The sequence below is a fragment of the Durio zibethinus genome, chromosome 17, assembly GCF_047325235.1.
Source record: "Durio zibethinus cultivar Kanyao isolate XHJ-2024 chromosome 17, ASM4732523v1, whole genome shotgun sequence".
Classification (NCBI taxonomy): Eukaryota; Viridiplantae; Streptophyta; class Magnoliopsida; order Malvales; family Malvaceae; genus Durio; species Durio zibethinus.
In genome coordinates, this window is record NC_143178.1 from 8,387,431 (window position 1) to 8,459,519 (window position 72,089).

Sequence of the window (72,089 nt, forward strand, 5' to 3'; positions counted from 1 at the left end):
TTTTATTAAAATGACAAACATAAAACACCATAAAAGATCTTTTAATACTTATAGAATGAGCAATTAGGGATTTAAAGTTTCATAGTACATTGTCCACCATCTAAATGGCCAGCTTTGAAAAAGCTTCCACCAATTTTACACTTGCAGCTTCAAGTAAATCTGGATAGATGCATCCTCTTAAATGGAAAGAATCATAGAGGTAAGGAATGACCATTTACTCCGACTCTGGCTTATATCCTTCGAGATTAGCCATTCTCTTTTCTTTTTTCGCATTCATCATTTTCATTCTGTCCTCTTTTGTCAGTTTATACCCCAAGCCAAATCTGTCTTTCTTACCATATATTGTTCATGGCTTTGTGATTCCTTATAGATTTTTTTCAAGTTTAGTTCTAAGTTGCCATCCTATTCTAGTAAGCTATTTGACAACCATTTTAATAGTCATAAATAGGTGTTATGAATATAATTTAGACCCTTTAGCCACAAATCTAGTGTTGGCAATCTAAAATAACCTATAAAAGCAGTATAGGGCTTCGTTTGCTATTTTCACATAAGGAGCATTTACTAGTTGGGTAACTAACAAGTATTCTTCTCTTACCATACTTGTAAGCCTTCCATCAACAATGAATTTAACTTTTTGATGCAATAAGGATGGAACAACATCAACCATATGAATCCACGATTTACCCAACAAACAACTACATGAGGAAAAAATATCCATAACTTGGAATTTCACATTGAAAGTGCAAAGGCCAATCTACAACAACATTTTTATATCTTCTAACATCTCTCTTTAAATCCCATCGAAGGCTTGAACAACCATATAACTAGGCTTCATGTAAGATCCATCAACAAGTAGTTTTACCAAAGTAGTCATAGGCATAACATTAATTGATAAGCCATTATAATTTAGAACCTTAGCCATTATATGACTTTTGCATTTTATAATAATATGAAGAGCCTTGGTACTTCTTCGACCTTTTGAAAGAATCTCTCTAACATTGAAATAGATGTAGTTTGAGATCGTTAGATTATCAACAAGCAATTTCACATACTTAACGAATACAATATGAAACACATATGCTTGATTCAACACTTTTAATAAAGCATTATAGTGTGACTCTAAACTTAACAAGAATGAAAATAGTGAAATTCTAGTTGATATCTTATTCAACTATTCTACCATGCTATACTCACCATGCTTAATCAATTTCAAAAATTCACAAGCTTTATTCTCAGAAACTGGCTTTTGGTATTTTTTATCAATGACTGCCATAGGGTTGCTCTAACTTCTGTTTTCTTCTCTAACTTAGGCTTTTTCTTTCTTAGCTTTCTCTAATATTCCTAAGTGTAACATCCCTCACTCTGGGTCATACCTCTTATGCCTATTATGTTTGTGGTATCTGGGTTAACCATAACATCACAATCATATTTTCATAAAACTACCTTACCACTCTTATATGAAAAAAAGTTATGGACTTTAATAGTCATTACCAATCGGGAGATGGGCTTTTTTGGCATTGGGGTCGGCTTTTCAACATAATAGATAATCTCTAATCTATGCATAAATTTCATCCTTGTATCAATGGTGGACATCTAAGTTTTTTACAAATTTTTACTTTTTTCATAGAATTCTATTTGACCTTTGTCTATCAACCTTTGTACTTCTTGATAGAATTGGTCATAATTCTCAAAAAATGCCTTAAAGCACTTTTGTGATAATTGTAACTTTTAGTTGAGTTAATCATCCCAGGACAATTGTAAGGTTTTATTGGTTCCAATATACTAGCCTTAATCACAGCTTCAAACACTTTAGCCATTAAAGTTTTGACTTTATCTATCACTTTTTTTACATAGCATGCCCACCCATTAATTAAAACATTTATTACTGGTCAAGTATGATTTGGTAGAAGATTTTCATTAACATTTGAAGCTTTTTGTTAGCTAGTATCAAAGTTTAACGTTCCTTCTTTGATTAACCCTGGCACCTTGCGCTTTAAAATAGTGTAGTTCTTCGTAGAATGGCTTAGATTTCTATAATGATAATCATAATATGCATTAGGATCATACCATTTGGGATACGAAGATTTAAATAGTTCAACAATAACATGTGCTAGCAAATGTTTCTCAAAAAGTTGAGGGGATAAGTCCATGTATATCATGGAGATAAGGTCAAAAAAAAATTTTTCTTAGGTATTTCTAAAGGCTCTTGGACCACTGTTTGGGTTAGGTCTTCATTCTGGTCTAGTAGATACAATAGGATAGTTATGTGCATAGGTAGGGTGTCTGAAAAGATGGCTACAATAAGGTGGATAAGCTAGTTATTGTATCAACTGGTATGGATGAGGGACAGATGTCACATTATTTATAGGAACATAAAGAGTTTGGTACATTAGTACAAAATATGGAGTAAAATCTCTAATCTATTGCCCTATATATTTCATTGCTTAGGCTTCACTTTTTTTTTGAGAGCTCTACTTTTTTTTGCACCACTTATCTCTCTTATATTAAGCTTGCCATTTTTTATGACATTTCTAATAATCTTATATGAGATCACCATATCTGTAAAGTTCTTAGTCACATTGCCAATCAATCTTTTCATAGTATGGTGCTTTCAAGATGTTAACAAACATGACAGTTTTTTTTTATTAAGCAAAAGTTGTACTTATGTGGCCACATCTCTCTATCTCCTTGCACATTCTTTGAAGTTTTTAGTTGCCTTCTTTTCCATGCTCTACAAAGAGAAACAATCTGGAGCAAAAAATGTGACATGTTGGTATTGCATAATAAATAGCTTCATGAGCTTCTTTCAAGAATAGATATGAGTTCTATCTAATTAAACATACCATCTAACTACATAATTTGTAAAGTTATCTTAAAATATGTGTATCAGTAACTTTTCATCATGAGCATACATAGTCATTTTATGACAATATATAATGACATGAGTCATTAGATATTTTATACTATCATATTTTTCAAACTAAAAAACTTTTAATTTAGGTGGGATAACTATGTCTAAGACCAAACAAAACTCAGCTGTGTCTAATGAGCCATAAAAATCCACTCCTTTTATGGTCTTAAATCTTTCTTCTAATAATTTCATCATCTGTTAGGCAATTATATCTTCCACTTACTCAAATGTTTTCATCTTTAGCTTTTCTTTCTCCTTAGGATCATTCAAGTGAGGAATTAGGATTGGCTCAGATGGTTTCTCTACCAAGATAAGATTTTAGAACTATCTTGGAGTAGGTGTAGATATCATTCCTAGATAAGTATATAAATATCCCTTGGGAGTAAGAATTTACACTCTAGCTTCTTGAAAAGTTGAGGGTTGTTAGGGCTCAAACCCTAGAGGATATACAAGATCTACCATGTCTAGAGATTGCTTTTTAAATCTAGGATTTCCTTCTACCATTTTTTGATCAAGATTCTTAAGCATGTCCATTATCTTATTAAGATCTTCTTTTAGTTCTTCTTGTGCTTTTTCAATCTTTTCAAATTGACTGGCCTGTTCTTATTTCATAATTCTTATTTAAACCTTGGTGTTGTATGAATGTCAAGTAAATTAAGTTAAAATTTTTAGTGGGTAAGCTATTCTTGAACCTTTATTATCATAATTTTTTAAAATATCAAAATACAATGAGTTGGAATTTTTCTTTTTAACTTTTTTTGTGGTTTTTTTTTTAAATATGATTATTAAAACAAAAATGGTGGACATGATGAATGAATGCAAATGAAGAATATTTGCTCTTGGACAAATGTCAATACTAGAACTTTCACTAATTCCAAATAACTTTTGTTACATGAAGTTTATCATTCTAAAATTATATCCATAAAAACATTTGACTTCCTTATAATGATCCTTAACATCATCTAGAAAGTTTACTAGGCGTTGTTCATATTCTCCTACGAGATTGACTTTTTGCCTTAATGCCTCTGCTTTTTCAATCATTTCTCATACTTTATTCACTACCATGCAAACTTGACTGGTTAGGTGCTTTATGTATTGTTGCCTTCCTAGGTTTTCTGTTTTTCACTTTATATGGGCATCTCTTTACGGATCACATGTAAGATCCAATCTTTTTTCCTTTTTTACCATTCATTTATGATCGTTGAAATATGATTCTTGTGGTCTTATAGTTATTACTTTGACCCTTGGATCACTTGGTGAAACGATTTTATTTCATTAAGTACTTCAAGGTACTTTTTTCTTTCTTTTGCAAGCATAATCTTCAACTTCTCCTTTTCTTTTTGGCATGCCACCAATCATGTTGAAGTTGTAGAGTATAATCTCTCCAAATTCTGACATTCTTGAAAAATTTTGGCAGCCTTTTCTTATTTTTCTTGAGCTTGGCCTTTCCACTGGTTCATTTCCTCTCAAAGCTTGTTTGTTTCACATTGCCAACTGATGTAAGATTTCGTAATTTTGCCAGTCTTGAGTTGGACTCACAATTTTTTATTTTCTTGGTACAGATATTTTAAATCATTGTTGGCCATATCTTGTTTTGTTATGACCTTCTCCAATCTATTTTTTTGTACTTCTGCTTCGTATCCAATTGTCTCATTATCTCATAAAGTCTTAAATTTTCTTTTCTTATTTTTTCCTTTTCAAATTTCAATTCCTTTCTAACATACTTAACTTCTGATAATTGCACTTCTATTAAAAAGTTAACGATTGATGTGAGCCATTATTAGAAGGGAATACTGTGTCTTTGAGTTGTTTTATTATTCAAATCTAGCAATCATGAATGACTTTTTTTTAGGAGAGGCCCTAATCTCATCCTTCATTTTTTTTCCATACTTGGATTAACTACTTCAATGTTTTTAGTGGATTAGGCTCTTCATAAGTGAATTCCACTTGAGCGAAGCCATGAATAGTAGGAACAAACTACTTTGCATCAAATTACCTCAGCACCATTAGTAGAGCATAACTTATCACACCCCATATTCCTAACAATGGTATCCATTGTTCATCTCTTCCTTGATACAACATAGGCACGTGAGGCATCCATGGCATCATCCATTTTATTTCATCCCCAGTAAGTCTTTGCAGAAATAAAATCTATTCTTCCTTAGTCTTCAACATCAGCCATTGACTTTTATGAAATTTTGTGATTAGTGCTTTGTTTCAAAGATATGGCTTTGAGATTGCACTCTTTGCACAATTGAAGTGACTTTTGACCTATACATACAACACTGGTACACACCTTATAAAGCATCATTTTTCATTTTGTTGATAGAAATTCAATGACCTTATGATTTCGGCTAAGATTACTAGTGTAGGGTTAATTGCTCAGGTTTCAATTTGCTTAAAAAAGTCCACCATGGATATCTCAATGTAGCCCAAAGTCTTTAGGAAGATTATAATACCATATAATGCTAAGGCAAACACAACGATGCCTTAATCATCATCTAAATGCCTTTGAACAAAATTACAGAGAAAGTCCCAATGGATATTGAGATGTTCACCTTTAGGCGTCGCGAAAGAATTTATGGTTTTCACTTTAAACCCTATAAGCTTGGCCAACTTTTTCGTGGTAACCTAATTTTGGCTTCGAGTAAACACTTTATTCAGACACTATAATTCTATCTCGAGCAAAACCAAGTACTCTTCAATGGTTAGCACTAAATTTTTCTGATTAAAAGTGAAACATCTATAGGATAGGTTCCAAAACTATATAGTTGTTCTCATCAACTGTTCTTCAATCACCACAAGAATGAAGGATGTAATCTGCCCATACTTTCTACAAAATCTTTTTTTTTTCTTCACTTAACTGACCCTAGATAATGGCTAAATCTTTTAAATTATTTTAGGTGAGATCCAAATGCATCTTTTAGGGTAATTCAGACATATAATTGGTAGGTAAACAATCCCTATTCTTTTGCTGGGCTTTTTTTAACCAAACATGTACTTCATTAAATGAATCACATTGGACATTCATAGATGATAAGCAAATCTATAATTTTACAAGTTTCATGAAAGAACTTCTTGGAAGAAAGGTATTTTTGAGCAAATACCTTAATGTGGAACTATATGATATGATTTATGTAAAAGGAAAAAGAAAAGAAAGCAAAATTGAGTTAGTGTGAGGATGCGGTTTGAGAATGAAAAATTTTGTGAGATTTTTTATTTTTTTTGTTTTGTTGTTTTTTTTTAAACTTATTATAGATACTTTATTTGATCCGAGCCCAAACTGATCAAGTCCAAACTGAGTGGGGCTCGAGCCCTATCTAAGTCCAATTGTTCATATTTTTTTGTATTTTCAATTTATGACTTTATGATAATTTTATGTTTTTATTTTAATTTTTTAATTTTATTTGTTTAGTTATTTTATCTTTTTAGTTTGTTCTTTATTTAAGTGAAATGTTATTGTTTTTATTTTTATTTTTTGTTTTATCATGTTAGTAGTTTTAAAAAAAGAAAAGGATAATTGAAAAAACTGAATTGTAATTGGCTAGAAGATTGACCAATGATGAGGTTTAGTTGAACTATTATCCTTAGTTGATAATTCAATTTGAATGGAAAGGATTTTTATTCAATTTCAATTTGGTGAAAAGATAAACACGATTTGAAGATTTTAATGACAAGTGAAACTCTATTCAAGTAAGGGAACTGTATTATAAAAAGACATGCAATTATCAACATAAAAAAAAAACACATGACAATACTGAGAGCAAAATAGAAGGCAAACACAAATCAACAACAAATAAAAAACACATATAGTAAAAGAAGTTAAACAAATTCTTAAAATAGTAAATTTAAATTCTAGGTAGAATTTTGATTTTGTGGGATTTTAAGAGTTGTTTTGAAGGAAAATTTATAAAGAAATATATTTAAGAGGTCAAGATTTATCAATGGGGTGTCGTTGAAATTTTTTTTGGAATTTTTTTCTAAAAAATTTTCAGTTGCAGGTTGAATTTTTTGACAAAATTTGATTTTCTTGGTGGGATTTCGGCCAAGTTTCTAGAATCTAGCATCAAACCCAGATTCTAGTGAAACTTTAACAACCGTTCGATGACCAGTGAAGATTTTGGCTAACTTTTTAGCAAAGCCAAATTCCCATAATCCAGTGAGCTTGCAGATGACTGGTGATCATTTTCTAAAAATTCCAAAAAAAAGAGAGAGAAGCAAAGGAAAAATTAGAGAGAGAAAGTAAAGAGACATTCTAAAAAAAAAGATTTAGACATTATATATATTGGATTAAACACCTTGTTTTGCAAGATTTAATTCAAAAAGGATCTATGTGTTTTGCATTGACCCATCCAACCCGACCCATAGCGCAACTTAAACCTGTAACCCGCCTTCTTTACGCTATGGGTGAGCCAAGCCAAGCTAACTCCTAAGCCGCCCCAGCCATTCCCATGTATGCAGCTGAGTTGCAATACCAATTAAGCCGAGCTGACCTTTTTTTGTACATCTTTTTCATTTGTATTTATTTATTTTTTTAGTTTAGTTTATTTGTTTATTTACTTATTTTTATAAGTTATTTATTTTTTGAAATTTCATACATGATTAAATTTCTATGAAACTTTTAGGAAAAATTAGAAAATATTATAAAAATAATTATAAAAAATAAATTTTTAATAAAATTTTGAAAATAAATAGTAATTACCTAAAGATGAAATTTTAAGAAATTACAAATGGTTAATTTCTAGAAAATTTCTAGGTGAAAAATTTTTTTTTAAATTTAACCCAAATGGAAGAAAAATTCAGATAAAGTTTCGCTAATAATAATTCATATTTATTTTTTAATTTTTTTTAAAAATAATAAAATACATAAGTAAATTTAATAAAATTTTGGGATTGAATTAATAATTATCCAATGATGAGATTTTTAAAATTTTTAAATGATAATTTTTCTAAGAACTCCTTAAATGAGAAATTTTTTTAAATTTGACCCAAATTGTAGAATAATTTAGAAGAAATTTCAATAAAAGTAATTGTATTCTTTTTCAAATAAAAAATATATAAATTAAAAAAATAAAAAAATTTTGTGAAAATATTTGACAATTATTTAAGAATGAAATCTCAAGTAATCACAAATGGCTAAGCTTCTATGAGATTTATAGATGAAAGGTTTTTTTTTTTTTAAATTCAACTCAAATGGTAGATGAATTTAGAGGGGACTTCAAAAATAATTGTCATATTATTTTTAGATTCTAAATTTAACCCAAATGATGGAGAATTTAGAAATGAAATTTGTAAGGTATTTCTGAATAAACCCAAATAGTGAAAAATTTAGGAACGAAACTTGTAGAATAAAGAATAAATTTCGAGGATGAAATTCCTTGTAATCGCAAATGAATGATTATCTAAGAAATTTCTAGGAGAAAAAATATTTCTAAGTTAGGCCTAAATTATGGAAGAATTAGATATATTTTCAATAAAATAAAAAATTTTAATAAGAAAATACTTGATTAAATCTTTTTTCAAGAAAATAAATGGGATTCTTAAATACTCTTGAGGTGAGGAAGTATTTTTAGAAAATTTACCAGATTGATAGAGAAATATTAAAAATTATTTCTAATATTTAAACATTAAGCATATAAAAAAAGACCATTAAAACTATAGACCCTTAGGATAATTTAAAATAAAATGGTACTGTCCTTTGGATGAGCGTATAAGGGTGCTATAACATTCCCCATATATAACTAAACTCTTACACTTAGTTCTGAAATGCAAACCGAAACCTATTCTTTTAGAGATCCTTACTCAAGCTTAGGATATTCTTAAGAAGATAGATTCACTTAAGTGGTTAATCACATTTTAACAAAAAAAAAATTGGTAATGACTCCTTAGCTTGTGTCTAGTTATAGGTTTATGAATCTATACGTTATAACACTCACTATTTTTATTTTTGCACATTTTGGACTTAGGAATCTTCTATAACAAGGTGGGCGAGGCTCTACCTAAGGTTGGCTTTCTACAACTTATTATATTCTTTGTTCAAATTGACATGCATTTAAAGGTTCTTAAATTATTCCTCACTATCGTCCACGCTGGACTAGTAAGGCACCCTAATCCTCACTTATTATAGGTTATGAATGAAAAAATTTCAATTTGAGTGGAAGTATTTCCCTTACCATTGTGAAGGTTATTACCTCAAGAAAGCATATGTACTTTATTTTCTCCTATAAGGGATAAAGCTCAGGTATAGAGTCATACATAAAGTGCGACATGTCATCTTGTGTTCAAATATCTCCTAATTTATTGAGAATAATATATACAAAAAAAATAAAATAAAGAATGAACAAAAGGCAAAGTTAAAAAAATAATGCGAATAAAATTTTTCCTTTTTGCTTTCAATTTGTTTTTGATTTTTTTTATTGTTTTTTTTATTAAAAGAAAAGTAAAAATAAAATTAAATATCGATTAAAACTGTTAAAATCAAAATTAAGAATAACACATAATTAATTTTTGGCTTGACTTTAAAAAAAATGACTTCCCTAGTGGAGTCACCAAATGGTCGTAACTATTTTGGAGCTGCCTGACAAATTTGAAAACAACAAGAAAAAAATGGAGTCTCCTCCACTAATCTTTTTAGAAATCTTAAAATTAATGAAAACTTATTAAAAAGATAATTTTTAGGTCTACAAAACAGTTTGAATCTGAAAGTTGATTATGCGTGAGAAAGATTAGCACCCCATAGTACCCTTTTAAAATGGTATCAATTAATTACATGTTATCTATTGATCTTAATGAAAATGGTCTTAATTTGGATGTTTAAAAAAATAATTTCCTTAACTTTCTTTATTTATTGAAATTTAATTTTTTATTCTCTTTCTTATTATTTTTTATTATTGCTTAATTTTTATTCGAAAAAAATAAATTGGAACCATTTTATTTAACGAATTTTTAGAATGTTCCAATACATTGGTAACATCAAAAGAATTTTTCGTCATCTAAAGATTTCTTAGACATCGTTACTTGTAATACCTTAGAATCTCATTTTAGAGGCTCATATTTAATTTTCATAAATACAAGGACATGCATGCAATGTGATAAAATATCAATGCATATATTTTATTTTTTTAACAAAATATTGGTTTTTTTAATTTCTATATATTTCATAGAAGAAAATAAAAATTTTTATAAATATTCTAATACACTAGTAATATTTAAAAAAATCTTCTCACATAGAGTTTTTTTAAGGTAATACTACTTGAAATATCTTAAAATCTCACCATTGAGTAAAATTTTCTTTTCCCTTACTTTTTATTATTTTTATTTATTTATTTATTCAATTTTGTTTTATTTTATTTTATTTTACAAAAAAAAAATTTTTTTATTGTATTGAAAATTTTTTATAAATACTCTAATATACTGGTAGTATTTTAAAAAAAAAATCTTCTCACCTAAATATTTTGTAGGCATCGTTACTTGGAATATCTTAAAATCTCATCATCGAAAAAGAATTTTTTTTATTTTTTAATTATTTTTAATTTTTTTCACATTTAAACTTATCAAAAGTTTAGAAATTATTTTCATTTTTTAATATTATTTTTAAAAGAATGTATTTTTTTTGGAAAATTCAAAATTAAAATATGTGTGAACAAGAAAATAAATAACAAAATAATAATAAATAAATATATAAAAAATATAAAAATATAAAATTTTCTGAATCGATCGGTCTAGAGAGGTTCAATAGCTTTCGGTTCGATTTGATTAGATTACCTCAATTTGGTAAGGAAACTAGTAGTTCAACAACGGTCTGGTTTCGGATGAGCGGTTCAATTGAATTGGTTGAAAGCTGAATGAGGGGGCTGTGGCGGGTTAGGTGCAGGGGTTTTCAATCAATTAGTGGGTTGACACGTGGATCCAAAAGGCCTATACGGCATCGTTTTAGGCCTCATTCTTTTATCTAAAAGCCATATTTATTTAGCTCATTTTCATCCTTTAAAAAAAAACCTTCAAAAAAACTCTGTCAACTTTCCCCAACAGACCTAGAATCCAATCATCTTTCGTCGTACTAACCATAGCTCTCCACCTTACTGGTTGCCATGCTTTTCATCATTGTCAATTGCCAACCGCCATGTCAATTGTCAAAAAGCCCAAAAAACTCCCTAAAAGCTCATTTCAACCTCTTTTTAACAATTTAGCCTCTTTTTCAACCAAAAAAAAAAAAATCCCAAACAACCTAGATCTAAGTAAACCCCTTTGGTTCAAACCCGAAAAAAAAAATCTAAAACTAGTTACTTTTTTTTTCCTTGGTGTTGGTTCCCTGCTCGAAAGGACTATGTTTTTTTTTTTTTTTTTGAGTTTTCTATGTTTGGTTTTGGTTTGTTGTTTTTGTAGGCTAGAAAGGTTTTTTTTTTTTTTTTTGGTTGGACATAAACTCTTCTTTTTTTGTAAATTTTTGTAGAATTTTCCCCCCTTTTTGGTGGTTTTTTTTCTTTTTTAAATATTTTGGAAAAGTCTTCTTTTTTGTTTTCTATTCCCTATGTTTTATTCTTTCTAGCAAAGTTTTTTTTGACTGCAAGAGAGATAACGATAGGGGACAGTTGTTGCTGTTAGGGCAATTGATGACTCAGGGGGCAAGTGGTGGCTCAGGGAATAGGTAGTGGCTCAAGGAGTTGGTGGTGGCTTAGGCAACTGGGATACCATGCAGTGCACGGCACCCACCATCATTGTACCCCCATTTTTTTAAAAAAAATTATTTTAATACCATTTAAAAATTATCAAATAAAAATTAAACTAAAGCTAAATAAACAAAAATGAGCCATCAAATGAGCTTTGTCTTGGGCCATGAGTCAAGGAAATTGAAATCGAACCTTTCGGTCCCAAAAACATGATAAAACTTGATAAAATTTAAAATCCAGAGAATCCAAATAAATTTGATGTTTACATGAGAAAATCAACCTAATGCAAAATATCAAGTTCTTTCCGAAGAGATGTCGCGGAAAGCAAAGCTACTCTTCGTATATAAAATCATACCATTAATATTTGTTTATTATCCACAACGTATCTCTCCTTGCATCAGATTCCTTTCCACCCCTCTTATTCACAAACATTTTTTAAAAGAGATACTTTTAAAAATAATAAAAACTTTGAGCACAAATCCAGTCCCCTCTAAACAAAGTACAGTTTGAAACTGTGCAAGTGTGAAGAAAATGAGAAAAAGAGGGAAATCCCATGAAGAAGCCAAAAATGGAGAAGAATAAAACATTGCTGCTTGTCTTGTGGGTCTCAACACCCTCAAGATTCAACCATTCAACCTCCCTCCTCTTGGTATGATGTTTATGATCAGTGTTTACCATGTTCTTTTGTCCATTTTCTTTCTTATTGATTGATTACTACTCCTTTGTTCCTTAAAAAAGTTTATTTAAGGACCCTATGATTCCAGAGTTAGTATGAAAGCTGTTGGTATCTGTGTAAGTGATGCTCACTACCTAAAGGTATATCCTTCTTGCAGCTAGTTCTTGCTTTTTTAATATACATTAATCAAATGGGAAACATTTAAATTAAGTTTTAAATGAAGTTTGTGACGTTTTTTTTTTTTTTTTTGTTAAAATCGGTTAAGTAATAACTAAAATAAAAAAAAATCAAATCCATAAATTGAAAGTTTTTGTTTTGTGAAAATTTTGAAAAAAATTTAATATATTTTTTGTATTAATATTTTTATTAAAAGTTTTGATAATTTTTATGGATGAATAAGTATCGATCAAATTTAAATTATAAATAATAATTTTAAAAAATTTTTTGCATATTATTAAAAATTTTATTGAATTCTATTAATTTATTGATTTAAATTTTTTATTAAAATTTTTATTTAATCATTTTTAATAATTAACTTCATGAACTTCACATAAAATATGAATTTCACATAAAACTTCATTCAAGTTTTGTCCTTAATCAAATATGGTTCTTACTAAGATTTCCAGATTTTGATAGTTTAACAAAGCTTCCGTTTTATTGCTGAGACTATAACAAATGAATCAAAGACAAATTTTTGGTCTTGTTACAGGTATTTGATTTGAGTAAATTTGCCTCCGTTTCTAAACTGCTTTTCTATTCCTTACCTTCATTTCTTTGCCAATCAAAAGGAAAATTATTCAGGAAGATGACCAAAATGAATTTATTCATCCTTTTACTGATCTTTGCCATTAGTTTTATTGTAAATTTTTGTGTTTTAGAAATTGGGATGTATGGATTTTGGGGTGAAAGAACCAATGATGATTGGGCTTGAGTGTACTGGGATCATAGAGGAGGTTGGAAGGGCAGTCAAGAATTTAGTTCCTGGAGAGCGTGGGACTTTGGAACCAGGGATCTTTGCTGGCGATACAATCTATGCCGTGAAATGAAGTTTTTTGCCACTCCACCGAGTCATGGTTCTCTTGCTCATCCGGTGAACCTATAAGCTGCATTTCAGCGTGGGTTCTAGCTTATTTACTGGTGCTTCATTTTACTACTACAATACCAACTACATATAGCTTATTAAATAAACCATCGAAAGCGTGAAACTAAGGGTGCTGCATTTCTTATTACGGTGACAATATATTATGAGGGGACCTTGATCCAAAAATTCTCAAGTTTATTTAGAGGTTTACTAATGGGTAGTCTTTGATTTTCAGATTCAAAAAGCTTCAAGGATACAATTCTGTCAATGTAAATTGGGATTCTTGTGTCTAAAATTGTTACAAACTCGGTTAACAGCTTACTCGGTTGTTTCTATTGTGGTCTATGTTGAATATAATGTTTGTTGTAGTTCTAAATGTCATTTTGTTACATCTAAACTCATGCTTGATGTGAGACCTTACAACACTAACAAGCCAAAGAATTTTCCTACTATGTAGAGAATGAAAACTATATTCTTAAATAAAAAAATAATAAAAAAAACTATGCATTATAAAAGCAATCTAATTATGCGATCCTCTTCAAAGCTAGCATAAACATGGGAGATTTGTCCTACAGTCAAGTTGGTTTTAAAGGTTTGGCTAATGTTCAAGTATGTCTGGCATCATGCTACGAGGCAATGATGAAAATGTGGTGGTTCTCATTTAAAAATAAACATGCATTGGCATCATATTGTATGCAACGTTGGTCATTTTCTTTGAAGGGACTGGAAATGAATTTGATGGAATCATATCTTTTGGACTGCTAAGGTAATGCATAAGTTGATTTTTGACGTAGGTTGTGCATCCTGCCAATTTGTTTTTCAAACTGCCAGACAATGTGAGCTTGGAAGGAGGGGTGATGTGTGAGTCCTTGAGCTTAGCGGTTCATGCTTGTCGCCGAGCTAATGTTGGTCGAAACAAATGTGTTGGTCAGGGGTGCAGGACCGATAGGCCTCGTTGCTATTGATGGCAGCTCGTGCTTTTGGGGCACCTAGAATTGTCATTGTAGATATGGATGACAATCGACTCTCTGTTGCCAAGGATATTGGTGCTGATGGATTTGTTACAGTTTGAACTAATATTCAGGTTCATAACATCCTTAAAGTCCCTTTTTCTTTTGCCTAGCAAATTATGCCTATAAATTCTCTTCATTTCAATTCTTTCTGAATCATCATTATTTCAAATGTCATTATTCATTTAAATTTCAAGTCAAGGATTGTCAAATATACAACGTCATGAGGATCTTTTACTCCATTGTCTGACTTTTAGACAGTTTTATGTTCTAATTTCATTATATTACAGGACATACCTGAAGAAGTATAAAGAATATGTAAAATAATGGGAGCAGGAGTAGATGTAAGCTTTAATTGTGCTGGCTTTAACAAAACGATGTCAAACTGTCTGAGTGCCACTCGTGCCGGTAGCAATGTTTGCCTTGTGGGAATAGGCCATTCCGAGATGACCGTCCGTCCCACTCCAGCTGCTGCAACGGCAAGTTACTTATTTTAATGATTTATTTAACTCATTTGAAAATTTTGGTTATAGCATTACGTATGGTTTAGTTGTGATCCATTGTCGGGGAATTAGACAGTGAATTGTTGGAACCTAGTACTCACAAATGAAAATTGCATCAAAGTGTTACAGTGATTTGTAGAGATTAAACCTATGATTTCAGGAGTCTTTGCTATTTTGTGCCTTCACCACTCGTTGGATGATGATGGTTTAAATGCAGGAAGGTTGATGTTATTGGAATCTTCCGGTAAAAGAACACACTGCCTTTGTGCCTTGAGTTTAGAATAAGCGGTAAGATTGATGTGAAGCCTCTCATAACCCACAGGTTTGGGTTTTCTCAGAGAGAGGTGGAAGACGTTTTAGAAACCAGCGATCGGTGGTGGCAATGCCATTAAGGTTATGTTTAATCTGTGACTTCGATACTGCTTGTATGTATGTGAACATTTCAGATGAATTGGGGGAAAAGTATTCTAACAAAATTGTGGCATATGAAAAGTAGAAGGTATGTATAAGAAAATGGACTTTTTAAAAACCTATGGCTATATACGTCTAGTAAATTTTTTGTTTCGCAATTTTTTCACATGAGATATTGGAGGCATTTGATGAACAATTACGTGAGGAAGACAACATCCTCTAAAAATACCAATTCAATTTGGCACATTACAACTAATTATCTCCAACGGATATTGAATCGTCTGACTGCTAGAGTTTATTCGTTATTAAGCGTTCTTTATATTAACTTATGGCACACACCAAGGCGAAGGGCTTGGTGCTACTAAACATTCCACCAGGAACAAAATTGTTCTGTTAACTTGTAATTTCTACAGAAAACTTAAAAAGCTGCCAAAAAGATGAAAAAAAATAAAACAATTAACCAAAAAAGAAAAAAACCCTAATGATGAATATTGTTATAAAATGATGCAACGCATCAGGACGTCGCAATTGGTTCTGCCAACTTCCACACTCTAAAACCAGTTCCATCGCCGGTGAAAAAAAGGCCACCAGGGCCTACCTCAATGGCACGAATCTCCTCCTTGGCAAAAATTTTACCCCTCTCGGAGAACCTTCAATTCGTAAGGAAAGAAAAAACAATGTTTCCATGATAGGACCCAAAATGGTTAAACAAAAAATAGATGTGCACCAAGATAAAAGCAAGTCTCCATTAAAACTTACGAGGGCAGATCGTACAGCCGGACAGAATTGTCATTGCATGCGCACAGCAAGACAGGCTTGGACTCTGAGTCATGCATTCCACGAAGATTAAGCAGACCCTAGAAAGAGTAGCCAACAGTTCAAGTGTTAAACATTTCACAAGATCCTAGGAAATACAATTAAAACGCTGAAAGACAGAATTGGAACCATTTAGGATTGTATTTTTACTCGAAAATCTACCTACAATGCACATAATACTTCTAACAGAACCACTCTCCCAAAATAATTAAAAACTTATTCTGTCGGGTGCACTAAACCATGAGATAGACAACACCTTCCCCGTTACTATCTCTTTCATTTAAGACACAAAAAAAAAAAAAAAAATCCCCAAAGCATTTGCATTTTGCACTAGAGTGGACAAATCTAAACTTTGATGATGATCTATATCTAGAATAGACGCATGGATATTGAAGATCAAGCTATCTTGACTACAAAAAATCCAAGAAACTTTTAGAACCAGACCTGACTACACAAATTAAATTTAATCCTGCACGTAATCATCTTACAATCTACATCCAACTTTTTCAAGTAGAAGTCAAAGCTCCAAATACAACTTGTCTTGATTAAGAGCAAACTTCCTACACCATGGCTTTTAATACCACCTGAAGTTAATAAATATTCCTAAGGCAGTTTTTATGGTGACATAAAAATTTAAATAAATCACTTGTTTATTCACGTGTTATTCACGTGTCATGTGTTATAAGTGTCATGTGTTATAAATGTCACGTGTCATCAATGACAATATAGTAAAAGATTTTATTAGGTAATCTTGCATTTCCTCTAACAAAACACAAAAATCTTATATTCCCTAAGGTCCAGAAAACCCAAAAACCACACATTTCCCTTCAATATCACTTTCACCGGAATCACTTTCTCTATTGGAATCTAAAAATCCATGAACCAAACACCCCCTAAAAGGAATTCACACTCAGAGAAATTTCAAAAACAAAAAACTTTGGCAAGAAGAATTAGTATCTTCTCTCTCTATTTTTCATTTTTTTTTCCTATACCTCTAAATTACTGTTTTCAGCATAGAAGAGAAACTTACACCAAAGAACATTGGTGGAACCATCAAGACTCAAACAGATCCTGGCTAAATTAACCAAAAACCAGAAAGCATCAGCTAGAAAAGCAAGTTGATACAAACTAAAAGCCTCTCAAAATCAACTATCCTCTTCTCCATTCCCAACATTCTCCGAAAACCTTTTCCCCATAAGGTAACTTGAACAACTCAAATACAGAGCACGGAAACCTCTCTAACTCACCAAAACTCACCAAACAAAGCTAAGTAGCATTTTCTTCCCTCAATCACCGTCGTCATATTCAATAACCACCATCAAAGCTTCATTCTCCATTTTTTTATTCACTGTCACCTTTAACAACTTACATAAACCACAACCAAAAGACCGTCGATGACCTCCTCTCCTCTACATTCAGTTTTTCCTTCTACTCTGTCCTCAAATCCCTTTCCTTCTAACAACTAATTGCATTAAATCAAAATAAAGCATGTGTAATGTCTTAATGAAACAACATACATGATCTTCATTGTGAGTGTATGTTACTTGCAAGTTTCCATTTTCAGTAGCTACCCACACCTGGACAAAAATAAAAAAAAATTCAAACAACTTTACCTTTAATGGCAGGAAAAAGTAACAAAATAAAAATGATACAAATAACCATAAAATAGCACTAACCTTTATTGTTTGGTCCAATGAAGAAGATAAAAGAAATTGTTCCCAGCATAGCAAGGACATAACAACATTAGTGTGCTCTGTCAGAGTCTGTAGACATTGCAAAGTTTCCAGACTCCAGACCTAGAAGAAAATAACTAATATGTTAGTAAAAATTATAATCCTTTTAAGAAAAAAGGAAATAAAGGAATAACACCAAAACATACTATTAATTGGTGATTTGAAACTACAAAGTTTCTCAACAGCAATATCAAATACTTGGAAGACTAAAACTACCTAACCTTTATAGAATGGTCCATTGAACCAGAGTATAGTCTATTAGCTCCAACAACTAATGATACAACTGCAAGGGTATGACCTTTAAGTGATACTGCTGGTTCGAAGTTGTTGGTGACAGCATTAAATTTCCATGCCAATATGGTCCCATTCTGCAGAAAACAGATATTGATTCCTGAGTATCGGGAATAGAGTGCTAGGGAAAAAGAGAGATGGTAGTCCATCAAATGACATAAGCATGTTCCCAGAGTGAGATTCATCGAGCACAAATATCAACTTGGACTCCTCAAAAATCTAGGGCTCTTTTGAAAGCTTAGGTTCATCTTATTACAGTTCTTTCAAGGTAAGTGGCAATTTTATGAGAAGATCATTGTCAGACCACCTAAAAGAACATGCCTCAATTTCATGAATTGTTGTTGCACAATAATATGGCAGAGCCCATAGCAGAAAACATGATGATTAAAGGTGACTGACCATACATACTGAACAAGGAATTTTAAATAAAATAAGAAAATAAGAACAATGTACAAATATTTAAAACATTACCTGTGTACCAGCGAAGAGCAAATCATTACCCACAACCATAGCATAAACTTGCCCAACAGGTCCGCTAAGACTCAGCTCTAGGTTAGTTTGGGTGTTCCATGCCTGCAAAATGATCATTGTTAAAGTAATGGTAAAAACATCATTCTTCTAAGTTGAAATGAGATAACAATATAAAAAAGAAGAAACATCTGGTAGGGAATTTGCCTCAATTCTTACCTTGACAATATTCGGTATACCAACAAACAGCCAAGGACCTTCACTGATCATGCAACCCACTTCACCACTAAGAGGAATCACACCCATACACTACATAAAAGGTCACAGAGAATTCATCAGACAAAAACATAATAACTAAGAGGATTTACCTAAATGATGATTGCTGTTGAAAACTAGCACATGAAGACTGTTAGGCAGTAATTTCCATCTATAAGTGACTTCTTTTACTTTCATATCATAATAATTAGATGGTAATCTGCATTATCCGTTGGATTTTTAGCAATTTAGTGATTTTATTAGCATTAATTAAGTTACCTGATTATGCATACGTACACTTCCAACAAGCAATTGCCTCTTGGCATCTTTCTCTTCAATAATTTGATCACACATGATAACATAGAAAATTTCATAACAGTATTATGGAGATTTCTGTTCTTGCAATTGATTAAAGTCTCATGCTTAATCAAGTCCTGACACATAGTTGGTATTGATTAAAGTCTCATGCTTAAACAAATTAAGCACAACCTGACCAGAGTTGGTATCCCAAGCTCTCACAGTCTCATCTTTACTCCCGGTATAGAGCTTATCCATACCCGCTGGCAATGCAATTCCACTAACAACCTGTCCACAAATAAACCCGTCATCATCATCAGAGTCACATACTCCCAAGAATTAACACCACAAACAAAAAAAAAAAAAAAGTAAAGAAACTTACTTTTTGGTGCCCATCAAGGTGATTCAACATGGTAAAACTTTCCCCTAAACTCCAAGAATGTAAGAACCTACACTTATCTCCGTAATTACAGTTCCCTTGCACCCAATAATTACAAATTTTCTCCGTTTTTCTAACCACTTTATTAGGCCCCATTCTCCCCCAGCTATTATTATGATTATTATTGAAGTTCGGGCCTCGTCTTGGGGCCGGGCCCGAGAATCCAGAATCATCGGCGAAACGTTTGGGGGCACCCGATCCGTTAGCGGTGATGGGGCCCGAAGAATGAGGCAGTTCGCTGTGCAAGAAAGGGCATGGGAAACGGGTACACTTACCGGCCCGCCAATGGTAACAAACTTTCTGGTGTTTGGAGGAGTCTGTTGGGGCGGCAGATGGAGATCCGAGTCGGTTGAAGACGCGTCTGTTGCCGCCGTCTAAATCCATAATCGCCTATCTTTTTGGTCTCAGTAACAATCGATTGAATAGAAGAAGCTTCAGTGATGATGCACCAATTGAAAGGGAAAAAGAAAGAGAACGGTTTTAGAGAAGGAATAGGAGTGCTGCCTGCGGCCTGTTTGTTTTGTTGGTCCGTGGGAGAGAGGAGGAAAAAGGCAGCAGTGCAGAAAGGAAGCAAGGAGGAACCAACATCGTGTTAGCTTTACATATATACAAATAGAGAGAGAGAGAGAGAGAGAGAGAGAGAAACAACCTTTTATAATTTTATTGGGTTACCCCGGCGGCGATTCGGTGGCGTCACAACTTGTTGCCTGAACAACTACAAGCCTTGCTAAAGAGCCTGAAAGGAACTAGTACAACTAGTGGACTAGATTAAGGAACACGCACGCCCAATAATTGGACCCAGCCTATTTTCCTCCCTGACTTGGCCCAATTTTTTTATTTTTTCAAATACTTTATCAATGGATGACGCACCTATAAATTTGATCTAATTTCCAAATATCGTCATGATGATTTTTTTTTCAAAGGAAAAATATTTTTATGGATTCCCATAGAAAAAAAGAAAAGGCTACCGTCTAAAATTGAAAGAGTAAAAGAAAAAGTCCAATTTTTAGTAAAAGAGAAAATTCGAATGATGTTAAACCTTATACATACCAACCTCGAAATTTAGAGGGTTTGATTTTTCCTTTTACTTTTCAATATATTTTTAATCACTATTCAAAGTATGATTTCCATAATTCATTAATAAATCTTACACATGTTATAGCAACAATAACTGAATTTAGAAAAAAAAAAAAAAGTAGAAGAGAGCTCAATCCAAAATTGGAACCTTAAAATGTATTTGATATATAAAATTATGAAAAATTAAATTAAATAATATTATGAATAAAATTAAATTAAATAATATTATCATATCTTATGTTTGATGTTTACAAAAATTATGATAAAATAATTTATTTATTGATCAAAATTATTTTTTATATAATTTAAATTATTAATATTATTTTTAAAAATATAATAAAACATAAAATTAAATCTCATAAATTAAAAATAATTCTTTTTACTTTAAAAAAATTAAATCATTTTATATAAAAAATAATTAATCATCTTTATAATTTTATAAAAAAATATACAAATCAAATATAATATAAAATATTATAATAACCCTATATTATTCATAATTTTATATACTAAATATGACTTTCCATTATCAATCTAATGGTAAGATTTTGTGAGTAATTATTACTTATGCTTCATTTGAACGTGCTTAATTGTTTTAGGATCCATTTGGATCCTTGTTTCATGCTAGTGAGGTGCAGTCGGAAAGTCCTACCGCAGCACTGTAATGCTCTTTGGTTAACATAAATAAGCCACTACAGTCTTTTCAATGGCATCGTACTTCTGATTTGAGACTGTAGCCTTAAGATCTAACAAAAAACTTCTATGTTTTCGCCACTATCCCTCTTTCTCTTTTTAATCTTTTTTTTTTTTAATTTATATTCTAATTATTTATTTAAAGTATTAAATAAACTTATAGAATTACATAAAAAACAAATAAATAACAAAAATTTTAAATAAAGACACAAATAAATATATTTGTACATATAAGTAATTACACAGATAATTTTATATATAAGTAATTATATATAACGAATAGTTACAACATTATAAATCCACAAACACAAACATTATATATTATAAATTTTAATTATTTATTAATTTCAAAAATATCAAACATATCTTATAAATTTTATTATATATAAACTTTAATCACATATTTTTTATGATTATTTTTCATTTCCACTATCTTTCATATCCCCATTACTATTACATTTACATTTAAACACATATTTCATTATTAATTTTAATCTTGTCATTATAATATCCAATCTCACCCACATCATCGTTGTCATTTTTAATTTCAGTAAAGCCTATCGCATCACTCATTCAAATAGATACCTTAAAGGCAATAACTCCAATGACCTTGTTTTAAATAGAATAAAAAATCTCATATCTCGACAGGTAAAAGACTGCAAGTCTACAATTTAGTCATCACTTAATCCATATAGATAGGATGAAGCCTGTTACTTCTCAGGCTTTACAGAATGGTTACGTTTATATCTCTTGTTTTCATCAGAAATTTCCTTCTCCTTTCAATTCTATCTATTTAGCAGTGAAGAGGTCACAACAAAGGGTCTCAGCCAGTATCCTCCTAGAAAAGAACAATGCATTTCGGATAATCCAATTCTAATAATCGGTTTAAGGAAACATACATACTAATGAATTAATTATAAGAATCATCTCCCTAGCATGGTCACACACAAAATTCAAGTGTCACAAAATATTGCCTAAGCATGCTACAAAGAGAGACAAGATTATGCGTTACGCCTTCCATCTTTTTTTTTTTTTTTTTTAATTCGAGACTACTAAGATGGTACAGGCCGATAGAATATGTAAGAGAAGATTCAAGAATTGTATTGACATCAGAATGAATCCTTTACAATCATTCCTCATACTAAATATTCTCCCACAGATAGAAACTCAACTGGGTTGTAATTAATCCCATCGTTAAGGCCCGTACAACAAATCCTGGTATTAACGAACTTAATAAAAATGTAAAACAACATACATTAGATGGGCTGGCACTATTGGACTCAAGAGCTACTAAGCCCATTTCCTATTTTAATTGATTCGGCCTATAACATAAGATTTGAACCTGATTGCTGGAATTAAGAGTTGAGAATTGCTACTTGAGAAATTAAAGAGCAGGCACCATCAAGGACGGTGAAACTAGAAGACCAGTTAATAAATCTTCCTAAAGAGACACATCAAGACTCGTGACAAAGTAGCGCTTGCTCATAAACCAAAGCCTAAACAACCTAAGGTACCAAAAAAAATGTAGTAAAATATCAACTTCCAAGATTGATCAAGAGTACCATCATAATAGTAAATAGACCACCCAAGCTTGTCTATTCGGGAAGATTAGGGTTAGGGGCTACCTCAAGATCAACAACAAATAATGCAACAAGGTTGGTCATATCATGTATAAAATGGTTACGAAGAGGGCATGCACAGAAAAATGTCATTAATCTCTAATGGAGACTAGAGAAACAAAATTTTGGAACTTGGGAACATGATATGCCAAAAGGATTCTTACAATATTAGTTGGCACAGTATTAAATAAATAATGCAAAGCTAGTTGGAATATTTATTCCAAACTACCCACGTCTTATAGCATCATGCAGCATCCTCTAAGCAGTTTATGCCTCCAATGGTATATATCTTTATATAGCTTTATCTTTCACAGTTTCAAGAACAGAAAGGAAGTAGAATTATGCCAACACAAATTAGCTACTGCAGAACTACTACTGCAGTTTCTCCAAGTAAGCAAACCGAACAGGAAAAGATCACATCCAATTCAGCATGAAAGTTACCATGGGGAGAGACGTATGCCTGGGTCACCAAGTTACAAGCTTTTCAACATAACAATTAGGATAATACATCAACACATTAATAATTTTTGGCATGAGAGTTTGCTTCACCAACATGCAAGCAGAAGACAGTTTACATACATACAGCAACAAGAAAAGAAGCATAGGGGAACTTAGAACAAATCAGAAGGGAAGAAAATAAATAGGTAGCTTCGAAACTGGGAAAAAGAGGATGTGACAGAAGAATAAGGCAAAATATATATTAGAAAATATACATTATAGGAAAATTGAAAGGTTTATAAACTATTACTAAGAATTAATGATCATAGCAAGCATCAAGACAACTGGATATAATCAACTGGCAAGCTTAAAAGCATCAATGAAGAGTCCATGGTGAAACCAATCCTCAAATTGTTGAGAAGAGCAAAAGGGAAGGTTACCTTTGGACGGCTGTAATAAAACCTTGTAACATACTCTATCAGAAGCACACATAGTACTGTTGCAATCACATCATTGACTCATAAAGCTCCAAAGGATAGAGAGATTGTTTGTGCAGCATAAAAACCTCTCAACAAGGGGATTCCACAAAAAGTGCCTTTCTAGAAGGACTTTGAAAGTAATGCCTAGAGATATCTGGCACAAGCCTTGTGATGTCAACTAGTCTTTGAGGACCTCCATTCTCTTGCACGGCATGGATGTTAAGAAACCCAAGTGATGATCATGAAATAAAAGACTTTCCACATAAAGTCTAGTTTGAGGATTCAAACCAAAATTGCAGAGGCTTGCGAACATCAAACTCATACATGCCGTTTATAATTCCTTTGTCAAAAGGGTTAGTCAGAATGCCACTTCTCGAAAAAACAGGTAAAGAAAAAAATTGAAGGTGAAACACTGGATAGCAGAAAAAACAAACCAGAATGAAATTACTAGAAAAAGAGAAGGAAACTGTGTATACACCGTTTTTTTTTTTTTTGTATATCAGTGACATAATTATGTCTTGTATCATTTTCAACAAAAGCAGCCATAGTCTGAGTGGTTTGCAAGCATCCATTGGCGTGCATGGTTCAGTAGGACAGTCTACAGCATTACAATGTTAAGCAAATTTGTGTTCACATCTAATGAGATCCTTCAAGTCATAAGGAGTAGTTCAATTCAAATCTAGGCAAAAACAAAACATTGTTATCGTTAACCTAAATGCTCACGTAATCTAGCTAACTCTTTTCTCCTTTTCAACTCATAACTCATTAGCAAACAAAATACTCGTCTAACTATAAAACACTTTTACTCTACTTTGGCAAAATTCAATTAATTTCTTCTCCAACAAATAACAGAACAAAAGGGTCAAGGACAAAAACCCATATCCCTAATCACATCTACACCCTATTACACAACTTGACCTAATTTCAAACTTGAGCATAAGAAAAAAATCTATTCTCGAATGTCAAAATTGGGTCATACAGCTGCTTATGATGAACTTTGCTTAAACAAACTTTCCAGCAATGATCAAACAATAATAGAACAAATACCAAAATTCCCATTTCCAGAAGGTTGAATGCTCATCTTATGCAACCAACTTAGATTTAAAAAAAGAAAAAAAAAAAAAAAAAGAAATCTTGAAGGCCTTCATATGATTAACTAAGTCCTGGTTAAAGAGTATTTACCTCGAACTGAAACCCCGAGATTCACCAACTCCATTTTTGCAAATATGGCTCCTTTTAGAAAAATAAAGAGGGATTTTTTAGGGAAATTAGTGACGGAGAATTGGATAGGATTTAGCGATGGAAATGAATCTTACATCTCATTAGAGAGAAAGGCGAAACGTTTCAGGTTGGTAGATGTCAACCCGCCGTTTAACGGGACTTGCGTAAATTGACTATATTCGCATTTTAGTAAAAATATCATAATTAAACTAAAACTTGAGGTCCGAGGTAAGAGAGTTTCTCTTTCCATTTAAAAAAACAGAATCGAACAATGGACAAAAAAAAAGAAGTAACCAACAGTGATACCCCAAAGATAGGAGTATTTAATTTGATTAATTGATGGATTATTAAATTAATTTTGCTTAATTATTAAAATAAATGTTTAAACTTTTTTATTTTTCATTAATCTGATTAAAAATAAAATTAATCCAAATTTTAATTAAAATGTAATACAATTTATATATAAAATTATAAATAATAAACTTACTCATTTCTACTTAAAGTTTTTAATTTAATTCTTCGATATTTAAATATTTTTATTAGATAATTTTATTTAATTTATTTTAAATAAAAATTTTAAAACATAATTTAACATATTATTACTAAATTAAGATCCGTACGATACATGAAATAATTTTACCTATTTATTATAAATATACACATACAAATTAATTTCTTTCAAATTTTATAATATATATAAAATTTATATATACTAACTGTTATAAAAATAAAATTTTTGAAAAAAGTAAAAAGGAAAATGATATGTCTTTCATTAAAATCATTTTTATTTACAACAATATTTATACACTTGAAAGATTATATCAAATAAAAATAAAGTATCTCTTTCTTTAAAAATAAAAACATATATATTATTAAATGATGAATTAAATAATAAAAGAAGTATTAACATACTTTTACTTTTGTAATATTATCAAATTGATGTATAAAATATGAAAAATATTAAAAGATATGTAATAAAAGAAAAAAATTGAAAAAAAACCATTTTTCATAAGAACAAAATTGAAACAATAACAAAATATATCTTGAAAAAAATTATATATCAAAAATAAATTACAAAAGTAATAACATATATATTGGAAAAAGTTGCAAATTGAAAAAAAATAAAAAATTGATATAATACATTACATTTATAGTCTTAAATTTGTAGAATAATTTTTTAGTGACAATTAAAATTGAATAGATAATTTTTAAATTATTTTTTTAATTTAAAAAGGATATAATAAGTAATAAAGATGAAATTAATATTTTACGTATATTTCAAATATAAATTTGATAATTAAAGTTGATATGGATATAATCCTTTTGATAAACTTATTATTTAAAGATTTAGTATGAAAATTTGTTTGAATTTTAGTCTTATGTAAATTTTTTAGAATTTTTTATTAATTCAAATCAAAATAAAAAAAGTTATTAAAAGATTTGATGAACTTAATTGTTATAATTTTTAAATATGTTAGAAAGATTTTGACAATTAAATAATTTTTAAAAAAGGTTATTTGATGAATAACTAAAATTATTTATTATGAAAATATAATCCATATTTCAGATTTTTAATTTTAAAAAATATATCTCTAAATTGATTTTATTTTCAATTATAATTTGAATAATTTTGATATTTGAATAAATTTAATATTATTTAATTTGTAATAATAATAAAAAAAACTATCCTACTATTTTAAAAAACTATTCTATATGTCATTCAAAAATAATATCCATATAGCATCCATGTGATAAATCTTTTGAAGTGCCAATGTATGTTGTAATATATATATATATATATATATAATTTTTAGCGTTACTATATACTATGTTGAAAATATTTGACTATATTTATAATTTTTACTTGTAATACAACCTTTAAGATATTTTTAAAGGTATATTTGATGGATAAAGATAATTTTTTTCAGTTGAAAAAAAAGCTTTGAATAATTAAAAAATTTTCAAATAAATACATCTTAAAAAGGATTTGGATAACCAATGATTTGTAAATATATTTATTTAATCCATAAATAAAAAATAAGAATCAATTTTACTTATTTAAATAAAATCTTACAAAAATAATAATTTTATCTATTTAATTATTTTAAATCTAAATTTATTTTTCATTTATATTTTGGAATTTTTAAATAATTCAATTATTTTTTAAATATATTTTTTTATAAATAATCTAAAATTAAAAAATATCTTATGTATTATTATAAAGAGAAATTTTGAAAAATTTTTTACTTGTCGAAAAGAAAAGTTAAAATAATTTTATCTATTTAAATATGTATGAATACATATAAATTGTTATTCTTTCTAAAATTATATTTAAATTATTAAAACATATATATCAGATATATTATAAGAAAATTAAAATTTTGAAAAACTAAAAATAAATAATTTTCTAATATATATTAAATATTAATAGTTAAAATAATAAAATAAAATTCTTCAAATTTAAACCCAACACTCACACCAATTAGTAAACAGCCAATGGTTATAAGTTCAACATTCATGGCAATACCATTGAAAATTGAGCCTGCAAAGAAAGCAAGGCCTCCAAAACATACGAAAGCTTTTCGTCCAAAAATCCTTGTTACCATTGAAGTAACGAAGCAATCTACCAAAGTAGCAGAGGGAAGAGGTGAACAGGGTCAATAGCTAGCTATTAAATTTGTAATACTCGCTCTCATGTTTGGTTTCATCATTCATTGTTTTGTATACGGAAGGGAACAACTTTTGCAAGAATTGTTCAATTGAGGTCACCCTTCCTGTAAAGATTACAAAAAATTCAATTCAAGATCCTGAAAATATTTTCAAAAGAGATGAAAAAACCATGAATTTGATACAAATCTAATTTTCCAAGATCATAAAGGAAGAGAATTGAAATTTTCTTATATTTTCAAAGATTAATTGAATGAACCTTACATTATTTTTTAAAATAACAAAAATATTGTTGAATGATAAATTCAATAATAATAAAAATATATTAGCATATTTTTAATTTTGTGATCTTGATTAAATTGCTAAACAAAATAAGAAAAAAGATAAGAAATGTTTATCAAAATACAAAAAAGAAAAAAGAAAAATTATTTTTTATAAGAACAATAAAATATATTGTGCATGTATTATGTACCTTTGTGAATTAATCAAATTACTGAAAAAATATAAAAAAGATTAGGAGCCTATATTTAAAATAGAAAAAGAATTAAATGTATGTAATTGACCTGGAAAATTGGAAACCAAAAGTAAGAGAAACAACAATATCAACAGAAGCAAAACCCAATTATATAAATTCACACAAAGAATACCTCTAGTGCCCAAATCTCTCTCTCAGTCTCATATTAATAGAGAGATATTATGCAGCAATCATTAAACGCCAAATGCTCAAGTGCAGCATCTTTGAATAGTTAGTACTATAAGAATTAACAATCAAACTGATTAGTTCATTACAGCAAAAAAGAGAGTCTGTAGTTGATCATCCAAGTCATAAGAGCACACGGGTGTTGCGAAGGCCTGCTAAAAATAATGTTTGAATTGCCTGTAGTGGAGCTAGCAGCCTTGCACTAAAGAATTCTAGCACGTTCTGCACCCTTAATTGCCACGATTTCTCAGCAAAAAAACACATTAGTTGTAGCCTTCTCAAAAAACAAAGATGTGGGTGGGAATTTGAGATACGTTAAAATGAAAAATATATATCATGATTGATATAGCAGTCAAGATTTCAAAGAGATGGAACAATTTTGGAATCTTGAGTTAGAGGGTTGGCAGTCTAATTCTAACGTTTGGCTGACATTAATGGTGCTTTGCTTTTAGATAGAGAAGCACAAAAAATTGCACAATAGAAATGATGGCGATCATAACAGAAGGCAACAGTTAAAGGATGAAGGGGAGACTTTGAAATGATTTTTTTTTTTTTTTGAGTGATTGGAGCCAAGTTAAGGGTGTAGTGTGACAGAAGCCATGTCATTAAGTTTGAAAACTTGTTTTTGCTTGAGAAGATAACTCGCTATCTTTGGAAAGACGAGTAGACTTTTACTTATACTCAGTCTACGCCCCACTGATACACTTTCTTTAAATAGGGGCTAAGACAGGCTAGCTGAAAGAGGAGAGGAAGGGGCTTGAGATACTCATGTTCTTCCAAACTGACTTGCCCTTGCTTACTTGCTTACTCTTAAAGATGTTTAGAAAGAAGACAGTCGCCCTCTTTGCTATGTTTCTAGATAGAGAAAATATGAGTATATTAACATCTATAAGGAAGCGATTCAAGCCATCATAGAGTTTGATTCCGTGTATCACAGAAAGCCTTAATAGAAGGAAGGTGCATTTCATGGTTTGTTAAATGTGACAGAGATGGGGTGATATATGAAAGAAGGGAATTTTATTTGAATTTAAATTAATTTTTCATTTAAATTTTAAAAATTTGAGATAATTCAATAATTTTTTAAATATATTTTTTTGATAGATAATTTAAAATTAATAAGTAATTTATGTGTTATTATAAAGAAAAATTTTAAAATTTTTTTTATTTATAAAAAAGAGAAATTGTCCATAGGATCCACATCTACAAATTTTATTTAATAATTATATATGTTGTAATATAATATATATAATTAGATTAATAACAAAATTAATCAAACTCGGTCAGTTAATTTTTAAATTAAAAAATTTAATTTAGTTAATAAAAATAAAATAATTTAAAATAATTTCATTCAAAAGTAATTAAACCAACTGAATAAACACTCGTACCTCAAAGCCTTACAGCAATGTTTCAACTCTTCATCCTTCCCTTTGAGAAAAATCCTCAAAAACAAACTTAAAAAAAAAAAAAAAAAGAGCTCACAGAGAGAGGTCTGTCGGGGGGAGCTTTCTATCACTGCTCCAATGGACTTCTTCTTCTTCTGTGGTGTTCTTTCTCTCTCTTCATCTTACCCAGGTTTGTTTCTCTCTATATAATCTTTGTAGTACCTTTTGTATGTGTTTTTTGGATGTTTGAATTTGAAAAGTGGGCTTTTGTTTCTCTGTTTGTGGGAAAGGGACCATTTTGGATCGGGGGATGCTTTGTTTTGAGGTAAAATTTGATGGATTTGGGTTGAATTATGGTTTTGTTTTGTGATTTTCTGGCCTTTAATCATAGGGAGTATTGGTGCTTTTGAGGTGTTGAGGTGATTTTGTTTGCAATGGCTGGTTCTTTTAGGTGATTAGGGTTTTCAATGGGTGATTTTTTTCTTGAGGTTTTAGTATAATAGTGTTAGTTTATTTTCTTATATGATGTTAGAATGTGATTCATTTTCTTCTTTGAGCTTGGATTAAAGTTTGTTGAGCTAACCAAATATATTAATGGAATGATGGTTTTTCTCAAATTGCACTTGCACGGTATTATAGTTTCCAGCGTAATCCACAAAGAATGCCTTTTTTGGAAGCTGAATTAAAGTGCTTGATTAAAATCTGACAATTTTAATTGTTTTACAGATCCAGGTAATCTTATGAGAACTAAGGTGAATCCTTAGCTGTGCGTTTAAGATTATGATGTTTTGTGGCCCACTATTCACATTTTAAAACCATGCTGTCATGATTTCTGGTATCGTGTTCTTCAAGGTAAGTGTTGCTGTCAAAGATCACAAGTGGCTATGAAAGTCTTATGTTTTAGGAGTCTTGACCTCAACTTTGTGAAGGTTCATGTGAATGGAAAATATGACTAGCTTGGTTTTTGTGGAGACTAATTTTTACAAGCTGCCAAAAACATAGGGTAATAAGCTGGGATTCTGAATCATTTTCGGATTGGTTGGACAGCTAGAAAGTGTTATGGCTGTTGCCAAGAGCAGCAGCATCAGTGAAACTTCAAAGCTGTTTTGTAATTGCTACAAAGTTGCAAGCTTGAGTGAAACAATTTTGGAGACAGACCAGACTGCAAATTTGAAGGATCAATACACTCTTGGGGAGCAATTGGGTTCAGTCAATTTAGTGTTATTAGGTTTTGGTCAGATAATTTGACAAGAGAGGTGATGGCATTATCTAAAGATAGATTAGTAACCTATGATGATGCATGGAGTGTCAAGCTTGAAATTGAAATAATGAGTAGGTTATCAGGGCATCCAAATGTTGTAGATCTCAAGGTTGTTTATGAAGATGAGGACTATGTTCATTTGGTGATGGAGCTTTGTGCAGGAGGGGAGCTTACCACCGGTTTGAGAAGTATGGGCATTTCTCAGAGTCATAAGCTAGAGTTCTCTTTAAGTATATGATGCAAGTGGTCCTATATTGTCATGAAACTAGGGTTGGCCATAGAGGTTTAAAGCCAAAGAATATCCTCTTAGCCACAAAAGCCTCATCATCACCAATTAAACTAGCAGATTTTAGTCTTGCAACGCATATTGAGCCTGGTAGAGTCATCAATTTCTTCTTTCCCTTTCTCTAACCAAGAACATTTTTCTCATGGTGCTTGCTTACTTCCTCAAAAATTTTGAAGTTCCTATTTTTTTAAAACTATTTTGGCTTTTGTTACCGACAGGGCAGCATTTGCATGGAACTGTTGAGAGTCCATTTTATACGGCACCTGAGGTTTTGGCAGGATGATATAATCAGGCTGCTGATGTTTGGAGTGCCGGGGTAATTCTGTACATACTTCTTAGTGGGACACCCCCATTTGAGGTGCGATTGAAACACTTTATGAGTTTAACCGCATCAATTTTTGCATTTGGATAACATGGGTCAGTGCGGTTGGTGTTTATCAACTGCACTTAATCCCAAGTTTGTGGTGAAAATTTCCAAACTCACTTCAGCATTTATTTTCAAAAATATCCCTATCTAAGTTTTTTTGTTTCTTTTTTATCCTTAAAAGTGTAGTGCAAGGACAAAAATATTTCCGTCATTTAATGCATTATTTATTATTAAAAATAAATAGATAAAAATAGTTTTTAATACTTAAAATTTTATTATTATTTTAATATAACTTAATATATGTTGAATAAATTTTTAATATATTAAATATTAATTAATATTAAAATATAAATAAAAAATAATTTGTTAGTTTTTTTTAAACTAATATCTTTAATAGTCATTTGTTCTTTTTATTATAATTCATTTTATCGCTACCGTTACTTTTACATCCAAACACATATCTTACCACTAATTTTAACTCACCGTTACAATATTTAATCTCATTACTACAGTAATTAATCTCATTTCTATTATTGTTTTTAATCTCATCGAAAATAAAAATCTTATCATCCATCCAAATGAACCCTAAGTCATGGATATTTGATTCTGTGAGGGCAGCAGATCTGCAGTTCCCGTCAGATCCTGGGGATTGCATTTCTGATTCTGCAAAGAATTTAGTCAGGGGAATGCTCAATACAGATCCTTTTCAAGGACTCTGCTCTGTAGGTTTTAGGTAGGTTGGAAATTCACCACTTGTTTGTAAATTAATTGGGGCATGCAGATGGTGTTGGAATAGTAGTTTAATCATTTTCTTTAGTGCCTAATAAAGTAAACAGAAATACGTATAACGGATAGGCCAATCTCATCATTTGCTAATATAACACTAGAACAGTTCAAGGGAACCAAATTAAGATGGTGTAAACTGGGCTGGAATATTCAAAATTCTTTCCTAATTCATATAAGCTGACAATAAATGTGATTACTCTTTCTGTATAATATCGTCCATTATGAGCATGATCCACGACTGTTCAAATCGGCCCCTTCTCTTAATGTCATGTATGGAAGAAGGCAAAGTTTTTAAGTGGCTGCTGTATTAAAGGAATTTGTAATTTCTCAATGCAATTCATGTTGGAACTGTGCTTTTACCATAGCCATAATTCTTGGAATTCCAACGGCTTCTATACTAGCTTTCTTAAATTGAATAAACTAACCTATTTGGCTGACTGGTATAGGTAGGCCACTAGGCCTCAAGAAGTTACTTCAGGGTGTCCCTTTCTTTCCTGTTACTGGAATTGCCCCCTTCTCAAGAAGCTTAACTTTCAATCATCTTTTTTTCAGATCAATTATGGATGGAGAATGATGAATCTTCTCATGAAGAATCAAGCGAGCTTGTATACCAAAGTTGGGGAGAGTGGGAGTTTGGTAGTGGCTCATTCTCTTTGTCTAGGGATCAGGATATCAGCTTTGGTGCTGGATCGCACATCATTTATGATTCTGCACTAACATGCATATCATCACTTTCTTCTTTCTTGGTGGAGCCATCTATTCCTTACTTTGCATCGGGTGGATTTTCTTTCCGGAGCAGTAATTCTGATACCTTAGAATTTTCTTCCCGTGTTCCCTTAATGCCAAGTTTTGCTTTCTTCAGTCCTAGTTCTGTGGTTGAACAAAAGAGCTGCAAATTAGATTTATCAACCAACATTACCTGGATGGAGAGAATTCATGGAGGTAATTTGTCTTACAAATCTTTATATTAAGATTTGTTCTCATACATTTGGTATCTGAAATTATGTTTTCCATCATCTTGCAGATGCAGGCTTGGATAAGCTGCTTATATTGCCAGATTCATGTACTTGCTGTGGGCCCAAGGCTAGAGACATTGAGGCCAAGACAGCGGAATTTAGAAGGACGGGGATCAAGTGGGTTTAGGATGTTGGCCTTTCACGGCAAGAGGAACCAGACCATTGGTCATGGTGGGCGAGAACAACTTGATTTCTTGTTGTCTGAATCAGTTATCCGATGGGCATCATGCACAAATCTCACAACTGACACATCCCTCAGGTCATCCCTTGTGTGTTGATGTGTCAGTGTGAGTCAGGATAGTTCTAATGGAGGTCAATATTTGCAGAAACTGAATTTCTATGTAAAAGTTATTATAGCTAATTCTTGTATTAGCTAGTGTTGTGTGTCCATATTTCTGATTCCCGTTGCTTAGCACCAGCTTCAAGTGAGTGGTATTGAGAGTTATGTCACTCGGAGTTCCGCTTCTAGCTTTTTCACTAGTAGATACTATAGGTAGGAAGAGAGTAACAAGATGTGGCTGCTGGGGTTTTACTTCGTATATAAAGGTATAGCGTGAAGTTTTCCTGGTAACATATTTTGGCATTGTAAAAGCAACAAGTGTAATATTATGTATCCTTTTTCCCTTGTTATGTTTTCTGAGTCCCATTTGTTGAGTTTATTGTCATTAGGTAGGTTAATAGGTGCCATAATATTCTCTTATTCATGCCAATCCATCGAAGTTGTGGATACCAATGAAAACTACTTTAAAAACAGAAAAAGGAAACGAAAAGAAACAAAATCTGAAAGGCGAACTTCTATTAGGAGGGTCGCTTTGATGGGAATTTCTATTTGCAATTTGATAATAGAGTAATTGTAACAATTACCTGAACAAAATGATGGTCTGGTGGATAACATTGGCAATTAACGTATCATATGTTGGGTTGATATTTTGTACCAATATTTGTGATGGCCTGGAAAGAGGTGTAGTTAAAAAGGGGCAATGGAGAGCACTCACTCTGCTATTCCTTACCGTCCATCCAAACATAGTCATAATCCGGTTCGATTTCCAGTTATTTTGGCCAAACTCTGAATGTTTCAGCAACTTTGACACCGAGCTCTGTCAAATTCTTCACGTTATTGTCCTAAAATCAAATTCTTCACGCTCCCATTGATCATAAATTTTGAAAATGTAAACATTTAATTCAGTGCCAACTTGCCTCACAAATCACCATCATTGCATCAAATGGACGAAATTTCACCATGTACCATGATTTTTGCATAGCGTAAAAGATGAGGTCCCAACCGTCTAACAAAAACCAACCTCACATTGTGATATACTCGATTCATCCATTAAAATAAAATAATTAGTGCTTTTGGTTATTCCACATGGATTAGCTGATCATGGTTCTATCGCAAGAATACGTGTGCTACTCTTCTTTCACTTTCTAGTCCTCAAAACAAACACAGCTAGCTTTCCATTCCCAACACAATTGGGTTGTAAAATGATTTCCTTGGAACCTCCAATCTTATGCCAGGTCCCACCAAGAAAACCAAGTTTTTGAACGAAAACTGTTGCCTTCTCTTCTTACGTATCAAACAGAGGCGAAGCTGTTTCCACCACGTCCAAATCCATTGAAACCCAACTGCCAAAGACTGATGTCTGCAGTGTTAGCTTCAAGACTCTGGGAGCTTGCCAGCTTGTAATTTCCAGATATCCTGACTTTGAGTACAATGCGGAAGGGGGAACAGGAACAGGAACTGGTTCAAAAATCACAGACGCCAAGCAACTTTCAGCTAGTTTTGCACCGGATATTCCACTGACAAGTGCAACAACCAAGTTACTGGGATTGCCATTGCCACCGTTGTTGAAGATTGACATCGTTCCTGAGCTCTTTCAAGGGAATATCAACCAAGAATCTGTCAAGGCAAGCTATGCTTACTTAAAGTAATATTAATTGGTTGGGGTAGCATCTGTTGACCCTATCGATATTTTCTTCATGAATTATTTTCTTGGTCTTCTCACTGAATGCCTTGCCAAACTGAATGTTGTCATCACCTTATCTAATTCTTCTTGAAAGCATGCAACTTTCACTACAGAAAAACAATGTCGTTACTTCTTACAATTTTACTCGTTAATATATCAATTGTAAGAGCATTTCTCTTAAAAAAAATTATACAATGCTCAACAAAACTCGGGTTACTTGTAACCTTCATTTGTTTTCTGTTTTGAGTAAAATCCAGTCTCGCATCGAATCTCATTGCCCAACCTTTGATCACGACATCTGGGCCTCCAATAATAACTTTGCCTATAAGTTGGATAAGTTTATTGGCATGAAAGTCAGTGCTACTAGTCGCTTTTTTGGTTATTCCACTAGTCTAGACAAGATCTTCCTCTTCTCTTCAATCTTCTTCGTTTGGGAAATGATATCAATGGAACTCAATATTATTCAAATGCAAGCCTTTGGGTGCCAACTAATGATGGATATTGCCCCTTTCTAGCTAGCCATTCAAAATGGGTCTCCGGGTCTGATATATGGCCACTAGAAAAAAGAGCAATTTGGTTGGCATTCTGAACTGTGCTTAATCTATGAGCAATCACTAATGTTGTTCTGCCTTTCATTAGATAATCCAAAGCATCCTGGACCAACCGCTCACTAACTGCATGCAAAGCATTTGTTGCCTGCAACAACAAAATAATAAAAAAAGCATGCATTTAAATATTTATGCTTGCTGGATGGAAATGGGGTTACATAATATCTCAAAAAATAATTGTTGAGGGTATTTGGTGGTTAAAAAGACATAGTATACTTTTTTTCTCATTAGAAGCCTTCAACAGATAATCAAGGGTAATTTTGACATTTGTACCAAGTGCCATGTTAGCTCGGCCATGTTCTTATTGTCCCTTGATGGCTCCCTATCTCTTATCTATAAATACGAATGTCCCGACATTGTTAAGGCAAGTTCAATCTACTTATAATTCCTTTTACTACTCTTTTTTCGACCTCACTCGTTCTGACTTGCACATTGGAGTGCAAATATAGGAAACACTCTTTGCCTTTGTTCCTAACCGTTCTTTTCTTCTACCTTTCCAAGAATACCTTTGGATCAAAGCTCGACACAAACATTTGGCATGCCAAGTAGGGGACCTTTTCTGCTTACTAGCCGAGTGCAAAACAATACCACCTAAGAAGAGAACTTTAGAGGAAAGAGAGACAGCCATCCCGGCTGGAATGAAAATGCATAATAGCCAACACTTAGATCGACCTGCCACATCACAAACTAGCCCAACCATGGAAGAATTCCAGGCTTTGGCCGAGCAAATACAGGTCCTTAAGTAGATATTGCAAACCATAACCCCACCACAAGCTTTGAAAGTGCCTGACCTAATCAACCCTGGTTGAGAAACTACAATAAGATAGCCAAGCTACAAAAATATGGAAGCATCATTGGCCTTTAGAGAATAAGAGCACAATACCCTAATTCACCATTACCCCAATCGTAACTCAACACATGCCACAACCCAAAAATCCAAACAAACAAATTTAAAACCCCAACCAAACAAGGACCTAGAAGTAATGATTTAGGCTATGAAGAAAGAGTTGAAAAAAAAAATAATGGCCTTTGAGGACGAGCTTAAATTTCTGGTGACTTCGTCTTTTATTGAAGAGATTGACAAAGTCATACCTCCCAAAAAGTTCATAATGCCGACCTTAGAAACCTACGACAATACTTCTAACCCCTTTGATCATTAGAAACTTTATAAGACAAACATGATGATGTAGGGTGCAAGCAAAGCTTTGATGTGTAAGGGCCTTACTACTACTTTGAAAGGCATAGCTCGATCCTGGTACAGTAGCTTGGAACCAAGGTCAATTACAACATTTCAAGAACTCAACCACTCTTTCTTGTCTCAATTTGTAAGTAGTCGAAGAATGAAGAAGATAATTTTATGTTTGATGTCGATCCACCAAGGTTGTAATGAATCTTTAAAGAGCTACGTCATGCGTTTTAATGTAAAAGCTTTGTAGGTAAAAGACTTGGAGCAAACAACCATTGTAACCACCATAACAAGTGGACTAAAAGATAGAAAGTACCACTTGAATTGACCTTATCACTATAGCCACCTAAGACTTTGGCCGATATCCTATTTATAGTTAAAAAGTATATAAATGTCAAAGCTACAATGAGAAATAATCGAGTTGAGATAGGCTCATCTTCTATCCTCGGTGACCTATGTGAAAGCGGTTCATCCTTCCTCCTTAATCGTAAGAAAAATAATAATTTCTATGATCCTCTCCTAAAAGCAAGATGACATAAGGCTAGAAGCCCTAGTGGAGAAAGGAGCTACATTGAGCTGAATATTTCCTAAAAGAGGATTCTGATGCAAATTAAAAGAAATCCCAAGCTCAAATGGCTAAATCCATTAAGATAGAACATAAAGAGAGATCCAACTAAAAGATGTGGTTTTTATAAGGACACAAGCCATAATACTGAAAATTATGTTGACTTAAAAAATGATATCAAAGCTCTGATTAGGATAGGTCAATTGAGAAGCTTTATGGAGTAGTGAATATAAGATTAACCTAGGACGAATTATAGACAAAATCGAAGAGAGCCCACTCAAGGCGAGGAAGGGAGACTACAAAATATAAGTAAAGAAGTTTGTGAAAATAAGTTGAAATGAGAAAAAGGTAAAACTAATAACAACTGGTCAATCACTAGAATGATTAATACGATTACAAGAGATAGCTTAACTTTGGCCAAAAGAAAGTTCAATCTAGGTATGATCATGATCGTGGGTACCTCAATAAAAAAAGAAAAAGATTGAAAAAATAAACTGATCTCATTTAGCCAAAAAATTTGAAAAGAATCTAGCACCAACATAATGATGTCATAGTAATCATAATTGTAGTATATAATTATGTAGTCAAGATAATCTTGTTCGATAATGAAAGCTCAACCAACATCATGTACTATAGTATTATGAAAAAAATAGGAATCAGTGAAAATTAGCTACAACTGATGACTACAACACTAGTGAGATTTAGGAATGAATAGGTACTAGTGAAAGGAATAATCAAGCTATCGATCTCTATTAGGACAGAATCGAGGATAATCATCTCGGTCATAGAATTTATGGTTATGAATGTCCCATTTGCCTACAATATGATATTAAGTAGACCAAACCAATATGTTATACGACTTATAGGCTCAGCTCTTCATCTGAAAGTAAAATTTCCAACACCAAAATGGTTAGAAAGGTTGGGCAAGATTAGTCCATTACATAACAGTGTTATGTCACAATAATAAAAAGAAGACTGAAAGGTAGATTGGCAGTTCGATCAAAACTGAAAGTGCTAAAGAAAGACAAATAATGAAAATCGAAAACAAGTAGGAACTGTCATAACATATAGATTCCTAAATCTATAGCTAGATTTAACAAATGAAGTCATCACTAATCTTTTTTAACTAGGTGTGATTGACCACCTAAGGAATCTATCATCTTAAGGAGCTCCTAAGCTTGACTAAAGGTCCCTAAAAGAATAGATTCATGTCTACTAACCAGAACAGGGTTCAAGAGTTCGGTTACATGTGGGAAGGTTATAGCATCCCCACATGCCTATCCAAAGGATGGTACCATATTATTTCAAATTTATCCTAAGGTCTTGAGTCTAATGGTTTCAAAATTTATGTTAAATATTGGAAATAATTTTTAAGATTTTCTATCAATCTGCTAGAATTCTTAAAAAAAAAATACTTACTCACCTTAAGAGTATTCAAGAATCCCATTTGATATCTTGAAGAGGCTCTGTTGTCAAAAAAAAGTTTATTTATTTTTTTGTCAAAAATATAACTAATTATTCCATAATTTGGGCTAAATTAAAAATATTTTCTCTTTTTGAATTTTTAATTTTTTCACCATTTGGGCATATTTAGAAATTCTTTTTATTATTTTTTTTTGGAAAAAAAATAATATGACAATTATTTTTATTGAAATTTCATTTAAATTATTCTACAATTTGGGACAAATTTAAAGAAAATTTCTCACCTATAGATTTCTTAAAAATTTACCATTTGAAATTTTTAAGAATTTCATCCTTGGATAATTATCAAATATTTTCAACCCAAATTTTTTATTTGAAAAAGAATATAATTATTTGTATTGAAATTTCATCTAAATTATTTCACAATTTGGGCCAAATTTAGAGAAAATTTCTCACTTAAAAATTTCTTAAAAATTTTACTATTTGAAATTTTTAAAAATCTCATCCTTGGGTAATTTGTATTTAATTTAAAATTTTTTTATGTTTTTATGTTTTTTTTAATATTCTAATTTTTTTTATTTTGAAAATAAATATTAATTATTGTTATTGAAACTTTATCTAAATTATTTCACAATTTGGGATAAATTTAGATAAAATTTCTCACTTAAAAATTTTATAGAAATATATCATTTAAAATTTCTATAAATTCCATCATTAGATAATTAATATTTATTTTCAAAATTTATTTTTTTATTTTTTATTTTTTAAAAAATTTAATCATGTAAAAATACCAAAAATAAACACATAAATAAAAATAAATAAAATAAAATAATAAAAAAAACTAAAAAAAAAAATACAAAAAATGCTTGCTTTGTGGCTAAAGCAGCTCAGCTTGAAGGCGCGACTTAGGGGACGTGGCTTGGCTCGTCTCGGCTCGGTTCTAAGGATTGACTGTCAAGCGTAGGTCAAAAGCAGGTTGGCGTTCAGGTCCAGCCACCCAAATGGAAAACGCGCGGATCCTAGGTCTTCTTAAAGGCCAAAATGACGTCGTTTTGATGAAGCTATAAAAGGTTGAATTTAAGCTCTTTCCCTCAGATTTCTCCTTTCTTTTCTCTCTCTTTCCCCTTCTCTTCTCTCATTCTCTTTCTAACTGGATGAACTCTGGTTGAACTTTAATCATATTCTAGGAAAAATCAGTGAAATATGGGTTGGGTCATCGGACGATCGTAAAAAAATTCAACGCTTATCAAAATCTTCATCGAATTCTAGAATTCCTTGTCGAAAAATTCAACCGACGTTGAAAAATTCATCAAAAAATTCAATCGACGTATGAAAATTTTGTCGAAATCTGAAAATTTTTCAAAATTTTCTAAAAATTTTTTTTTATAAAAAAATACCCAAAAAATTTTTTTTTGCTTTCTATTTTTCTTTGTTTTTTCATTTTTGCTCTTTGGTGTTTCTGTTTTCTCTCTACTTCCTGTGTTTCTATTCTGTTTAAGCCTATATTTATAGGCTAAATTATAAGAAAATTTTTGTTTGATTACAAGTCCACAATTTGATGGGATTTCACATATCCCATACTGATTGAGTATATCCAGGATTCTGCCACCAATCGACAGAATCTTCATTTTTTTTAAAATTTATTTATTATTCCTTTTTTAATTTTAATCATTAGTTCTTTAAAAAATAATTAAAATAAAATTTCAGAATAACCAATAAAAAATTTTTGGGCCAACTTGCCCCTCATTGGACCAGGCCCAATGGCTTAGGCTGAAACCCTATTGGACCAGACCCAATGGGCTTGGACCCAGACTAATTAGGGTGTCTACAGTTGTCCCTCTTTGCACATTTCCTAAGTAACATGAATTGTGTAAAGCGTAGACACCCTGCACACGATCATCCCAACACATTCATCTCTTTTTTTTTCATTTTTTTTGAAAAAGTTAAACAAAACTCCTCTAAACAGAGGTTCAATAACTTTGAAACAATAAATGTTTCTCTAAATAGAGGTACACAGCTTTTGAAAAATAAAAATGCTCCTCTAAACAAAGGCACCACAATTTTGGAAAATAAATTGTTCCTCTAAATAGAGGCAACCACAACTTTGAAAAATAAATTGCTCCTCTAAACAGAGACAACCACAACTTTGAAAAATAAATACTCTTTAATGATCATGTCTAAAAGAGTCATAGATCAAATATGATGAAATTTGTAATGGGAACCTAAAGATTCACAATTTGAGTTCGAAAGCTTCAGATTCATAAGAACCATTTAGCTTCACAAGAATTCATTGAAATTTGATTATCAAAACTTCAGTTTCTCAAGAATTCAAATTTGCAAGATCTCAAGATTCGCATTTGCAAATTGCAAGACTCGCATCCAACATTTAAAGATTCTCATTTGAATTTTGGAGATTCATATCCAAAAGTTTAAAGCTTCTTATTCAAGTTCAAAGGTTCATGTTTGGGATTCACATCCAAAAAGTTTGAACTTTGAAGATTCATATTCAAAAGTTTAAAACTTTTCATTCTAGTTCGAAGATTCACATCCGACGAATATTAGGATTTCACACCTCAAAGATCCTTACTTGAAACTCAAAGATTCTCATTTGAGTTCGAAGATTCTCATTTGATAAATTTTGGGTTTCACACCTTAAAGATTCTCATTTGAAACTCAAAGATTCACATTCGATAAATTTTGGGTTTCACACCTCAAATATTCTCATTTGAGTTTGAAGATTCACATTCGATAAATTTTGAGTTTCACACCTCAAAGATTTTCATTTGAAATTCAAAGATTCTCCTTTGAGAACTCAAAAATTCTCATCAAAAGATTCTCAATGACTCAAAATTATGCATACAATGAATGTCATGATCAATAATGCAAATGTTTTCTCAATGATGCTAATGCAACAATCTAGATTCTCACAATGCCATATTCTTAACCATGATTCAAATGTTTACTGCATAATACAAATGCATATCCAAACCAAAGTCTCAAACATTTTCCAAAAAATAATGCTAACGCCATGCATGTAATGCAGATATCAACGTCATGAAATTCTAATCAAAATGTGTTAATATGGTCTTCAAGTCTCTACCATCTCACGTTTTCTCCTTGTTTAGCTTTTTAACACCTTGGAACAAGTTTCATCAACTAATTATCATTATTTTCATCACTTGATCATTATTTGGAGGCTTCTCAGCACTAACAATTCTAGAACAAGTTTCGTTTATTGTCCTATATCATTTAATCACAACTCACAAAAAAATAGGCTTCTCAGTACTAGCAATATCAACATAGATTTCATCCATTGACCCATACTATTTTCACCACAATTCACAAGCTTTTCAACACTAGCCATTTTAGAATGAATTCTATCCTCTAGTCCATATTATGTTCATCACTTGATCACCATTGACAAGCTATATCAACCAATTCATTCCCATACTCATCATTTGGTCACACCATATGCCTTCTTAAATCATATTTTTTTAGGTTTCTACCATCTCTTCCTTTTTCTCTTGTTATCTTGGATTTCTTTTCAAAAGAATGCAAGATTTTTTTATGCATATTGTCATTCATTCATCATCATTTCAAATCATGACAAATATAATACACTCATACATTTCCTCAATTTATTTTGAGGATACAACAATAAGAGAACACAGGGTGATTTGAGAGAAAGGTAATCAATAAGGAATGAGTTTGGTACAAAAATAAATGAGAAAAAAAATAAGTTAGATGCATGTCATTGGGATGAATGGTATATCCAAATAATGAATATTCAAATAATTCTGAACATTAATCCAAGATTCTTTTTCAAAAACTCATTCCATTGATTGTCAAAATCATCTTGAGCTCATTAAACTTTGTTTTAGCTTTGAGGGAATTTCAGATGTCTTTGACCTTTACATCCATGCGTCCAACTCTCAACTCAGAGATTTTTCTACCCAAATTACCTTTTCGGGTTTTCAATTTGAGTTTTCTTTTTTTCTCATTTCATATTTCCTATTTTTTTATTTTTTTTCTTTCTTTCATTCTTTCACCCATTATTGATATCTCTTTCACATTAATCTATAGAGCAACAAAGCATGATTCTATCATTCTATCACGAGCATGCCTTAGCCTAACATATGATCATTCAATTCGAGCACTCACATTTGATCCAAATGAACTTTTAAAAGTTGTAATGTAGGTCATAGTGAGGGGTCATGAAAGAAATGGATAAAATAGGCTCAAAACATGTGTTTAAAGGGTGTAAAACCAAAAGATCATTTCTTATCATTTGAAACAACTTCGCATTTTGCCTTTTTCCATTTCATTTCACTACTTTTTTCCTTTTTCCATCTCATTCCTCATAAAAAGATTCTCATTACTTTGCCCCAACTTGTTTATGACATTTTTCTTTTTTTTTTTCTTTCATTTTGCTTTTCTTTCTCTCTTTAAGACCTTTTACAATTTTTTGCCTCTTTTTTTTTCAAAAAAAAAATATCCCTCAATGTGAAGGGTGATCCTTAGTCAGGATTCTTTAGAAAAAAAAATCATAATAGGCTCAAAGGGGTAGCAATGAATAGTTTTTCGAATGATAAAAGAAAGATGATCATTTTTCATCTCAAATGTGAATGCTTTCTTTGAAGATCATCTATTAAATAAAAATAGGCTTATGGATCATTATAATAGATTGTACATCTTCATGACATACCTATTTCACATCTGCTTGTAGCTAGCTTCTTTTGCTCAAATAATCTCCTCAGATTAATGTGAATGAGTTTTTAAAATTAAATCTCAAAATTATTATTATCATTGTCTAAATATTCATCATTTGAAATTTAAGAATGAGAATGAAAAGTATGAAAGGTAACAAAGTATGAAACCATGGTTGAATGAAAGAGAAAATGTAATGAAATGCATTATCCTTGCCTTTTATTAAAATGATAACAAATAAAATCCTATTGTATAAAGAAATCCTAACATTACTCTAAAAAAAAATCATAAAATGACAAACAACTCTTAACCAGCCATAGCATCATTTTCAAAATTATGCCCATGTGCAATCAGGTGAAGGATTGACATCTTGCCCCCTAATTCACTATAACTCTCCAGGCTTTTTTGGATCAACGTGTTCTTGATTCTCACTTAGAGCATTGATATTGTGATTAGGCAATGGATTGCCACTAACATTAGGTGTTATCACTCTTCTTTGATCAAAACTTATCATTCCATCTTTGATTAATAGTTGCACCTTATTCTTTAGAGTAATACAATTTTTAATGGAATGGCCAACAATTTCATAGTGGTAGTCATAATAGGCTGTAGGGTCATACCACTTGGGATAAGGTGGCTTGAGTGGCTTTACATGACTAGGGGCAATCAAGTGGTTATTATAGAGCTCTTGGTATAACTCCGTATAAGTTATGGGAATTGGATCAAATACAAGTTTTTCTCAAGTAATTCATTGCTCTCGTGAACTATTTACTAGACAGGACAAATTTGAGGTTTTACAGGAAGTTGAATGTTAAGGCTGTATATGGGAGCTTGAAGGCTAAAAATAAGCTGGTATGTGGATGAGTAAAATGGTTATGGTATAGGCTGGTATGGGTAAGATGAGGTATTATTCACAGCAGGATAGTATGAGAACAACTTTGTGGATAGGGTTGATATCCCTTAGACTATCTGTCAAAGGTCACAACTTGAGCTTTGGCCTCTTTCTTCTCTGACGCTTTCTTGATTTTTCCTCTTTTCAACTTACCATTTTTAATGGCATTCTTAATGATTTTACTTGAAATCATCATGTCAGCGAAATTTTTTGTTGCATTCCCTATCATCTTTTCATGATAAAGAGATTTTAAGGTGCTGACATATAACACTGTGGTATCTTTCTCAATCAATAGAGGTTGCACCTGAGAAACTATATCCCTTCACCTCAGGGCATATTCCTTAAATGATTCATTTGCCTTTTTTTCCATGTTTTGCAAAGATAAACGATCAGGGGCTAAGTCTATGATATGTTGATACTGACTGATGAAGTCATGACCATATCACTCTAAGAGCGAATGTGGGTCCTATCCAACTGGACATACCACCTAACAGCAGAGCCTGTAAGGTTATCTTGGAATACATACATCAATAATTTTTTATTATTAGCATGGGCTATCATTTTTCTATAGTACATGGTAATGTGGGTCTTTGAACACTTTGTAACATCATACTTTTCAAACTTCGGCACTTTGAACTTCAAAAGAATAACCACATCTGAGACTAAACAGAGTCTAATAGCATCCACAGAACCATAAAAACCAATTCTTTCCATTGCTCGCAGCCTCTTTTTTAGCATACTAATCTTCTGGTAAGCTTTCGAGTCCCTCAGTGACTCACCTCCTTTTGATTTTAACTTTTCGTTCTCCTTTGAATCATCCCAATCAGAGACCTAAACTGGTTCTACTACCTTATCTGTAAAGATAAGATTTATATAACTCTGATATTAGTCAGGGTTTAAAGTTGATGGCATTCCAAGGTATGTGTGCCTTACAAGATAAGTGAACTATTATGGTAGTGGACCTTGTGTGGACTAGGCTTGAGACAGCCCAAAACTAGAAAGATACAGTAGGTCATCCACCTCTTATGATAGATGGTCTTGTTGGCTAGTACTTTCTTCTATACCTTTTCCCTTGTTTAATTTGTTTAAAGCTTCTAAAATCTTATTCAACTCCCATTCTAGCTTTTCTTGAGCTTTCTCTATCCTCTCAAGATAATTAGAGTTTTTTTGTTCCATTTGTCTGGCTCGAGCTCTTGTGTTGTACTAATGAGTTGATTATGTGGAATTCTTGGTTAATAGAGCTTTGATTATGTGAGATTCTTGGTTGATGGAGCTATCTTTGAATCGTGATACCACAATTATGATAAAAAATGATATGCTTTATGCATGGTATGTTTGTGCATGAATGGAATGTGGATCTTCATGGATGAAATGAGAATGATGCAAATGATAATGTTAAACATGGTCATAAAAATGATGCAGAATATGGATCTTCATGGATGAAATGAAAATGATGCAAATGATAATATTAAACATGATCATGAAAATGATGCAAATGCACAAAATCAGATAAACAACATGGTTAGTTTCATGGATAAAATGAAAGTAATACAGATGCACAATGTTACATATGATAATGAAAATGATGTACAAAGTCAGACAATCAAAATGGTTAGCAAGTTACACATTATTCCTTTTTATGTCCTAACTTCGGGTTACATCTATCAATGAGTAGGAATGACTCTATCCTTAGTTAGGCCTCTTAGGGGTGAACTACATGCAGTGATAGATGATTTTAACCACTAAAGGTTCTCAAATTATTCCTTACATCATCGTCTATTACAGACTGGTAAGACAATCCAATCCTCACCTATCATAGGCTACCAACAAAAATGATTTAATATGAGTAAGAGTATTTCGCTAGCCATTACAGAGATTATCATCTCACGAGAGTGTAGGTACTTTACTCCCTCCTAAAAAAGAAAGAGCCCAGGTATAGAGATCATGTAATGCAAATACATGTGATAGTATGTGTGAAAGAACATATAAGTTTCATGCCCTAAAAAAATAAAAGTCAAAAAAGGAAAAAAAATGTTAGTAAACATGTAACACAAATCATTAAAACCATTAGACCAAAGGATAAGATAAATTTAAAAGTTTATGGCTTCACTCTCTATGGCTTTCCCCAGTAGAGTCACCAAACTGTCATAACATATAGATCTGTAAATCTATAGTTAGATTTAACAAATGAAGTTACCACAAATCTTTTTTAACTAGGTGTGATTAGCCACCTATGGAATATATCCTCTTAAGGAGCTTCTGAGCTTGATTAAGGGTTCTTAAAAGAATAGGTTCGAGTTTACTAACCAGAATAGGATTTCAAATTTTGGTTACATGTGGGAAAGGTTATAGTACCCCCACATACCCATCCACATGATGGTACCATATTATTTCAAATTTATCCTAAGGTCTTGAGTCTAATGGCTTCAAATTTTATGTTAAATATTGAAAATGATTTTTAAGATTCTCTATCAATCTGATAGAACTTTTAAAAAAATACTTTCTCACCTTAAGAGTATTTAAGAATCCCATTTGATATCTTGAAGAGGCTTTGTCATAAAAAAAGTTTATTTATTATTTTTGTAAAAAATATAACTAATTATTCCACCGTTTGGACCAAATTAGAAATATTATCTCTTTTTGAATTTCTAAATTTTTCATCATTTGGGCCTATTTAGAAATTTTTTTATTTTTTTTCTCTTTTTTTTTGGAAAGAAAATAATATGATAATTATTTTTATTGAAATTTCATTTAAATTATTCCATAATTTGGGACAAATTTAAAGAAAAATTTTCACCTAGAGATTTCTTAGAAATTTATCATTTGAAACTTTTAAGAACCTCATCCTTGGATAATTATCAAATATTTTTAACCTAAATTTTTTATTTGGAAAAGAATACAATTACTTGTATTGAAATTTCATCTAAATTATTTCACAATTTGAGCCAAATTTAGAGAAAATTTTTCACTTAGAGATTTCTTAGAAAATTTACCATTTGAAATTTCTAAAAATCTCAACCTTGGGTAATTTGTAGTTAATTCCAAAAATTTTTATATTTTAATTTTTTTATATATTTTTTATTTTTTTATTTTGAAAATAAATATTAATTATTGTTATTGAAACTTTATCTAAATTGTTTCACTATTTGGGACAATTTTAGACAAAATTTCTCACCTAAGAATTTTATAAAAATTTATCATTTAAAATTTTTATAAATTCCATCATTGGATAATTAATATTTATTCTCAAAATTTATTTCTTTATTTTTTATTTTTGTTAAATTTAATCATGCAAAAATACCAAAAATAAACACATAAATAAAAATAAATAAATAAAATACTAAAAAAAAACCTAAAAAATACAAAAAAAATAGCTCGGCTTGAGGCATAAAAAACGGCTTGAAGGCACGGCTTAGGGGACGCAGCTCGGCTCCAAGGATCGGCTGTTAAGCGCGGGTTGGTGCTTGGGTCGGATCGCCCAAATGAAAACGTGCGGATCTTGGGTTTTTTTAAAGGCCAAAACGACGTCGTTTTGATGATGCTATAAAAGGCTGAATTTCAGCTCTTCCCCTCAAATTTCTCTTTCTCTTTCTCTCTCTTTCCCTTTCTTTTCTCTCTTTCTCTCTAATAAGATGAACTCTAATTGAACTTTAATCAAATTTTGGAGAAAATCACCGAAATTTGGGTTGGGTCATCGGATGGTCATTGAAAAATTCAATGCTTATCGAAATCTTCATCGAAGTCTGGAAAACCTTGTCGAAAAATTCAACCGACGTAAAAAAATTCATCGAAAAATTCAACCGGCATCTAAAAATTTTGTCGAAATCTGAAAATTTTTGCAAACATTTTTTTTTATAAAAAAACTCCCAAAAATGTTTTTTTTTTTGCTTCTTGTTTTTCTTTGTTTTCTAATTTCTACTTTCTGGTGTTTCTATTTTCTCTTTACTTCCTGTGTTTCTGTTCTGTTCAAGCCTATATTTATAGGCTGAATTAGAAGAGAATTTTTGTTTGATTACAAGTCCACAATTTGATAGGATTTCACATATCCCATACTAATTGAGTCCATCAAAGATTCTACCATCAATCGGTAGAACCTTCTTTTTTAAAAATTTTATTTATTATTATTTTTTAAATTTTAATCATTATTTCTTTAAATAACAATTAAAATAAAAGGTTCAGAATAACCAATAAAAATTTTTGGGCCAACTTACCTTCCATTGGACCAGGCCCAATGGCTTAGACTCAAACCCTATTGGACTAGGCCCAATGGACTTTGGCTCGGACTAATTAGGGTGTCTACAGAAACCATGAGCAAAAATGTACAACGTAAGACTGACTTGATGAAAATGCGCTTTTAAGCCACTTTGAGCTCTTAAGCTCTAAGAAAAGACATCTTTTGTTCCATTTTTAAAATTTTTAAAGTAACTCTAAAGATGATTGAGCTCTTAAACCGGTGTAAACATTTACATGTCATTTAGACCATGCTAATATGATGGCTAAAATATAGCTTGAAATGAAAAATACATGCCAATTCAACCATATATTTAAGCAAGTTACCACTAACATACTAATCATAAAGTCGAGATCTGTCTTTACAGGAAATGGTCTTGACTTAATCGAACAAAAAGAGATAATTGACCTAAGACTGGACTCGGATGAAAATTGACTTTAACCAGCTAAAAATCTCATAGCTATACCATTTTAGGATAGCATCCTTAAATCTTTACAGGAAATGGTCTTGACTTAATCGAACAAAAAGAGATAATTGAACTAAGACTGGACTCGGATGAAAATTGACTTAAACCAGCTAAAGATCTTATAACTATACCATTTTAGGATAACATCCTTAAAAAACACATGCAGATTGAAATACAACTTTAGTACAAGGATTAGTTAATTCAATTTTTAAGAAATAATTTTGACTTATTCACCTGAACACTATTCGATATGCTTGAAATTGATACCGAGGTAATGGTTCATAGGTTGCATACTAATCTCGAGGTAAAACCAGTTTGGCAAAAGAAAAGAACTTTTGCTTTAAAAAGACAAAGGGCTATTGAGGAAAAAGTCGATAGATTATTACAAGTAGGCTTTATCAAGAAAGTTTATTACCTCGAATGGATAGCTAATGTGATTATGGTAAAAAAGCATAGTGAAAAATGAAAGATATGTATTGACTTTATTAACTTGAATAAAGCATGCTCAAAAGATAGTTTTTTTCTTCATAGCATAGATCGATTAGTGGATCATAGTGCCAAGCATGGCCTTTTCAACTTTATTAATGCCTATTCTGGTTACAACTAAATCAAAATGTCAAAGGACAATAAGGGAAAATTACTTTTATTATCAAAAAAGGCTTCACCATTACAAAGTGATGCCATTCAAATTGAAAGTACAAGTGTGACTTATCAGAGGTTGATCAACAAGATTTTTAAAAGTCAAATTAGCCGCAACATGAAAGTTTATGTCGATGACTTAATAATCACAAGCAAAAGCTTGGCCAAGTAATTGGAAGACCTCAAAAAGACTTTTAACACCTCGAGAAAGTATAATATAAGGTTAACCCAAGCAAATATGTTTTCGGGGTTATATCAGGTAAGTTTTTCGATTATATGATTAATAAGAGAGGAATAGAAATAACCCAAAAAAGGTTCAAACAATTCTAAATATGAAAGCACCGACCTCAGTAAAAGAAGTATAAAAACTAACTGAAAGAATAGTCGCTCTAAGTAGATTCATATCCAGGTAAGCAAAATGGTGTTTACCATTTTTTAAAATTTTTAAAAATTTTTCTAACTTCAAGTGAATCCTTTAGTGCCAAAAAGCTTTTAAAGAACTTAAAAAGTTCTTATCATCTCCATCTATCCTGTTTAAGCTAAGGTCTGACGAAATCTTGTACTTATACATAGCCATCACAAACCAAGCCATCAACTTGATCTTGGTTTGAGAAAAAGAGAAGAAGCAAAGACTGGTCTATTTTGTGAGTAAGGTATTAACAAGGCCAAAAATTAACTACAATGGTATAAAAAATTAGTTTATACAGTTGTCATTTTGGTCATAAAACTCAAACCATATTTCCAAGCTCACGTGATCTACGTACTAACTGATCAACCATTATGACAGGTCTTATAAAAGCTAAAAATATCAGGGAGATTAATCAAATGGGTAGTAAAGCTTAGTGATTCAACTTACACATACCATCCAGGTCAGTTTTAAAATCTCAAGTGCAAATGGACTTTGCTGTAAAGTTTACTTCAGTCTACTTTGAAAGACAACATGAAAAAAAAAGAAGAAACCTTGGACTAAAAAAGTTAGAAGCTTTTTATTGATGGACCAACCACAAACCACAATGAAAGAGGCAGTCTTATTCTGATCAGCCCATAAAGACTGCAATATCAATACACTTTGAGGTTTGAGTTCAGAGCATCTAACAATGAAACGAAATATAAGGCATTAATAACTGGCTTAAAATTGCTACTCGAACTGAATGTTCAATATCTAACCATGTATAGTAACTCTCAATTAGTTGTTGGTTAGATAAATAGGGAGTTCAAAGCTTAAGAAGAAAGAATTCAAAAATATCTGAACAAAACATTAGCCTTGGTGGCTGGTTTTACTAAAGCCGAGGTAAAAAAGTATCAAGGTCTAAAAACTAGCTAACAAATTTCTTATTTAAGTTGACTTAAAAAATAACAACAGAAAGCTCAAATCAAGTTCTAGTAGAAGAACTGGTATACAAAAACACTGAGAAAGAGTTCATAGGGCAAATCATGAAAAAAAAAACTTGGATGACCCTGATCAAAATATATCTAACCATGGGAACACTACCCAAAAATAGGATTTGAGCTAAAACATCGATGAGAAAGGTTTTTCTGTACATAATGATCAAGGAAAAATTATATATAGAAGATTTTTTTACTTATCTTATCTAAGATGTGTTGATGAAGAAGAAACAAATTACATTTTGAGAGAAATCCATGAAGGAATATGTGAAAACCATTTTAGACCTCGACCATTAGCCAACAAAATATTTAGACAGGGCTACTATTGGCCTACCATCAAAAGGGATATGACTGAATTGGTCAAAAAATGTAATAAATGTCAGAAGTTTGCTTATGTACAATACCTTTCCTCAATCGAGCTCACTCCTATCATTAGCCTGTGGCCCTTCATGCTATGGAGAATGGATATCCTTGGATCATTCACCCTAACTATGGGTCAAAGAAAATTTATCTTAATAGCAGTAGACTACTTCATAAAATGGCTTAAGCTGAGGCTTTGGTCACTATTACAAAGGCTTAAGTTGAGAGATTTGTATGAAAAAATATAGTTTATAGATTTAGTTTACCTCAGTCCATAATAATGGATAATGGCAAATAATTAAAAAATTTGAGGTTTAAGAAATGGTGTTCAAACCTTCACATTGACCTAAGATTCATATCGGTTGCTCACCCTCAATCCAATGAATAGGCTGAAATAATAAACAAGATAATATTAGAAGCTCTAAAAAAGAGACTGGATGAAACGAAAGAAAAGTGGGTCAATAAACTACCAAGGGTATTATGGGCTTTGAAGATTACCACTAAAGTACCAACAGGTAAAATCCTATTCCACTTGGCACTTGAAATAGAGGTTGTGATATTTGTTGAGATCAACTTTTTTTAGTTTAAGAGTTGAATTAAGGTCAAAAGAAAGAAATGAGAAAGCTCTAAAAGTCAAACTAGACCTAATCAAAGAACATAAAAATATAGCCCTAACACGGATAGCAGTTTATCAATAGAGGGTGTCTAGCCATTATAACAAAAGGGTCCGACGTAAGAATATCGAGAAAGGTGACTTAGTGCTTAGAAAAGTTAAAGCTTCAAGAGTAGATAATTAAGGTGGCAAAATAGACCCAACTTGGGAAGGACTATATGTAATCAAGAAAATCATCCATGAAGTGACCTACAAGCTGTAGGATATGAATGGTAACATCATCCTAAAGATGTAAAATGCAAATAACTTAAAAGTTTATTACCAATAGCTCAAACTAAATCGAGCTCACACTTTGTACTTGAATATAGAAATCAAATTACGTTCCTTTGATGACGCTTACACTTACTCAGAGCTTACACTTACTCAGGGCTCACACCCAATCTATCTAACAAAATTTGACTTAAAACTTGGATGGATTATCAAGTTAATTTAATTTGAGATATTCGTGAGTGACTAGGTAAATCTTTAGCTCACTTAATTAGGCTTGATTAAATCAATTTCAATAAAATTAAACACTAGTTTTTTTTTTTTTTAATAACCTAAAGTAAATCTACAGAACTCGTGTTACCATGATTAACCAAGTTTAAACTTATGCGAATAAAGAAAAATAATAATAAAATCGAATCAAAACTTGAACAAAATGAACAAAATATACATTTTCTATTGGTGTGATAGGTATAAAAATTATCAACAAAAATTTTTTTTTAAGGTCACAACAAAAACTGACCTCATATATCAGCATTTTTAAACAAAACATTTTTAAAAAGCTAAAAGGAAAAAATTATGCATCAATAACATCAGCAGCAGCAATAGTAGCAGTAACACTCTCATTAACAGGAGTAGTAGCAATGACCTCAGCCTCCATAACTTTGTCCACTTTGTGCTCGATTCCCAGAGCTACCTTGAGTTCAACATCCATTGCCCCATCATCATCTTTTTCCTCTTTCTTTTTTTCAAGTTGACTTGGAAGAGGCTTTGATTTGATATTATTGATATCAATATCAGAGAGATTAAGGTTGAGGTCTGTAAATTTGAATTGCACCTCATCTTTGGCCAGATTGAAGGCATTTAGCACATTGTCCCTGAAGAACTCCACTTGAAGTTAAAGGAATTCATTGAAAGCTTTGAAGTCCTTAATAGTTTTTTCTTTTTAGTTTTTTTTTTTCCCTTTCCCTAGCCTCCAACTCAAACCTTAACCTTGTTATCTCGGTTTGAATATCATTGAACTTAAGCTTGGCCTGCTTTTTTATAGAATCAACCGAGGCTTTCTCAATTAGGATGGCCTCTAACTTCGTTGTTAGCACATCATTCCTATTCCTCTGCTTAGTTTCATTCTTATGGGATGCACTAAGGTAAGACCTGACATTACTTAAAGTGTTCAAGCTTTTCTTATGCTTTTCGCTCAGGGTAGCCATATCATTTTCAGTTTTAAGCAAATAAGCCATAGCAAGGTAGACGTGGTGAAAGGCCTAAGTGGTGTTGTCCAAAAGGTAAGGTGGAAGTTTCTGTTAGACTACATTAGATGAATTTAGACTTAAGTAAAAACAAAAATAAAAAACAACGAAAAAGCTGATGTGAAGTTAAATAGTGCTCACCAAAGCGAGAAACTGTGACCTTATAGAACCTCTTTGCCATGTTGAGGTCCTCAATGGGGTCATCGACAAGAGTATACTCCAGCCTTGTACAAATTTTCTTCGAGTTGGGTTTTAAGACCCTTTTCTTAAGATTTTCTAATGTAGAAAAAAAGACCTTAACCTTCGATTTCTTAGCGGAAGGAAATTTTACAAAGGAAAGCTCTCGATGAGTTGTGGACTTCATCTTCCAGATGGTGAGGGAGTGTTGGGTCGAAATGCCCAATATTTTACCCACCGTAGGGTTAATGACCTTGTCCCTTCCATAAAATGGGGCTCTGAGTTGAATCTTCTTACTTTTGGCCCTTTTGGGCCTAGAGGTATGCTAAAATAGGGAGAAATTGAAGATTTTGTTAATGGACATCTTTACAAAATCGATCTAACAGTTAGATAAAAATCAAGTTAAAATAAAATCTTACAAGGTTACCTCACACCTATCTTAGTACTTTATCTCATTTATTACTTTAAGAAAGGTCAACTTGTAGGCATTAATGACGTGCTCCTCTTACGAGTGTAGTCTATTATTTTGTCCCCTCAGTCTAACCATTTTTATTTATTTTTTACTTTTGAAACCAAAGAAAGAGCAGCCTTTAATTTTTCATAAAGCTTGGGCAATAAGCAAATAATTTTTTATTAGGTCAAGTTGTTATATAATACCACATTCTGTCACTATGGTGCTTTTTAATAGAAAAAAATTTCCTAAATAGAAGGAGAGTAGGAAAAATATCTAGATGTTGACAAAGAATAATAAAGCCTATTATGTATCGTATATAGTTGGAGTGACCTGAGTGATAGTTAAATTATAATAATTAAAAATTAAAATAAATAAAGAATGATGAGAAAACCTCAAACTAGCTATGAATGAATCTTAACATATATAAAGCCAATATGGCTATAATTTATCGATGACTCGATCTAAGGAGTTTAGTATTAATATGTTATGCCATTCTCTAGGAAAAAGAAAGGTCATCACTAGAGTGTGAACTTGATGAACTAAACACATGTTAAAATATTTTTCAAGATTAGCCATGCCTTTTAGTTCTCTTATCCTACGCTGTAGGACACCCCTCATCGTTATTACTTTCCCTAGCTGGGTATTCATTTTCTCTTGTTCCTCTTTAAACCCTTCTCATTGTTAGAATCTTCCCCAAAAGGCTCTAACTCCCTAGTAGTAGTAAGATCCCTAGATTGAACTGTTGTTGAAAGTAACATGACCTTGGGGCAAAAAGGTGAGGTAAAGACCTCTTAAGAGAATAAGTAATCTTAACGAGTGTTGACCGAAGAGGAATGAAAGTGACAACGAGAGCATCTATTGGTGAAAAAGCAAAAGTAAAAGAAAACTAATGAGACTGGACCCCAAAAGAAAAAATAGTTAAAAATGAAGAAAGGTCGATAATAGAAGATGGACCAATCTGAAAGATGAAAAAATGAGATGGATTTTATAACTTAAAATCTATTTGAGCACATAATTTTTCTATGCTCAGGACCCATTCTCCTCTTACCTAAGCATTGTCATCGTTTTATTGTTGCCCTTATTCTTACATCGAGTTGAACTAAAAGGCCATATTTTGACAATCACGACCTTCAATGACTGGCAAAATTAGATTGTCGTCGTCCTGCCCAAGCTAACCCCTTAGGTTCTGCCCTAAAACTCCTAGTCTTCTAAAAATTAAAGCTAGAAGACATAATTAAAAATATGTATCGAAGAAAGCAAAGAAAATGGGCAATTAAAAGAACAATTTTGAGGCTAAAAAGCTTTTGAGGTAAAAAATTCATATAAGACAAAGAGCAAAGAAAGCATAAAGGTAAAAAATGAAAGCCCTAAAGGCCTTTTATATAGTCGTGCCTTAAATAAAATGAATGGTATAGACTATGCCACATGTTAGAGTATAGATGGGAAGAAGTCTTTTCGTCTTCCCTTTTTAGATTTTATCACTCAGACTACCTTTCTCCTCATTTATTGCCATCAAACCAACCAAATCGAATGAACTTCAAGTCAGATCAACCAAACTGGATGGCTCTTCCAGACAAACCGATTGCTTGATTCGTCGTCAGAGTTCAAAACGAAAATTCGAATCCAAATTCTTGAAATAAAACATAATTCCCACATCGATTAGATGAACTTTCACACTAATTTCAGATCATCTCGAACAATGGACCTCGGTGATCTTCAAGCTGGCTATGCACTTAATTCAAGATATATGCATGAAATCAGATCGCCATTAGGTCAAACCATGACTTAAGACTAATTATCTTCCAATATCGACCTCTATTGTAATGTCAGCTACAAGGAACCAAATTTCACGTCGTCCTTTTTTACTTGTCTAGCTAGTACGAAAATGTGTCAATTGCATACCCAACAGTTTGATATTTAGACTGCTAGATGGGGAGATAAAATGTTAGGGGCATTTGGTGGTTAAAAAGGCATAATAGTTTTTTTTTTTCTCATTAGAAGCCTTTTGTAGACAGTAAGACGTAATTTCGATATTTATGCTGACCTACACACTCATTACTATATCAGCTCGATCACGATCTTATTTTCTCTCGATGACTCTCTATCTTTTATCTACAAATATAAATATTCAAATATTATTAAAGTAAGTTCAATCTACTTCTAATTTCTCTTACTATTTTTTTTTACATTACTTATTTTGACTTCTATGTTGAGTGTAAATGTAAAAAATACTTTTTACTTTTACATTTAACTCCTAACTAGTCTTCTTTTCCACCTTTACTAAAACACCCTTGGATCGAAACTCAATACAAATAACAATCAAGTTCATGAAGTACACATAGGGCCTGGCATTGTGAAGGAGAGCCACGGTTAAATAAGCGGAGGCAGTGGCCATGGACAAGCATATAAGAGAGAATTTTTGTCCAATTTCTTGGCTTAATCTTCAACTAAGGTTACGGTTCTAGCACGTGGAAGCAACGGCTTTGGAAGACAGTAAACAAACGGCGTCGTACGAGAATGGTCAATGACGAGGGGCATAGGCGTCGTTACGTATGAAATGGGATGTCATTTTGGTAAAATTAGACAACATCGGATATCCAGTTGTCATTCGATGGATCGCTACGGAGATCAGCTCGTCACGAGATTCTGGTTTCTCTGCCCCCTTTCATACGGTCACGATTCTCCATAAGAAAAAAAAAAAAAAAGCCCATAACTCGATGATTCTCTTTCTTTCTCTCCCTAATACCGACTAACCTCTGTCCCCCCACTTCCCCTCCCACTCCCACTCTCCCTTCTCTTTCTTTTTCTTTCGCCACTGAGTTCGTTGTACCAGCTCAACCCGGTTCTTCAAATCGAACCCTTTCTCTCTCTCTCTCTCTCTCTCTCTCTCTCTCTCTCTCTCTCTGTCTCTTTTCGATTCCATGGGAAAGAATCTACAACGTCATCTCTGGAACCTCTATCAGCAGTCGTTTATTCTGTAGAAAAAATCACGAATAATTTTTTTTCTCTGTTGACCTTTTCTTTATTTGCAGTGAATCAAATGGCTCCCTGCCGTATGATTCTGCTATTTTTTACTCTTTCCTTTATCGTTCCTTCACTTGACGCCAGTGAAGGTGATGTTGATCCGATTTACAAGTAAGTTCACTCGATTTCCTTCTCTCGATTCGCTTTATATATTTTTTTTTGTTTAATTCTATTCGCAAGAAAATTTGGAGCTTCAATTAAAAAAAGTTTTGTTCTTTACTTCTGTTTTTGAAAATGTTTGTACTGTTTGTTGAAAGAGCTACCTTTTTGTTTTAATTTCTTCTTTTTGAAGGAAAAATGGACGAAAAGTTATTGGTGAATTTACTTTGAGATGCAAAATCTATGTTTTAGGCTGTTTAAATTCAATTCTACTTTGATTGAATTTTGTAAGTGGTGGCACTTAAAATAAGAAATTGTTAAAAAAGAAGCAATAATTACAGTTTTTATGGTGTTTGAAATTGCTGTATTTAGAATATTTCTCTTTTGGGTTATTTTGACGACCTTATCCCTAAATTGACTGTGATTCTCATGAGGTTGTTACGGCCATTCTTATGCGGTTTGTTCATTTATTAGGGCTTGTTTGGAGGAGTGTGAGAAAAGTGGGTGCGTGGGGGAAAGGTGCTTTCAACACTGTAAATTCTCATCTGATGGAAAACCAATTGATGGGCCATGGTATTTACAAGAGCCCCTTTATCAGAAATGGAAGCAGTGGGACTGTCGTTCTGATTGTCGGTACCACTGTATGATTGCTAGAGAGGAACAGAGAGAGAAACTTGGTGACAAACCGGTCAAATATCATGGAAAATGGCCTTTTCGACGTGTCTATGGGATTCAGGTTCTTAGTATATCACCTTTGTATCGTTGTTATGTTGTTTTTTGGATTGTTGTTCTTTTTAGTGTCTTAGTGATGGTTTATTCGGGTGTTTTCAGGAACCCGTTGCTGTAGCTTTCTCCGCACTAAGCCTTGCAATACAGTTTCATGGTTGGCTTTCCTTTTTTATCCTTCTGAATTATAAGTTGCCTTTGAGGCCTGATAAAAGGACTTATTATGAATATACTGGCTTGTGGCACATCTATGCCATCCTGGCAATGAACTTTTGGTTCTGGAGTGCTGTTTTTCACAGTCGGTAAGCAGTACTCTTTATGTTCCTTTGGACCAGTAATCTTTAAGCGACTATTTGGTTGTAGTACTAGGGTAACTTTAAAAGAGGGTTCAATGGTCCTTCCTGATGTCACAACTTAAAGAATGTTGGCAATGGATAAATTTCACCTAATACATTAGGAGAAATTTTCTTGAACCAGAGCCTGGGCCAGGTTCTTAGTCATGTAAGCCTCTTTAGACGCCTTCGTGAAGTAATTTGAGTGAAAAGGTTTTGACCATGTGTTCACCACAGCATTTATAGCGCAACTCACTGTCAACAATGATTTCCGATGTCCATAAGGGAGATGAGTCGGTGATAATTTAAGAAAGGTTGAATAATCAATATTTCTCTGAAAACAGAATAAGATATAATTAGATAGTTGGCCTTTGAGATAACTATTCTTATAATCATTGTATAATATTGTTGATTTTTTTATCGTTCTCTAACTTAATTAACTGTAGAGATGTTGAGTTGACAGAGAAGCTAGATTATTCATCTGCTGTTGCATTAGTTGGGTTCAGTCTTATTCTAGCAATACTACGGGCGTTTGATGTGAGAGATGAAGCTTCAAGAGTGATGGTTGCTGCTCCGCTAATTGCATTTGTGACAACACACATCTTGTATCTGAACTTTTACAAACTTGATTACGGTAATTCTTTGTTTATTAACCTCTATCCACTGAAAAGGATTATCAACATTCAATTAGCCTCTAGTCTTGGGCCTTGCATACAATAAAATTGTGGAAGCACTGATTCAGTTTGATTTTTTTATTTCAAAAAGTGCTGACTAAATTTAAAATAGCGCTGCCTAATAACTATTTGGATCCACCTGAACTTTCTTTCTATTGTATCTTTTTGAATTGCCCATCTCTTTGCTGAGATATTCTTTCATCATAAATACTCTTCTAGCCAATCATTTTATCTTTTTTGTCATAACTATATTTATTTATTTTTTAAATTAAAGAGTACTATTGAATATTGATTATCACTTAACAATCGGTTCATTTTGGCATCCTTTCTGACAAGTCAGATCTGTTTGCAGGTCTAAATATGAAAGTTTGTATGGCCATGGGTGTAGCTCAACTTCTCATTTGGGGAGTTTGGGCTGGTGTAACTAGCCATCCATCGCGCTGGAAGGTTTGGCTGTTCGTAGTGGGAGGAACCCTCGCTGTGCTCTTGGAAATATACGACTTCCCACCTTATAGGGGGTTTGTGGATGCTCATGCTCTCTGGCATGGTACTAGTATCCCTCTTACATACATTTGCTGGAGCTTTGTCAGGGATGATGCGGAGTTGAGGACTTCAACACTCCTTAAGAAAATAAAGTGATATTTCTTCTTTGGACGCATGCACTAACCAAATGGTGCAACCTATCAAGTGACCAAACTCACCCTTGATCAAGCCATCCTGTGAATGAAATATTAATGGCTCCTCGTGTCTATGCGTTTTTGTAGAATGCTTAACATGGCCAGCCTCTTTCGCATTTTGTTTGCTGACGGTTGAAATTTCTTCGCAATGCAAGGATATGCACTGTAATTCGAAGTCCAATTTGTTAGACTCTCTGTCTTTGTTTTTTCTCGCGATGATCGGTATATTCATAAAGGTAATCCAATTTCATTGTAAATTTTTTGTGTTATATCTTTCAACCAGCATGTTTTACTTGCATTGTTTGATTAGTCAGTCTTCTGTAGGAACGATGGCATATGTAAGCATTCTTATCATCTTTACATTGAATTTATTTTGTCCGAGTTTTTTCAATGAATTTCCCTGAAGCCAAGGAACGGTGGCATATGTAAGCATTCTTATCATCTTTACATTGAATTTAGTTTGTCCGAGGTTTTTCAATGAATTTCCCTGAAGCCAACTCAAAGTCTTAAGCTTTACGTTTCAGAAACATAGGAGATAAGGCCCATATGAATTAAACTTTGTTATTATTTGGGCCAAGCTGACAACGGGATGCTTCTATCAAAAGTTGGCTAAGCCTCGGGCTAACAGCCTGCCTAACACACACGGCAGGATCGATTCTTCACTGGTATCACATCACATCACATCACATAGCACAAAGGTTAAGCAAATCCTGGATGCATTGGGGGCAATTTTTAAACTGAACATCCCCTGTACTTCCCTCTTATTTCGGCACAAAGCTTTGGGTAACCGTTGTAGAAGCGCGTTCTCAATCGAGTAATATTTCTAAATTATTAACAAATTTTTTTTCTTATGAATTCGCTGACCCCACATTATCCACATTTGAGGAGAATTCATAAGCCTTAGTTCATACTGATGTCAGCAGCAAAATCCATATCATCTAATTTAAAAAACATCTTTTGAAGTTAATTTTAAAAAAGGCACATCCCAAATGTCGGATAGTCTAATTCACTCACAATAATTCCAATAATTTGTCGTTGAATTCAATTAATTATACGCAAAAACCATTGTCAATGAAAATTCTTTCAAATTAGTGCCAGCTAGTTACAAGTTAAACCGCTTGTTTGTGCTTTTTCTTGCGATTTTTTTCAATAAACAAAATCAAAGTTTGATAAAATTAGTTTGTGTTGATTCAAAAAATTTAATATTTAAATTTTAATATCTATAATTATTTTTCATATTAACAGATTAAGTCTTCTTTGTAAAAAACAAAAATACTAATTCTACTAGAACGATGCTTCCTTAAATTGCGGCTTTTGATTAGAATATATATATATATATTCAAAAATTTGCTCATGCATTGATATTTTTTTAATTTCATGACAAATTTTGTCCAACAATTATTTATTTTGATTTTTTTATGTAAAAACGTTGACTCTCATCTGTGAATCTATTATTTTTCCCCCTAATATTATCCGTACTTATAAAAATATTAAAGTACAGACACAAAAGAAAAAGCCACGCTACGTCGATATAGTACAGTAATAATGTGTCCCAACTGTATATACTTGAATCGCCTAAAATTGATCTAATTTAAATTGAATGACTCCAGAGAGGTACATAATCATCGGCAGCATCAAGTTGATGTTCATCCCCGTCGTACCCACAACAAGGAGGAGACATCATCATACCTGCCGCCATGTTTGCGAAAAACTTTTGTGTCCCAAACACCGCCTCCTCGTCCAAATAAAACCCATTTTCAGACACTTTCATTTTCTCCACCTCCGTCTCTTCACCTCTCTTTGCATCATCTCCACAGTTCCCATCCGAATGCTCAGCCGGTCGAAAAGCCTCCGCCGCCTCTGCCGCCACCTTCTGAATGTCCTTTGGATCACTAGAAGTGGGTACCGGAAGCCTCCAAGCAGAATCCGCGAAGTTCAGACATGCTAACCTTCCTCTCAGTGCTATCGCCGCCACGTCATGTGCACGAGCCGCCATCTCCGCGGTTGGAAAAGTCCCCAGCCAAATCCTGGACCTCTTATTAGGCTCCCTCACTTCACAAACCCACTTCCCGGAGTTCCTCCGACGGACTCCACGGAACACCGGGTGCCGAGTCTCCCGGAATTTCGTCCTCCCCGCTGGCTTCTTCGGATAACTCGAAGCTAACATCACATCTTCATCTGAAAAATTTTTTGGACGACAAGTGCCACTTCCACTATCCGACGGAGGTGACGAAGCCGATCCAGAATCGACTGTCTTATAAAGTTGACAAAAAAAATCCATTTCAAAAAAGAACGAATAAAACAGGAAATTCAAAGAAGTTGAACTTTCAGTTAAACAGACGTTGGACTTTGAGTAATTGACTGAGAAGTTTAATAACTGTCAACTTTCAGTTGAGTAAGCTCACAAAAGCCTTGGAAGTAAAAGAAAAAAAATGATGAGCTTTTGCCACTAGTAAATGTGAATAAGAAGTGTGAAGTGAAATGGCGTTATATAAATATATATATATATATATCTGAAGTTTTGCAGATCGTTTTAAAAGTGAGGATTTTTACAGATTAAAAAAGGGGCGAACGCGGGATTGAAGAGGATCCAGGCTGTGGCTTTGTGGGATAAGGGGTTGGCATCCGCGCTTTCTACAGAGATTTGGGAATAAGACGGATTCTTAGAGCAAGACTGGGCTCCTCAGCCAGCTGCCCCTGTTTTCAGACTAGTTGTGGATCAACCAGGATAACGCACGTGTCTGTTTGACATGTTTTTCTTTTTCGGATTTGGTATTTAACAATTTGACTGCTAAAGTTTTAGATTTTGTTTTTTACGTTGGATAGAATGCAATTGTGGCTGTCGGAGTCAAAAGGGTCAGCTTCAGCATTATCTATTGCATTATGAGGAGACAATTTACTCGCACGATTAACTAGACAAAATTTAGATTAAGATATTTAATTTAATTTTTTAAATTTAACACAAAATTTAAACTTATAAATGGATAGAATTTAATATATAAAATTTAAACTTATCAATATTTATTCAATAATAAAATTGTTAATTTTTTATTTATTGATTTTTTCATAGAGTTGTAGATATGTATTATTTAAAATCTTGTTATATTATACTCTTTTCATTTAGTTTTTATTCATTTTTTATGTTTTAAATTTTAAATTTTAATCTAAGATCTAAAACTTTTTGTTTTATGTTTTAAATTTTTTCGTAATTTTTGTTTTTACAAGTAAAAATTATAAAAAAAATAATTTATAAAAAGTTTTAAATTAAACAAAATACGTTAAAATAAATTTTTTAAAATTCTATAAAAAAATATAAAATAAGATAGATAAATTATAATTAATTTCATAATTAATATTTATTCTTTTACAAATAGGATTCGTAATTAACAACGAACTAAAACAAAATTTGTAATCAACATGTATTTCATATATACACATATCTAAAAAGGTACATATGCATGTAGTTAATGTTAAGCACATGGTCTCATTGCTAAAGCTTCTTGAACAATTAGACAAATTTTATTACTAAATTTGGTTCAAATCATAACTTGAAGTGTATAATATGTTGTTGGCCTTGAATTGATTAAGAGTTTTGATTTAACAAAATAAAAAATTTGTCAAACTTGTTTCAATTTTGTCTAAGCTTAAATTGAATATTTTTTTCACCCTTTTATCTTGTCAAAATTCATTTGAGAATCAAAACAACTCAAATTCTCGAAACAAAACATGATTTATGCAAATTTGATAGAAGGGATCGATCCCCTAGCAAAAGGGGTCGATCCTGTTTTCAACCAGAATCTAAAGTTCTCAAGATTTGATAAAAATCGATCGATCCCCTTTCTGTAGGGATCGATTGGTTGGGGTTTCAAGCTGAACGGATCGATCCCCTCATTCAAGGGATCATCACTTTTTCATACAAAATGTTTGTATCGTGTAATTTTTCAGAAAATGAATCAATCCCATCACATAGAGGATCGATCACCTAAGGTAAGGGATCGATACCCTCTTAAAGAGATTGATCGATTGCTCAGATAGAATGTTTCCTAAGTTCGAAAACCTAGAAAAAAGATCGATCCCTCTTAAAAGGGATCGATCGGTTGCTCAGACAGAATGTTTTCGAGTTTGAAAACCCAAAAAAAAGGATCGATCCCCTCTTAAAGGGATTGATCGGGTAAGGCAAATCAGGCACAAAATCGAGCCTTTTTCAACATGAACCAATCGATCCCCTATAATAAGGGATCGATCCCTTGAAGGCTAACAACTCTCAAAGGCTATTTTTTTGTCTGAATTTTTACAGGTTTGAAGCATTAAATGCAATCCAATGGGTCTCAACTGCTTCCTAACATAAATAAAGCATTCCACTGCAAACAAAAAAAAAATGAAAGCCAAGGAAAATTATTGCCATTCACCTACCAATCTGCTCAAGCATTCAAAGCTGTTCCAAGTTAGAAAAGTGCAAAATTCATATAATTTCTTTCTCTATTTTGTTGTCTATACCACTGTGTACTTCAAATTAGCAAACATCCAACCTTTGAGAGGTTCTTAGAGTTTGTAAAACACTTCATATTTCTATATTGTAAGTTTGTAAGCTTAAGGAAAATGATAACCCTTAAGTGTATAGTGTGTTGAGTTTGTAAAGCTTAGAGAAGCTTGGTTGTAATCTTTAACACTTATTATGGATTGAACTTCTTGGCAAGAGAGGCTAAGGGATAAGACGTAGGTGCTTAAGAAAATGACTGAATCTCTATAAATCTCGGTGTTATATTCTCTATCCCTATTTCTCATTTACTTTCAATTATTATATTTAATTGTTTAGCAAAATTTATGCTTATTGAATATTGTACTTCAAAAATTTATTAAAATCCAATTCACCCTCCCTCTTAGTTTATTTCAAATCTTTGAGCTAACAATTGGTATCAAAGATAGTACTCTTTTTTTGTAGGTTTAACAGCCCAAGAGTGATCCTGAAAATGGTTCAAAAAAATATGGTAATCAATGTGAAAGAACTATCTTCAAGCTATAACAACTATACTGACCAACAAGAGGTATGTCTTATGACAAATGAAATAGTTGCAACATCTCTTGAAAGTGAAGGGCATTCAATTGTTAGACTTTCTCTTTTTGCTGGTGACAACTACTCCTATTGGAAGACTAGGATGAGGTTGTTCATTCAAGCTAATGATTATGAAGTCTGGAGGGTTATTGTAAATGTCCTCAAATTCCAATAAAGATGGTGGATGGTAAGGAAATGATCAAGCTAGAGAGTGAATGGGATGTCAATGACATGAAGATGGCTCAACTCAATGTCAAAACAATGCATACACTATTTTATGCATTGAGGCCAAGTGAGTACAATAGATTTTTTTATGCAAAAATGTAAAAAAAATTTAGGATAAGCTAGCTATTACTCATGAAGGTACTAACCAAGTGAAAGAGATAAAAATTGACATGCTCACTTACGATTACAAGCTATTCAAGATAAAATTAGATGAAACCATTAGTGAGATGTCAAATCATTTCACCGACATCATTAATGGTTTAAAGGCTTTTGAAAAGACTTACTCAAATGTGAAAATGGTGAAAAAAATTTTTAACAGTCTATCAAAGAGCTAAAAAGCCAAAGTGCCAGCTATTGAAGAGTCTAAAAACCTTCACACACTCTCTTTGGATGAACTAATAGGCTCTCTCCTTACCTATGAAATGAAGATCAAAAGGGGATAAGAACCAATCAAGAAAGGTGGCATTACTTTTAAATCTACCTTTCAAGAAGATGAAAAAAAATTTAGACAAAAGAAAGATTATGAAGATGAAGAGATGGCCATGTTTGCAAAAAGATTCAAGAAGTTCATGAGAATGAACAAGTTTTTCAATAGAAAAAGATCACAAAAGGAGATGACTAAAGGGGAATCAAGTAGAGAGAAATGGACCCAATTATTTGTTATGAATACAACAAACCAGATCACATTAAACTTGATTATCTTTTGTGAAAAAGGTAAAACATGATAAAGCCAAAAAAGAAAGCTATGGTAGCAACATGGAGTGATAGTGACTTCTCTGATGATGAATCAAATAAATAAAAAATAGTCAATCTATATCTCATGACTTTTGATGAGTCCAAGGTAACCTCTAGTTCATGTGATTTAAATTCATACACATTTGATGACTGCAAGATGCCTATAATGAGTTAGCTATAGAATTTGAGAACATTAACATGAAATATAAAAAAAATAGTCTCTAAATTGAAATTAGAAAATGAATCATTGACTAAAGCAAAAGAAGACTTAGAAAAGGAAGTTGAACTCTTGAAATTGAATGTCAATGACTTGACTAAGAAAAATGAAAATTTGCATAATTCATTTTCTAGATTTTATATAGGACATTAAAAGTTTAATGACATGCTTGAAACATAAAGAGCTTTCTTTGACAAAGATGGACTAGGTTATAATGGTGGTAACAAAGAAACTCATTTAAAGAATTTCTTTATTAAGCTAAATGATTCATCCAGCATATGTGCACATTGTCATAAATTGGGTCATTCAATACCATATTGTCCCTTGAAAAAAATCACTTATAGAGGTAAGCTCATTAGGAGAGTGTGGATTCCAAAAGAAGTTAGCACATCTCAAGATGAGATTACTAAAATAAAGTGTATTTTAAAAGGCACAAAAATTGTTAGTACTAACATTCAATGACCCAAAAAAATTTAAGTACCCAAATTAAAAATTTAATTGTGTTTTTGTAGGTGGATGAACATTGCTACAAAGTCAATTCAAGCAAGAACAATTCATGATACCTTGATAGTGGATGTTCAAAACATATGACCGAGGATAAAACTCTTTTTAAGGACTTGAAAGTTAAAAGTGGAGGAGATGTTACATTTGGTGACAACTCTAAAGGCCAAATTGAAGGGATTGGCTCAATTGGTAACAATTCTTCTACTACTATTAAAAATTTTTACTTGTGAAAGGACTCAAGCATAACTTGCTTAGCATTAGTCAATTGTGTGATAAAGGATTTAAGGTTGTGTTTGAATCCATGTGCTGTCAAGTAATTGATATCAAAACTAACAAACTTATTTTTGTTGGACATCATCAAAGAAATATTTATGTAGTGCATCTAAATGATCTATCTTTTAAAAATGTTTATTTTATGGCTAAAAAAAAAATGAGAGTTGGATTTGGCATAGAAGGCTTGGACATACAAGTATGTATGTAATTTCAAAACTTTCTCAAAAAGATTTGGTTGTTGGTTTGTCAAGGTTAAAATATGAAAATGACAAGGTTTGTGATGCATATGCTCAAGAAAAACATAGAAGAACTTTTTTCAAACCTAAGAATTGCATTTTAACTACTAGACATCTTTAACTACTTCATATTGATCTTTTTGACCCTACTAGAACAATGAGTCTTGGTGGAAAACAATATGAGTTTGTTATTATTGATGATTTTACTAGATTCACATGGGTTCTCCTTTTGCATTCAAAGAATGAGGCTTTGGAAAAATTCATCACTTTTAGCAAACAAATACAAAATGAAAAAGGTTATTCAATTACTAGTATTAGAAGTGATCATGGAAAGGAATTTAAAAATCTTGGCTTTAATGTATTTTGTAGTGAAAATGGTATTAGCCACAATTTTTCTGCTCCTAGAACTCAACAAAATGGGGTAGTGGAAATGAGAAATAGAACTTTAAAAGAAATGGCTAGAATCATGCTTTGTGAAAATAATTTACCTAGATATTTTTGGGCAGAAGCTATAAATACTTTTTGTTATATTATAAATAGAGCTATGATTAGGCCAATTTTGAAAAAAAATCTCCTATGAGTTTTTTAAAGGAAAAAAGCCTAACATAAGCTATTTTCATCCTTTTGGTTGCAAATACTTTATTTTGAACAATGAAAAAGATGATCTTGGTAAATTTGATGCAAAAAATGATGAAGGGATTTTTTTAGGATATTCTTTGAATTCAAAAGCTTATAGAGTTTTTAATAAATGAATATTAGTGGTTGAAGAATCTATACATATTATTTTTTATGAGTCTAACCCACTTTCGAGAAAGGTGCTTCTTGATGATGATGTAGGTATACTTCAAAAAAGGATCAATGATGCACCTCATGACATTGAAAAGAAGAATCAAAAGGAAGTTGATGAGTTTTTGGATGAGCCACAACACATAGAGAGAGAGCCAAATCATCCTAGAGAAATGAGGTATATCAAAGATAATGAAATCATTGGTGATCCAACTCAAGGGGTAAGAACTAGATCTTCTTATAATGTATGCAATTATGTTACCTTCCTATCTCATTTTGAACCTAAAAATATAGATGAAGCCTTAAGAGATGATCATAGGATATTAGGCATGCAAAAAAAATTGAACCAATTTGAAATAAGCCAAGTATGAAATCTTGTACCTAGGCCTAATGATCATCCTACCATAGGCATAAAATGGGTTTTTAAGAATAAAATGGATGAACATGAGAATGTTATTAGAAACAAAGCTAGATTGGTAGCTTAAAGGTATAGTCAAGAAGAGAAAATTGATTATGATGAAACCTATGCCTCGGTTGCAAGGTTAGAGGCCATAAGAATGTTGCTTGCATTTGTATGTTTTAAAAATTTTAAGCTTTTTCAAATGGATGTCAAGAGTGCATTTCTTAGTGGTTTTATAAATGAAAAAGTGTATGTGAGCAACCTCCCAATTTTGAAATCCAAAATTTTCAAATCATGTGTATAAATTGACAAAAGCATTATATGATTTAAAACAAGCTTTTAGAGCTTGGTATGAAAGATTGTCAAATTTTTTGGTAGAAAATGATTTTAATAGAGAGAAGGTTGATACTACACTTTTTATTAAAACAAAAAGAAAAGATATTTTCATAGGGTAAATTTATGTTGATGATATTATATTTGGTGTTACTAATGAAACTTTTTGTCAAGAATTTGCTAAGATTATGTAAGGTGAATTTGAAATGAGCATGATGAGAGAACTCACATTCTTCTTGGGACTACAAGTAAAGCAAGCAAAAGTGGCACCTTCATCAATCAAGCCAAATACATCAAGGATTTACTTATAAGGTTGGATTAGAAGAATCAAAGCCTTGCTTAACACTAATGAGCACTTCAACAAAACTTGACAAGGATGAATGAAGTAAATGTATTGACTCTAAACTATATAGGTTTATGATTGGTTCATTGCTATATCTCACTACAAGTAGACATGATATTATGTTTAGTGTATGTTTATGTGCTAGATTTCAATCTTCACCTAGAGAATCACATTTATCTGCTGTCAAAAAAATTTTTAGGTACCTTAAGGACACCCTTAATTTAAGATTATGGTATCTAAAAGGTTCATCTTTTGCTTTACATGCCTATTCCGATGCTGATTTTGGTGGGTGCAAAATTGATAAAAGAAAGCACTTTTGGTACTTATTAATTGTTTGAAAATATGCTTATATCATGGTTTTTCAAAAAATAAAATAGTGTTATTTAATTTATAACCGAAGCTAAATATGTGGCAGTCGAAAGTTGTTGTGCCCAAGTTTTGTGGATTAAGCAACAATTGAAGGATTTTGGAATAACCATGGATCATATTCCCATTAAATGTAACAATACTAATGCCATCAATCTCACCAAAAATCTAATTCAACACTCTAGAACCAAACATATCGAAATTAGGTATCATTTTATTAGAGATCATGTTCAAAAAGGTGATATTGTGCTTGAATATATGGATATCTTGCATCAACTAGCTGATATCTTCATAAAACCTCTTGATAAGGATATATTTTATGCAATTAAAAGTGAACTTGACAGGATGAATGTTCCTTGAAGTGGATTTCTTGATGTTATGATGAATAGTACACTATTGATTAATCTAATGTGTGTTTATCTAAATTTTTCTATAATTTGTGCATGATTGTATGCTTGAATGATCATAATGCATGTTTTTCAAATCTTTTTATTAAAAAAAAATGCTACAGCTCAAATCATTCGATCTCTTTTTGGAATGGATCGATTGGTTCTTCACCCAATAGCCATATTAAAGGGAAAACATAAGGAATCGATCAATCCCCTTAGTAAATGATCAATCGAATAAGTAGGCAATAGCCAATTTTTGTTCAACCCATGAACCGATCGATCCCCTTTAGGACAAGATCGATCAGATATTCAACCAATAGCTATAAGAAGTCTAAAATGAACAAAATCGATCGATCTCCTTCAAAATAGATTGATCGATTCCATGCAAAGACCCATAATCGATCGATCCCCTGCTTCAACCAATCAATCGAATCATGCTTTTTAGGTGTAATAAAGTCGGGTCTCTCTCAATTTCACTGATCATTTCAGATTTCCTCTCCCATCCTCTCTAAACTTTAAACACTTCTCACAAAAAATTGCTCATTCTTAACTCCATCTTTTATCGATTCCTTTATTCCAACTTGATTTCTTACCAAAATTTCTCCCTGAAACCCATTAATTTCACCTCAAAATGGTCCTAAAAACCAAAGTTACTGCCAGACGAAAGAACCCCTCATGGGAGGCTTCAAGCTCCACGATGAAGTCATTCTTCAATCAAAACTTTAATAGTCTAGAGGTAAAGGATCTATATGATATGAACTTTGCCCATTAGGAAGTCAAGCACGGAAGGGTAATTTCCTTAGATTTCTTTCGATCCATAGACTTCCCTTACCTACATATCTTTGAGGCATTTAGTTGGCTATATTACTTATGTATGGAGGCCCTATTATTTGAGAACTTAGTAAGAGTTTTCTATAGTAATGCAAGTTGTATGCAGATTGAAGGAACAAATAGGCATTATCTTGATACGTTTAGAACTTATGTGATGAAAAAGAAAATTTTAGTCACTAAGTAAGTGTTAGCTAAAGCATTCAAGCTAGATGATGAGGGATAAATAGACACTAAATGTGACATAGTGCAACTTGCATAATACATCTTTAGCAGTCAAACTCTACAAGTTGCTCCCACTCAAGCTTCTAGGTTACCTATGCATGATAGATTGCTCCACCTCATTGTTACCTATGTTTTATCACCTTTTGGGACATAGTACTCCACCATTAGGAAGCAAGATTATTAGTGGAAGTATAAGATTAAGAATGGACATAAACCAAATTTGGTGCATTTCATTTTTCATGATATGATGGGAGTGATGCATAACAAAGATTACACTTTGGTATATGGGTATGCAATCAGTAATTTGTTGAGGCATTTGGAGGTAAACACTAGAGGAGATAAGCAAATGACCTTCAATGACCCCTTTAGTATTCTTGGAGTTCTTACACTGCATAACATAGGGTATAATCAAAATACAGTTGGATTATGGGTCAAAAAGGGTGACATTGACGTTACACAAGAAAAGGGAGAAGAGCAAGAACCTATGGCTATGCCTAAACAACAAGATGAACTCCCTACCCAACCATTCCACACTTAAGGAACCTTAGAGATGGTCTTGCTTCAGATAAACAGCTTGCATTCAATGGTTGGCAACATAAACACTAGATTGGAGACTATAGAAGAAACTTAACATGAGCTGGTAACATAAGTTTGCCATCTTCGAGCTAATGTTAAGAACATGAGATCTACATACTCGTACATAAGGTAACCATTTTCTCACTCTTCTCATCCTCATCAGTCTTTCCATTCTCCACTTCCACCACAATGAACTTCATTAGTGTCATCCCTTGTGTTTTCCCACATTATTATATTTTGTAAATCTAACTTTACATTTTGGTTTGTAACTATTGGCACTTGATCTTTATATCAATAAAATATATCTTTCATTTTATTATTGTGTGCTATTG

At 32.1% G+C, this 72,089-nt stretch overlaps 3 protein-coding genes, 3 long non-coding RNA genes and 2 pseudogenes across 8 annotated transcripts; 5 read left to right on the top strand and 3 right to left on the bottom strand.

Moving 5' to 3' along the window:
* Positions 1 to 11,624: 11,624 nt before the first annotated feature.
* On the top strand, positions 11,625 to 14,224 carry LOC111281347 (uncharacterized). Its single transcript, XR_016329180.1, has 3 exons — positions 11,625 to 12,229; positions 12,319 to 12,396; positions 13,135 to 14,224. It is a non-coding gene; the product is annotated as an uncharacterized LOC111281347 (long non-coding RNA).
* Positions 14,225 to 14,283: 59 nt separating this feature from the next.
* On the top strand, positions 14,284 to 15,480 carry LOC149514008 (uncharacterized). The gene is made up of 3 exons (XR_016329181.1): positions 14,284 to 14,421; positions 14,638 to 14,830; positions 15,072 to 15,480. It is a non-coding gene; the product is annotated as an uncharacterized LOC149514008 (long non-coding RNA).
* A 75-nt stretch (positions 15,481 to 15,555) lies between these two features.
* Positions 15,556 to 20,406, bottom strand: LOC111281334 (zinc finger CCCH domain-containing protein 48-like). 2 transcript variants are annotated; one of them, XM_022869064.2, is made up of 10 exons: positions 20,210 to 20,403; positions 19,504 to 20,071; positions 19,314 to 19,409; positions 18,789 to 18,878; positions 18,573 to 18,674; positions 18,032 to 18,178; positions 17,754 to 17,873; positions 17,595 to 17,654; positions 16,021 to 16,118; positions 15,556 to 15,911 (listed from the first exon to the last, which is right to left on the bottom strand). In XM_022869064.2, the coding sequence occupies exons 2-10, from the start codon at positions 19,942 to 19,944 to the stop codon at positions 15,776 to 15,778; spliced, it is 1,290 nt and encodes a 429-aa protein (XP_022724799.2). In that variant the 5' UTR covers positions 19,945 to 20,071; positions 20,210 to 20,403; the 3' UTR covers positions 15,556 to 15,775. The 2 variants fall into 2 exon arrangements, with proteins under 2 accessions (XP_022724799.2, XP_089602538.1); XM_089746412.1 differs by lacking the exon at positions 18,032 to 18,178 and having other exon boundaries at positions 20,210 to 20,406.
* A 3,216-nt stretch (positions 20,407 to 23,622) lies between these two features.
* On the bottom strand, positions 23,623 to 25,366 carry LOC111281357 (uncharacterized). Its single transcript, XR_016329179.1, has 2 exons — positions 25,049 to 25,366; positions 23,623 to 24,206 (listed from the first exon to the last, which is right to left on the bottom strand). It is a non-coding gene; the product is annotated as an uncharacterized LOC111281357 (long non-coding RNA).
* A 4,420-nt stretch (positions 25,367 to 29,786) lies between these two features.
* Positions 29,787 to 34,182, top strand: LOC111288271 (calcium-dependent protein kinase 17-like; annotated as a pseudogene). The gene is made up of 6 exons (XR_016329182.1): positions 29,787 to 30,026; positions 30,563 to 31,473; positions 31,602 to 31,741; positions 32,341 to 32,476; positions 33,089 to 33,478; positions 33,561 to 34,182. The product of XR_016329182.1 is annotated as a calcium-dependent protein kinase 17-like (transcript).
* Positions 34,183 to 34,914: 732 nt separating this feature from the next.
* On the top strand, positions 34,915 to 35,942 carry LOC149514009 (uncharacterized; annotated as a pseudogene).
* Positions 35,943 to 57,347: 21,405 nt separating this feature from the next.
* Positions 57,348 to 60,659, top strand: LOC111274414 (uncharacterized). Its single transcript, XM_089746414.1, has 5 exons — positions 57,348 to 57,871; positions 58,334 to 58,595; positions 58,691 to 58,887; positions 59,364 to 59,551; positions 59,944 to 60,659. Exons 1-5 carry the CDS (start codon positions 57,777 to 57,779, stop codon positions 60,228 to 60,230), a joined length of 1,029 nt encoding a protein of 342 aa, XP_089602540.1. The 5' UTR covers positions 57,348 to 57,776; the 3' UTR covers positions 60,231 to 60,659.
* A 944-nt stretch (positions 60,660 to 61,603) lies between these two features.
* Positions 61,604 to 62,756, bottom strand: LOC111281364 (dehydration-responsive element-binding protein 1A-like). Its single transcript, XM_022869094.2, has one exon. The coding sequence runs from the start codon at positions 62,547 to 62,549 to the stop codon at positions 61,860 to 61,862; it is 690 nt and encodes a 229-aa protein (XP_022724829.1). The 5' UTR covers positions 62,550 to 62,756; the 3' UTR covers positions 61,604 to 61,859.
* Between the last annotated feature and the right edge of the window lie 9,333 nt (positions 62,757 to 72,089).

Bases quoted from the DNA above. Each gene is read 5' to 3' on its own strand.
- LOC111281334 (XM_022869064.2), bottom strand. From the start codon at position 19,944: ATGGATTTAGACGGCGGCAACAGACGCGTCTTCAACCGACTCGGATCT. The intron at 18,879-19,313 runs GTTGTGCTTAAT...CCTTTTATGTAG, and splicing joins GGGATACCAACTCTGGTCAG to TGTATGGGTGTGATTCCTCT. The intron at 18,675-18,788 runs GTAAGAATTGAG...ATCATTTTGCAG, and splicing joins GTATACCGAATATTGTCAAG to GCATGGAACACCCAAACTAA.
- LOC111274414 (XM_089746414.1), top strand. From the start codon at position 57,777: ATGGCTCCCTGCCGTATGATTCTGCTATTTTTTACTCTTTCCTTTATC. The intron at 58,596-58,690 runs GTTCTTAGTATA...GGGTGTTTTCAG, and splicing joins GACGTGTCTATGGGATTCAG to GAACCCGTTGCTGTAGCTTT. The intron at 58,888-59,363 runs GTAAGCAGTACT...AATTAACTGTAG, and splicing joins AGTGCTGTTTTTCACAGTCG to AGATGTTGAGTTGACAGAGA.
- LOC111281364 (XM_022869094.2), bottom strand. From the start codon at position 62,549: ATGGATTTTTTTTGTCAACTTTATAAGACAGTCGATTCTGGATCGGCT.